The following is a 72,089-nucleotide window of genomic DNA, read 5'->3' on the forward strand; positions in this document are numbered from 1 at the left end:
AATTTTTGGTTTTCCAGTGCATACAGAAGTTATGTTTATGCTATACTTTACTAAGTGTAGCATTATGTCTAATAAATGCACATGCCTTAATTAGAAAATACTGTATTGCTAAAAATCGCTAACCATCACCTGAGCCTTCAGCGAGCCTGATCGTTTTGCTGCTGGAGGGTCTGGCCTCGGTGCTGATGGCTGCTGACTGGTCTGGGGGGTGGCAGCAGTAAGTCTGCCACATCGACTGACGACTCTTCCTTTCCTGAACGATTTCTCTGCAGCCTTCAATGCTGTTTGATAGCATCTTCCCCTCAGTAGAACTTCTTTCAAAATTGGAGTCAATCCTCTCAAACCCTGCTGCTGCCTCATCAACTGAGTTTATGGAATATTCTAAATCCTTTATTGTCACTTCAACAATCTTCACAGCATCTTCATCAGGAGTAGATTCCAACTCAGGAAACCACTTTCTCTGTTCATCCGTACGAAGCAACCCCTCATCCGTTAGTTTTCTCATGAGATGGCAGCAATTCAGTCACATCTGCAGGCTCCACTTCTAATTCTAGTTCTCTTGCTGTTTCCACCACATGTGCAGTTACTTTCTTCACTGAGGTCTCGAACCCCTCAAAGTCATCCATGAGGGTTGGAATCAACTTCTTCCAAACTCCTGCTAATGTTGATATTTTGACCTCTTCCCATGAATCAGGAACGTTCTTAATGGCGTCTGGAATGATGAATCCTTTCCAGAAGGTTTTCAGTTGACTTGGCCAGATGCATCAGAGGAATCCCTGTCTGTGGCATCTACAGGCTTATAAATGTACTTCTTAAATGGTAAGACTCGAAAGTTAAAATTCCTCCCTGAGTAATTCATGGGCTGCAGAACGGATGCTGTGTTAGCAGCCATGAAAACAACATTAATCTCATTTTCCACGTCCATCAGAGCTCTGGGGTGACCAGGTACGTTGTCAGCGAGCAGTAGTATTTTGAAGGGAACCTTTTTTTCCTGAGCAGTAGTTCTCAACAGCAGGCTTAAAGTATCCAGTAAAGCATGTTGTAAACAGATGTGTTGTCATGTTCCACTTCCAGAGCACAGGCATAATTCTTAAAGGCCCGAGGATGTTCAGAATGGTGAGTGAGCACTGGCTTCAACTTAAGGTCACCAGCTGCACTAGCCGCTAACAAGACAGTCAGCCTGTCCTTCGAGGCTCTGAATTCAGGAACTGAGCTCTCTTCTTTAGCTATGCAAGTCCTAGATGGCATCCTTTTCCAGTAGAAGGCTGTTTCACCTACACTTAGCATCTGTTGCTTACTGTAGCCACCTTTATTAGTTATTCAGCTGGATCTTCTGGATAACTTGCTGCAGCTTCTACATCAGCACTTGCTGCTTCCCCTTGCACTTTTTATTTTTTATTATTTTTTAAGATCTTTTGGCCTCGCTGCGTGGCATGTGGGATCTTATTTCCCCAACCAGGAATCAAACCGCGCCCCCTGAACCGGAAGCGTGGAGTCGTAACCACTGGGCCGCCAGGGAAGTCCCCACCTTGTACTTTTATGTTACGGAGGCGGCTTCCTTCCTTAAACCTCATGAACTAATACCTGCTCGCTTCAAACTTCTCTTCTGCAGCTTCTTCACCTCTCCCAGCCTTCACAGAGTTAAAGAGTTAGGGCCTTGCTCTGGAGTAGGCTTTGGCTTAAGGGACTCTTGTGACTGTTACGATTTTCTATCCAGACACTACAACTTTCGCCACGTCAGCAATAGCACTGTTTGCTTTCTTATGTCTGTGCGTGTTCACTGGGGCAGCACTTTTAATTTCCTTCAAGGACTTTTCCTCTGCATACACAACTTGGCTAACCGTCTGGCACAAGAACCCTAGCTTTCAGCCTGCCTTGGCTTCCGACATGCCTTCTTCATTAAACTTCATCATTTCAAGTTTTTGATTTAAAGTGAGAGATGCGTGAACCTCCTCTCACCTGAACACTAGAAGCCACGGTAGGGTATTAATTGGCCGAATTTCAATACTGTTGTGTGTCAGGGAGCAGGGAGGCCCGGGCAGAGGGAGAGAGACGGGGAACAGCTGGTCGGTGGACAGTCAGAACACACACACATTTATCCATTAAATTCACCATCTTACATGGGTGTGACTCGTGGGCCCCCCAAACAGTTACAATATAGTAACGTCAAAGATCACTAATCACAGATCACCCTAACAAATACGGTAATAATGAAAAAGTTTGAAATATTGCGACAATTACTAAAATGTGACAGAAATACACAGAGAGGAAATGCTTTGGGAAAAGGGCACCAACAGCCTTGCTCCATGCAGCGTTGCCACAAACCTTCAATTTGTATACATATATAAAAATGCAATATCTGGGAAGCACAATAAAAGGAGGTGTGCCTGTGTACAAATACCAAATCATTATGTTGTGCACCTGAAATTAATATAATAAAAGGGAATCAACTTAATAAGTAAGATCATTATAAATTCAAATGTAAGCATGTGAAACATAAATCAGAATTTAGAGATTCATCTGCAATAGACAGATTTAAAAATATAATTAGTATGCCTGATGTTTCCAAGGGGCATTACAGCGTACAGGAATCACCTGGATGAAATTAGGGAAGAGGGCGGGAATCTCACCCCCTTCGCCTTTTCTGCACCGAGTAGACTATTCGGTTGTAAACTACTCCACCTGGTGGTTAAACCAGGGTACTAGTCGCTAGAAATCTGGACACTTCAAGGCGAAATTCACTATTTTCTGTTATAAAAGTTATGAATGAGCTTTAAAAAGTTCAAACCACACATGAAAGAAGAAAGTAAAAAATAATCAATAATTTCACTGCATAAAGATATCTGGACACAAACAGATTTTATAAGTCAAATACGGGCATAAAGATATCTAGACACAAATACATTTTATAAGTCAAACACAGGCATGTAATACATGAATATTCTTTGATAGAAGAGAAATAGTTACCACTTGCTTTTTTCACTTCAAATGAATCAACGTCTCAACACAATTCAGGAATGAGAGCTAGTCCGTATCTGATCACGTTAGCATGAATAAAAACTCGGAATCCTTTCACCCAGCAATTAGGGTAACCTCTGTGGACCTCTGTTAAGGGGTGTGTGTGTCAGAGGTTGCACACCAATGGGACCCTGAGTCCGGCCCCTGACCCCTGGGGCCCGTGGTCTCTCACTGTCCAGCACGCGCACGTGGCCTCCCTGGGGAAGCCTCTGGCTGGTGACAGCTGGACGGAAAGAGCCCTAAGCTCCCCTCTGCTGCCCCTTCCGGAGGACACTTCACACCTGGAGCAGGGTTTCCCTGTGTGTGATCCCCGGACCGGCTGCAGCCGCATCGCCTGGAACTAGCTGGACATGCAAACTCAGCTAGAAATGCCTGCTCTAGGCCTCCTGCCGAAACTCGGGGGGGGGGGGGGGGCGGGGGCGGGCCCGGAACGTGTCTTAAGTCCTCCAGACGACTCTGACGCCTGTCTGAGAACCACGATCTAGAACACTGATGAAACATCCCCTTCTTTCTTATTCACTTGTCTCTCACCTCATTATTAACCTTCAAAATGTTCCCTCCACACGGGATTGGGTTACTACGCTTCAGCTGACCGCCATAGGGGTTACACCATTCACTGGCCTGGTAGTTACGGGTCACCCTGACAAAGTAACGGGATGGGATGACACACACTTCACATACATCACGAGGGACTTGATCTTGGACTTAAGCTTTCAAAACCCAGGGTCTGAGCCCTCTCTCCAGCTCTGCTTCTTGCACTCTGGTCCCAGCCATCAGCTACGTCACCTGACTCGGTGCACTGCCTCCTGCCTGAATTCCCTGCTCCACCCGAGGCCCCCTGAACACGAGGATGGTCGGATGCACACACAGGGCGCGCCAGCCTCCGCTCAGAACGTGCAGTGATTCCCGTCTGCTGCCAGGGAAACCATGGCCTTCCAGCCCTCCCCGTCACCCCGCCCGGCTCTGCCCTGTCCTCTCACTATCCTCCTCCCTCTGCTCCGCCCACACCTGCCAGCTCCCGGGGTCTGGCATTAGGCCAGCCCCTCGACCGGGGCCCTCTGGTGCCAAGTGTAAGATGCTTACTCCTTGCTGCCTTCACGGCTCCCTGCAACAGCTGCCCCCCCCCCCCGCTGTGCCAGTCCCAACCCCCCTTCCCTGCTCCAGGGCACCCTCCACCACGCGCAAGGCCAGCCACGTAACACTTCATCGTCTCCCCAGCCGGCATGCAAGCTTTTGTTTCTGGTCCCTAAACCTCCTCAGCCCTCACCGTGGGGCTGCGTCTATCAGCATCTGTTGGGTAAATGGAAGAGCGCAGGGCTCTGCGAGGGACCCCGCGCCTTCGCTCTGGAAGGCGTCAGCCCGCTTTGCGCCCGGGAGCTAGGCTGGAAGTGCTACCAAGGCCCCAGGCAGGGCACATCCTGAAACCCAGCCGGCTCCAGGCAGCCACGCCCAGTCCAGCGGTCCAGGAGAGAGGTGCACAGAGTAACGTGTGTGGGAAAATAAACTTTCATTTTTTGGTTTAGAATTCGCACATCCCAGAATATGTTTCCCCAAATAAGCAAGTCTTCGCAGGCAGAGCCATTAGACGGTGTAAAATTGCCCCAACGAGCCTTCCCTCGGGCACTGGCTACAGAAACGTCCTAAGGGAAGGCTGTCCCCTGAGCTCCATCGGGGATTCAGTGCGCAGATCTCTTCCAGAAGCCCTGCCTCCTGACTGGCTCGGGGACCTCTGAGTTCCTGCGCCAGCCTCATCTCCGACAATAACCTATGCTCACACCTATTATTACTTTCTTTCTTTCGGCTGTGCCACGCGGCACGTGGGATCTTAGTTCCCCAACCAACCAGGGATCCATGCCCCCTGCACTGGAAGTGCAGTCCTAACCACTGGACCGCCAGGGAAGTCCCCTGCATTACTTTTCTATGGCTGCTGTAACCAACCACAAGCATAATGGCTGAAAACAGCACGAATTTACTGCCTTGCAGTTCCGTGGGCTAGAGGTCCAACCCCGAGGCTTACCTCACTGGGTTAAAACCAGGGTACGGGCAGGCAGCATTCCTTCCTGGCGGCCCGCAGCACCTTAACATTAAGGCTAGGGTTCACTCGCCTGATCAGACTAAAAGTATAGACTATTCAATGTTCACATTTTTTAATTTTTCTAATTGAAAGGAAACAGATTTCCTACACCACAAGCAAGTTATTGTTACTCTATTTATTGAGCTCTGAAGTTAAGTAAAGCATTGAAGAATATTCTGAAAGACTTGGTACTACGATGAAATGAGTAGTAACAGCCACACACTAGATGTTTTAGAAATACCCATCCATTCCCTCCGAGCCACTCCTGTCTGTCACCTCTCGAACCGCCCTGTCATGCACTCTGCCCAGCAGCACATCTCAATTCTCATCTGTGTGACCCACGAGTGGGTTCCACTCTGTGGGGACAGCTAAGTTTGTAACTTAAAGATCCGCTTTGGAGTTTGTGTGGCTTATTGTAGGTCTCCAGATTCTCCCTGCAAACCCTCTGAGATCCAAAGTGATTTCTCCCAACATGCCGGGGAGTCTCTGAGGCAGTATGTGGACATGAGGGCAAGATGACGGTGGTGGGCTGGCCCCTTGCCCTATGGACCCCGCAGATCCCAATGCAGGGGGTGGACAGGGAGAGGAGGGGCAGGGAGGGCAGGAGGGTGGTTGACAGGGGAGACCTCAGAGGGCGATGCCGCACAGGCAGTCAGAAACGCCCATCCCATCCCACACGATGATACTAGAGCTTATGTTTAGGAAGCCTATATATAAAGACCAAAACGAGCCCACTATGCTCTTTAAACAAGTAATTTCAAGGTAGGAACAAGAAACCCAGAAACTAAAATTGAGATGACCATAAAGTTTTGAATTCGTCCCATCCTTGTCATGAACTGAATGGGCATTCTCAACGAGGCGCTGTGGAGACCCTCAGGCCAGGAACGGACTTCCGGGGTTCCGTGAACCCCTCAGCATTACAGGATGGTACTCTCGTATACGCTGCCTTTCCAGGGCAAGGAGCCTTTGTTTTCACCTAATTCCATTGCTCCAACATGGATGAGAATTTTTACATAGTTTACATTCGCATCATCTTGAAAGAGAACCAGCGCTGATGATGTATGGGAGGCCCTCTAGCTTGAGCGGTATTCGTGTGCAGAGATGTTTCTAGAAAGCCTCCAGCACCCGGGTGTCAGGCTGCAGCTGGCTGACGCTCCTGTCACCACCCGTGGGCAGCCGGCTGGGGAGAAGAGAAGCCAGGTCCAGGAGGGCCCTTGGAAGAGGGAACGTCCACAGGAGTTCCAGCCAGGCCGGCTAAGCCAGCCCGTCTCAGGGATGCAGGGATGCCCACGGCGCAGCTCAGACCGTCACGCAGCTGGCACTGCCTTCCTGTCACTTCTTCCCTCAGGAAGACAAGGCCCCGGGGGATGTGCAGGGGGGCGGCTACCAAGAGTAACTGGGGCGCAATCTCTGAATGCTGCCCGCCGGGCAGGGCCCACGTCCTCCTCGAGACAGTTTTGACGTTTTTGGTCGACGCTGGCAACGGAGAGTCACCAGGACCTGCTGTCTCAGAAACTGCCAGGTGTCTCACCCCAGTTCTGAGTGGTCCGCGGAGCCCTGGAAAGCAGGGATCCTGCCCCCACCTTTCAGACCAGAGGGCGGAGGCTCGGTGTGGGTGGAGGGCGGTGGTCTCCAGAGCACGTGTCACCCCAGGCCTCGCAGAAGCTCCCGGCCGACCTGCCAGGTGAGGTCCCGTCCTCAGCTCCGTGTCATTACTGCTGTCAACACTTCTCAGCAGGACCTAATTGCCTTCTAATTGTTTTCCCTGTGTTTGTTGTTTTTCTAATTAGAGACGCAAATTCTAAGCTTTGAGGACAAAAACTCTGTTGACTACTTTTTGTAACCCCCTTCCTGGGGGAACCAGAGGAGCCAGCAGTAAAGACGCCAGGGACTGGTGGAAGAATCCGGACGTGCAAGGCAGATGAGCAGGCAGAGCCCACCTCCCGAGCTATCGGAACGTCTGAGCGAGGGGTCGGTAGTGGCGTCCTTCCCCCAGGGGGAATGCTGACTCCCGAACCTGGCGTGAGGGGGCGCTGGGCACAGACAGCAGAATCCTCCCGCTGCCTCTGTTGCGGGGAGAAACACGCACAGACCCGCACCGCCCGCGAGCTCGGGCTGGGGAGGAACAGACGGCAGGTAGGAAAGGGTGCTGGGGACAGTGGCCGGGCCGCTCACGGGCACCAGGCAGCGGAGGGGCGGCGCGGCTGGGGGGCTCTGCAGGCAGGGCTGAGCCTGGGGAGGCGGGTGGAGGCCAGCGTTCCTTAGCGGTGAGGGGCCCCGACAGCTGCGGTGGCGACCACTCTGCACAGCTCTGCAGCGACCCAGGCCTGACCCTGGGGCACAAGTCCCACCTTCAGGGACGGGACCTGCTGTCTGCTAGGACTGCCCCTGCGCCCGCTCCACCACTGCTGCCGTGGGAGCTGCCCTTGGTCCGAAGTGGCCCCAGCTCCCTAGTCTGTCGGAAGAACCCCGAGAAGTGAGAGGCCAGGTTGGGAGCCGAGCGCCCGGGAGACCTGGGACACGGCCCCCATCCTGCAGGATGTCCGCCCAGGCCAGAAATCCTGAGAGGCTCCCAATAAGTCCCCCTTTTCAGTGTAAAGACAGCCCAGGTCTGGGGTTCTTGCCACCTGCCACCGACAGGTCCTCACATAGCCAAACACAACCACCTACCGATGTGCAGTGTCCAGCTCCCTTTCCTTTATCTGCAAATCGCCGTGAAACACGCCTCTCCTCTACCACCCTCCCCTCACTTCAAGGCAATACAAAATTCAGTGTAATAGTGGGGGACCCCGAGCGGGAACAGGGACGACGGTGTCCTCGGCGGAGAAGTCTACAGGGTTCGAATGCCATCAGGAGAGTTTGTGTGAACCTTGCATTCTCGACTTGGAGAGAAGGACCTCACACCGTGAGGCTGGCTCCCCCGCGGAGGTTTCAATCATTTTTAAGAGAAGTACCATCAAGTCTTGGGAAAATGAAAAAGGAATAAATTTGGAGTTCTCGTGAACAGTTTTCATAGAAGATCCAAAAGTGGTCCTAACTTTTGTTAAAGCTAAAGTAGCAGTGATTTCATGAAAAGTAACAGGAATTTACCACTTTATTAAAGGGGTCTCCTCCCATCCGTTAAAGAAAATTTCCTAGAAGGAACCTGTCTGGTTTGTATTTATAACTTGTTAAATAAATGTCTGATGAATAAAAATTGAGTAAGAAAAAGCACTAACACAGCAAGACTAGGACCCCGTATTCTGCTACTGCAGGAACAGTGCCTGAAAGGCTGAGGCCCTGCGTAAAACCCAGGTTTTATCAGGATCAGGTAGAGGAGGCCAACAGGCCAGCAAGTGACTGCCTGAAAGGCACGCGGCAGGCACGTGGTTTACTGTGGCCAGCGACCCGCTAACCCTGGGAGGGGCCCTCCCTCCAGGCAGCAAGGCCCCAAGACGTCTGGAAACACATGGTTAAAGCAGGCCTTCACTCCAAAAATCATGGCCTTTAAATACCTTCTGATTCTAATGAAATACCTAATTCTACCTTATGGTTCCTTTTTTGAAATATATATTATGAATGTTATTATTTAGTTTAAAAAGCTAATGTCCTGTGCTGAAGGAAGGAATACACTGATATGACTTGAATTGTTTTTCCCCACATTTTGCACCTCTATAGTAATTTATATTTTCCGAGAAATGACAGGAAAAAATTCTGACAATATTTTGCTCAGTGTTGAAGCTCAGCAGTTTTTATGGCTTAGTGCTCAAAGATTACTTTCAGTTTTCAGGAATGCGTTCCTGGTGTCTTAACCAAAGGCTTACAATAAGAAGAACATCTTCCGTAGCCCACAAAGTTGGTCACCAAAGAAGGTGGCAGTATTTCCGTGAGATGATGATGATTTTTATGGCCCCTTGACTGTTAATTTGGAGGAATGGGTCACAGGCTTCCTGGTAGAGGCGCTTGACATCAACACTCGTGCAAACACAAGGTGCTGGCCCTCCCTTACAAACACTGAGAGCTCCTCGCGGCTGCCACCTCCCGTGGTGTGTGAGGGCTGAGCATCTGTGTCAGTGGGGCTGCTGGATCGAGTGTAGCCTGGACGCCTTAACAGATAATGGAAACACTCGGTCTACAGCACTCAGCTACCCCACGTACAGCATCGTGTTTCTGTTTCTTCTGAGGAGTCAAGGTAGTGAACTGTCATTCATTTTCAAGGAAACTGCCTGCTTACACCATGACCCCCACTCCTTCCCTTGTCCAACTGAGATCCTGTGCACTTGGGTTTAAGCAAATGACAGTGGTTAAGGAGGGGTTTCTTGAGGAAAATCACAACCCACACTGATAGGGGACCTGCTCTGGGCTCCACGGCTCCTGTGGATTTTACTGAACCCTCTAACCCTGGGACAGGGGCTGCTGTGCTCCCCTCCTCACAAGCGACCACCCAGCTGTGAGGAGGTCAGCTGCCCGAGGTCACACATAAGCCCCGGAGACTGTTCTCGAGGGCTTCCAACTACATCCCTACATCCCAACTCACGGTAGTCTTTCATTCACTTTTATCGTAAAATGGTTCATAATAAAAATCACACGTATCACATTCGAAAGGTACAGTAAAGTGGACACTCATGTAACCCTCCTCCTAGCCAGACAAAGATTATGACCAATACCCTTGACCCCTGCTCCCACCAGCTCAGGCCCAAGATCTCACCATGGTGTCTGCTTCGCCTGCTGGCTGCACACAAAGGGCGGACTTATTGTCCTTAAACCCCCCCCCCCAAACCCTCCTCATGCCCGTGGTTCTCAGTATCATAGGGAGGGACCCCTCTGGGCATCTTGTGAGAGCAATGGAACTATGTAGCCCAGAAAAAGTGACGCATGTATAGAACCCTGGAACTACTTCAAGGTTTCACAGACACGCTAAAGCCAGATCCTCAGAACTAATTCATACTGTAACCGCAAGTCTGTACCCAGCTTGGAAGGTACTATGCTAAGTGAAATAAGCCAGAAAGAGAAAGGCAAACTCAGGCGTGGTATCACTTATACGTAGAATCTTTAAAAAAAAAAAAAAAGTCACACTCAGAAACAGAGAGTGGAATGGTGGTTGCCGGGGGCTTGGAGGGGGGACTGGCCTGTTGTCCTCCGCAGAGGCTCAGCTGGACTCCTGACAAAGACGCTCCAGGGGCTTCACTCTTCTCAACAAGGACTCTCAGCCCTCAGTTTTGGAAGATATGTTGTAACAACTGCTCTCTGGGAAAACGAGTGAGTCCAAGTCCGTCCTGTCATTAAGTTAGCAGCGCGGCTCTGCTGGGTCAGATGTGTGGGGCTGGGCCTTTCCGTCCGCAAAAGGCGGTCTCTTGATTGGATTTTGCTGAATGCTCCTTTCAGGTCGAATGTGCCAAGATTCTGAGTTATGCTTCTAAAGCTCTCTTCTGAAAAAGTTTTAAAAGTAAAGCAGCAGAACAAAGCTAAACAGTTTTAAATAATGATTTTGAGAAGGTAACCTTTACGACATTGCATTTAGCATAAATCAGCTCCCAACTCCAACGTGTGACGGTGCTGCTTCACCCGGCCAGCGCCTGCCTCCTGCGCGTCCGCCGCGTGCCAGGTGCACAGGCCCCCTCCTTTCCCGCCCAGACACTCAGCGCTTCTTCCAGGTGAACTTCCTGCGGGCTCCCTCCTGGCCCGGCTTCTTCCGCTCTCTGACACGGGGATCGGCAGTAAGCAGTCCCGCTGCAGCATAAAAAGAGATGCCTTTATGAACCATGGAAATCGCAGGAAGGCAGGAGAAGCGCCTGAACCGGCAGCTCCTGCCGTCAGAGGAAGAGCGCCCAGGCCCACAAGCAGTTCCCAGCCTCGTGTACAACTCAGGACAGCAGTCCGCTTTCACTCTCCTAAGCTATCTTCCCAGCTTCCGAGACAAACACCAGGTACATTGCTTGAGTCTGCTTTTCTTCTCCTATGAGAGATACGACTCCCTTTTGGTTTTTAAACTTGTTCAACTTAAGACAAAGCTGCTCTGCTGTGCCAGTCGCTACTCACTGCCAGGGAACTTGCCCGGCACACTTACTATTACAGATGTGAAAGTTTTAAGAGGGAGAAAAGCAAAACTTCCTGGGTGGCGAAGTGTGTGGAAGTATACAGACACCACACAGTAACAGTGCCCGTGAATATACCGACACGTAGCATATGACTTATCAAACATATCTGAGAAAAGAAACTTATTTTTCTAATTTGTGTGATAATAATATTTCTTGGTACTTTGTTTCAGAATCTAAAAAAGGTTTTAGAGTTGTGTTCTCAGCACAAGGCGTTGGTTCCAGAAGAGTAAAGTCAGTTTAGACTGGAAGCTCCCGGTCTCCCACCATCAGGAGTAATTACAACTTCTGAGCAATAAACAAGTCACTCTCAGCGTACGGCCCCGATGGGAGTGCCCAGTGGTGGCCCGTGTGGGGTGTTGGTAACGACCACAAGAACACCAGCGACGAGAAAACTCTTTAACTGTTTATAAATACGTAAACAGACCGGAGTTTGTCTTTTTCACCTTCCCAGCACTAGCGCTTCTCGTCACTGTATGCGAGGCTTCTGTCCTTTATTAAGGTACTTTCAATGGCCACACGGCACAGGCAAAATTCACATTTTACGCTTGTCATGTACCCACAGCTCTCGCGTTTACTTGTACTTAGGGGGTGTGGAATAACACAACGTTTTGTGCGGAAGGCAAACAAGACCTGTCTACATTCTAGTTTAAATGATAAGTAATGATGCTTTATTACTTTTCAATATGCACAGAAACTCAAAACTAGCAGAATTGTTAAGTGAGGTCCTATCACATGATTTTAATGACTAGATATGAGTCCTACAAAATGGTGAACTGTTTATAAGCAAATGGATTTTTAGAGGTTTAAAAAAATTAACTTGCCTAAGCTACGGGTGGCCCTATCTGCAGCGTGGGATCAGAACCCCAGCGGCACAGTGGGAGGGCAGGGGCAGGGCCCACGTCACTTGCCCAGAGGGGCTCCTGGACTCAGAGGGCCTTGCTGAGGCCACACAGCCGGTCGGCAGTGCCCGCAGTGTTTTCCTCCTTCACAAATGGTGGGAAGACACTCCTCAGCTAGAGCTGCCCCGACTGACTGTGAAATGCGGACGCAGGGCCCTAACGAACATATTGATCGTAGAACCCTTCTCCCTCTGTGCAGAGACTCCGGAATTCACGGCTAGGTGACAGGGTCACACAGAGTGAGTAAGGGAAATGAAATTCGAACTAATATCACAGTGGAAAAGGAATCTCCAATAACTTTGGAGAGAAACACCTTAGGGGTTCCATCATTAAATCGAATAACGATTACAAATTTCTATAATAAAACAAAAGCCACCGCTCACGTGCCCGACACAAAACGGAGACGGATGCAGACTCGAGGGTCCCCCGTCCCCCCGCCCCCCGACCCGAACTCGCACCTTGGCGCATCCACTCGACCTCGTCCTCGGTGACAAAGCTGCACAAGGCTCTCGCCGTCGCCAAGCGGATGGCCCCCGCCTGCGCCGCCCGCCCGCCCCCCGACACCGTGCAGGTCACGTCGTGTTCTCCAAGCCGGTCGAGGAAGTGGAAAGGGAACATCAGCTGTTCTCTAAGGCACAGCACGAGAGGTGGAGTTAGGTTCACTGTGAAGATACACAACGTTACAGGCTGCTCACATTCTGGGCGTGTGTGAGACCCACACCAGATGCAGAAACGCTAGCGTCTCCGCCACTCAGATGCTGTGAGAGCAGGGTCAGGCCTCTTCTGCTCGGGCACAACAGCACACCCCAGCTGTGTGCTGACCCTGCTCGTCTCCCGAGAATTTTGTGAGGCTTGACCATAACCTCATAACGAAGTCAAAGCTGGGAGAACTCCTTTAACCCACTGAATCCACCTCTCCGGATTCAATGATCAGATGCAATATTAACAGGTCTTCCCAAGCAACTATCAAGTGCCGCTGGGGTCACTAGGCAAAGTGTACGATGCTGTATCTGTATGAGGTTTGTGCTTGTCCTGACGCCGTGAGTTTTAAAGTCACTGAAACCACACTCGACATTTTCCCACTGAGACACGCACTCTGCCTGCACTTCCCTCGGCTGCAGGGTCCTGCCAGGTGACACCCCACAGACCAGTCAGGCCCGCTTCCCTCCACAGCCAGTGAGCACCCATGCGGTCCGGGCAGGGCCAGAACCAGAGGCTGGAGCAGGCAGACTGCCCTGGACCTTCTTCTCACTCACAAACAAGGGACTGCTTTTGCCTTCATAGCTCTTATGAATTTTACTTAGAAAAGCTGATGAATATTGAATATCGCGTTTGCTTGTTTGGTCTGACACTGCAGCTTTCTGGACCCCCCAAGTAAAGGTTAGCGTCACACAGTGACGCTGAGAGGTGGATGTTACCCCTTGGACTGCACACTAGCGGAGAGCCCAGGCTGGTGTGGACGGACACAACAAGAGCTCGGAAGGGCAGAGTTAACTGGAATTTGTAACAATACTGCTTCAACAGGGATGCTGTTCCAACAGGAATGAAACAAGTCCTACGATAAAAACAGGTATGAAACGACCTAAATCTAATATTGTTTTCTTTGAACACATGTTCCAAAGTAACCAAATAAAAAACAGGGATGCTACAAAAGTAGTACTACAGCTGACCTTTGAACAACATGGGTTTGAGCTGTGCAGGCCTGCTGACACGTGGATTTTTTTCAACAGTAAATACTACAGACCTACACCATCCACAGTGGTCGGACCCCTCGATGAGGAAACTCGATACAAAGAGCCATCGGTAAGGTTGTACTCAGATTTTCCACTGTGCTGGGAAAATCCCAACCTCCACATTGTTCAAGAGTCAACGATGTTATAAATAATAGCTATATTATAAGAGCTAAAGAAAATTTAGAGGCTGATAATCTAACCCCGCCATCTCCAGCAAGGACACCGAGGTCAGTATGGAACCTAAGGAACTGTCTTTGGCACATCACAGGCCCACGCTGCCTGACACGACTGCGCAGGTGAGTGACGTGAGTGATGATGTTACTAAGAGAAGCCCTGCTCACCTACTCGTTTGGGAGCTTAAACATTTATCTGTTTTAATTCCTAAAACTTTAAGATTCCCTAACAAATGCTTATATAGATTAAAAAACTGAGACTAAAATTTGGGGAAAAAATTCAGGCTCTATGAGAGCACTTGAGTCAGGGTGGTCAAGGCAAGAAAGGACCTGAGGAAGAAGTCTGCACAGTCAGGAAGCTGGTGCACACTGAGCACGACGCTAAGTCTATAAAGAGAGACAGCAACACCCAAAGGGTACAGTTGAAAACCATTACACACCTATTGGTTTTAATTAATCTGGACTCACACTAGTACATGCAAAAACAGTTACACGGCATGAAAATACTTCACAAATCCCTCCTCTCAGTGATCTCAGATGAAATCCTGAGCTAAAGAATCAATTTTATTTTGCTCTTTGTTATATAATCAAAGTTATTTTGAACAAAAAATTTCCTCCTTTCAATCTTCTCTGAATGCCACTCCGACGGCACCAATTGTACAGCCCATAACCTGGTACATATATAAAATCACATACTCTTATTTTTCTGTGACTGCTTAAGATGCTAACTTGTCTCCTCTATCACACGGTTAGTGCCACGTGAGGAATGTACTCCCTTTGTACAGGTGATCAACTAAGAGCTGCTTCCCTGGCTGAGTGACAGGGCAAAGGCCTTTCCAAATCAGAAAGCATTGCTCTGCGTACCCCACACAGCGCCAGGCGCATCGTGGCAAATGTCTGCTAAGTGAACGAATAAACACAGAATTTCTGACAGCTCGAGGAAGGAACACAGTCGACACTCCCAATGACCTGTTTGCTATGTCTGTGTAAAAACAGCCTAAAGAAAGGACCCTGGAAAGAAAAGCAAGCAGTTCAAACTGACCTTCAGGCAATCACCTCAGAGATCATCAAGTCCAACTCCCTCCTACCATTTAGGGAGGTGACCTTTAAACATCTCGGCTGAGTTCACACAGCTGGAAACAGACCTAGAATCAAGATCACCCATTCCTGGCTCGGCCGTCTCCCTACTACTGGTCAGTGGTCACCTCCCTGCTCATCTGTAAGCTCGTGAGCCACTCGTGCAGGAGGAAAGGCCAGTCCCCGAGTAGCACGGCTGCTGTAAATCCCGACAACTACTGAAAGACAGTGAGGCGGTTTGGGCGCCTATCCCGCCAAGACTGGCCTCAGGCTTCCCAATCAGATAGGGAGTTTCTTGACAACAGAAGCCGTATCTCACATAGCTCTTGTATCTTCGCAATGCCAAGAACAAAACCGGGCACACAGACAACCCTTAGCAAACGCCTACTGAATCAGACTGAAGAGTAAGTTCTAAGGGGGCAACTTAATTGTGAGATAAAGCCAAAATCGAGACTTGCTATTAAATCATCAGGAGTTATATCTGAAAACAAATTAACAGACAGTTATTGGTCAAATGCCATTCCTTACAGCAGTCGTAATGCTGAAGTTACGGGTCTCTCTGGCTTTTGGTACGACAAATAATAGCTTCCTCCATCGCCTTCCCTGAGAGGGTGATGGCAGAATTAGTTTAATTCCTACTAAACAGAGTTAGAGCGGGCTACTTCTTGACACACACACACACACAAATAAAATAAACATACATTTCCTGAAGTAATTATTCCGTCCAGAAGCTTACACTACACTGGCATGGTCCTCTTTCCTGACATTAAGCATTGGGATCATAAGAGCCTTAACCCTTCTGACCCTCAACACCACTACAGGAACCAGGAGAAGATTAGGAAGAGAGGAACTAACCGTGCAGAACTGCTGTGACTTGTGGATAATGACAGTAACGACTGGGAAAATCATAACCCTCTCAAGAAGAGGCCTTATACAGTGACTAAGGAACATATCTCCGATGGGCACATTTAGTGGAGTTGGGCTGTAACACCTACTTATAATTAATGTCTGTTCCTCCACGGGATACAAATTTCAAAGAATAAAACGGCCATATGTAGCCATGGGAACTAAGCAAAGCCTGATGAGCTCTTATTTTAATATATAAATGTCAGATTTCTTTGCTTGCTCAAAATATATATATAAAATTTTCTGTGAATAGAAAAACATCCAAAGTGATAAAGCGAACTTTTTCTAATATTTACGACGGTAAGTGCCAAACAAGGCTGGTCTTCGTTGTTTTGTGGCTGCCCGTCCCCAAACCCAGGGAGCAGAGGTGGCACAGCCTGCATTTCAGAACACAAGACCCCGAGACACTCAACTTCCGGTATGATCTGACGAAAAGGGGAGGAAGACTCAATTAATGAGGGATTCTAGAGATGCTTTTTAAAGATCTGGAAAACAACATAAAAAATAGTGACCGCATCCCTCTAGCTAGTTTGTTATATTCTATTAGTAAAAAGAAATCATCATGCAGACAAATATAATCAGAAAATCATAAGCCTTAGTTGATCGTGACATATTATAAAATACATTTTCTTTAAAAACAAAACCAAAACAAAGACCTCACCTGTCCTGAGTCACCGGAAAGTAGAGCAGGTAGTCGACCCCATTTACTTCTATCCTCCCACTTCCATGGTCATAAACAGTCACTTTTGCCTTTGCAGTCTTTCTGTTACCTTTAAAAATACAAGACATCTATTAGTGAACATCTTGAGGCCCAATGCTTTGACAGAGGCAAAACTACGTTAAATTTTTTCCCCCAGAATAACAATATGTAACACTCTATATAGGAAAGTTCTATAATTAATACAAGTCAAACAAAAATAGAACAGGCAAACTACACCATAACTGACGTAATAAAGCTTACTATGGGGTGATTTTATTCCTTAATCTCATTTTAGAAACACTACAATGATTTTAGTTTCAACAAAGTAATTCATATTTATTTATATTATTTAAAAAATCAATTTACATAGTGTTCTTTTTAAATTAATAAGAGTATATCTTAATCGTATAATTTTTAAAATATATGAACAGTATAATAAAGTATAATTGGTAGAAATAAAAGGAATCCTTAGGAAAGGTCACACTTCTTTGAAAATATTAACTGAAAATGAAATGATGTAAAATTTTTTTAAGTTGCAGATATATCATTTAATAACTCAATTCTTTAAAGTTACATCATGTCAAATGTCTCTGTACACCTACAAGGAAGATGTGAGTCGAGGACCTAAAGTTTTAACGTTCTGTAGTTTTAGCATCTGACGTGCAGATTCACCGAAAATTTTCATTTAATATAAGAAACCTAAACCTTTATAAGAAACCTATATTTTGTTGTTTCTACCAGTTGAAAATATGAAAATACAAAGTGTTAATATGACTGTGTAGGTATGTGTTCACATTTTTTCTTGCAACATTATAAAGTTCAGTCTTTAAAAACGTCAACAGAACCTTAATATTTGGAAATCCAGCATAGCAGCAGCAAAAATAAACAAACAAAATGAACACCAAAGGGCAAGAGCAAATCAACATCCGGCTATTTCCCAATCCTCAGCGGGACGGGGTGGTCTCTCTCCATGGGTGCATTACCTTGGCCTGTGCTGAAGGCCATACCCTTCTCGTCATACTGCAAAGGCTCAATCAGCTGTTTTTTCGATTGAATGGTTACACTCCTGCGGAACCTGCCCACAAATTCTTCTTCAGCCGCGTCACACGGCAACGCCGATAACCTTTCCAGCAGCCGAATGAACTGTGCGTACTGCAGACAATAAAAATTCATTAGGAGATGCAAGTGTAATTGCATTTGCTAAATTTTTTCTATTTTTATATACTTGATCTTTCCAATGTTGCTTTTCCTGATGAATTTTGACAGGATGACACTTCCGCAACTTCATGCTGCTTTTAAAACAGCGTGCAGATGCAGCACTTCCCCTGTGTACCTTTAGTGCTCAATCTTTTCTTTCGAGAAACAAAGAGCTCTATCATTCAAAGAAAAATCCATTTCTCTCTATCAGGATTACATGAAGGTGAAATTTAAATTCACTTTCAAAAAAATACTTAGATGATCTTTAAGTATAATTTCTACTCTTTTATTAGAACTGTATCAAGAGGCGCTTCATAAATAATTTCCAGCAAGTTTCGTACAGTAAAATGGGAAGAGTCTGATTTTGAGAAAACGTACCTCTTAAACTACATTTCATAATACATTTGGCAAATGTATCTTTAGCTGTTCAAGCTGTGTTACTTTAATGTTTATGATTTCCTTTAAAACCGAACAATCAAGCTATTTAAAAATTCAAGAGATACTTGACTTAAAGGGCAACCTCTTGAAATAAATTACCCTTGCTACTCAGTGCATTTTTTTTTAATAGTTCTTGAACATGTGATTAGAAAGTAAACAACTTGGTATTAACCCCTTAAAATTAGAAGCCAGAGTAATCACTCTAAAGTGTTTATGCAGAAGGAAACAACTGATACTTGAGATCCTTAGCATGGAGTGTGAAACCCAGTTTTTGATAACCTTATTTATGTTTTGCCAACCCTAAAAATCATACTCATCTTTGTTACCACTGCCTTTACAGTGAAAATCTACCATTAATAATTTGAAATGTATAAAAATCTCACAAGAAAGATTAAAAGGGCCGCTTCAATTATTGCTTCCTGTGATGTTACAATACTGGAGAAGGCAACTGTCTGAGGAAGAGTGAACTGCTAGCCACCTGCGGTACCCAGCCTGGTAAAGCTCCATCACCTTCATTCACAGGCCTGTCCTTCCTCAGCTGCTCTCAGTTCCTCTGCACCGGCTGTAATACCCTTGAACACACAAGGAGGCAACTACAGGTATGACCCAGCCTTGCTTGTGAACTGGGATCATGGCTCAAGACATCACTGACTACCCCTGCCTTCCTCATCTTGACACCAGCCATCAGCTTCAGGATTTCTTCCAACAGCCAGCTGCCCAAGGTACAAAGATACCTATATATTTGGTTGTTTTGTGTTCATAGCTGCACACCTATAACAAAGTCCTTGGGATGTTTTCAAAATGAAAACAAACAAACCTGTATTATAAAAATAAAAGCAGCCAGAAAACAGGGAGCACTGAAATGATTCATTCAATGAAGGAGCAAAGAGAGGTTTTTCAGTTGGATCCACGTGCAGTGATACTGACTTGGCAGTTAGGATATTAGAAATTAATTTCAGATCTTTAACTCACCAAATGCCCGACACCTTAGTTAAGCAAACTGCAACTTTTCCAAAACATTAATTTCTTCAATATGTTAAATGAGGAAAAGAGCAATTTAAGCATATGACTTGAAATCTACACGGCAGCAAGGTACTAACAATGTTACCCACTGCCATGGAAGGAAAAAACCTTTCTTGGAACAATTTGTGAAATTTTTCTATACTCCAATCTTCCAGAAATAATCTAAATTTAGAACACTAACACATTTAAAACATCAAATTTCCTGTGATAATACTGGCATATATTAGAACATTGAGCAAAAAAAGAATCAGACTAAGACCTAAAGCAGGGGTCACCACCTTCCTAGGCTTTAACATTCACTGGGGGAGCCTGCTGAAACTGTGGATTCCTGGGTGACACCCATGGAAATTCTGCGTGAGGTCTGAACCTTGGGAACTGCATTTTTGTAACCAGCATTCCAGGTGATTCTGATACAGGCAGTTTTGCCGATTCCAAGATGAAACATACTGGCCGTGTGGATACTGCATTTGGTAAGTCAGGAAGGTAACCATGCGCTTCATTTCTCTTCTACTTAACCTGTAACAGCCCCTTACACTTATCATTAGCCTGTAAAATTAGCACCCACTTTACTGAAGGGGGTGAAAAATGACACCTGCCATGCGCCCCTGAACAAGGGGCAGAGGATGCAAGCGCACTTGTGGAGGAGGGTCTGGGGACCAGGCACCTTCCTGACCCTCCCAGGGCAGAAATCAGCTCCACATGTTTTAAAAGGAAAACCGTCTTATGAACACCTGCCTCTGAGGAACATTACTATTAGGATCCTAAATACAGCAAATGTCTACAATCTTACGGCACAGGTCCCCTTAAATTAAAAAGATTAATTACTCACATCTTGATCTGACAGTTTTTCCACTAGCATTTCTTCCAGTTCCTCCTTAATCAGCCATCTGCTGCCAATCGGGTCTCTGTTAAAATATCACATTATGTTCTCTTTTAAATTAACCATACAATGAGTTATATCACAAAAGATCCCACAAGTAGTAGCGATTCTCGATTGGGAAACACATTTTGTATTACATAGCTGTAAAATTTCATCCAAGTAAATGATGTTTGAGACACATTATTTCATCTCCTCAATCTACGTTAGAAAAGATGCCCAGTCTAGCAAGTGTTCCATTCGCAGAGTTAGACATGGCATTGGGGAACCCATCTGACGATATCCAAGTCACTAGATTTCTCAAAAATTAAAACTGTGCTTGCTTTTCATAATTTACTTTAAAGGGTATGTTACAGACACAGAGTTAATCTGTCCATGGACTAAAGTAGTAATGAAATCCAAATAAAAGGCTACGGGTAGTATTTACAACTAAAACTAGGTATATTCAAAAACTTGTGTCTTTTGCATAGGAAGAAATATGTGAATAAACAGCCCCAAATTTAAAACTGGTTGGTCAGGTCGATGGATCTAATCTATCATTGTTTGCTAAATGGAAGCACAAACCTTCAAATACAAAATACACACACACACACACACACATATGTATATCTACGGGCATATAAATGCACAGTTACATACACAAAAATTCTAAAGAAATAATATTCAAATACAGTAAGTGCCACTTAACATACAAATCTAGAATGAAGTAATATAAAAATAATAACCTTAATACTTACATCCTCCCAAACAAAAAAAAAATCACCTATTATTTGGAATTTTAATGATTAATGCTGAAATAATGAACACATTTTTAGGCTTTAGGTATGCCTAAAATACACCAATGATAAGTGGTATGTTTTTAGTTAATTTTCTCATATATTTTAATGCAAAAAAGAACTTACTTGGCTTTAGTTTTTTCTGAAAACAGACCTTTGGCTCGCAGCTGGTCTTGACGGTTTTCTACATCTAGTAGCTTTCCGTATGCTTCCTGTGGCAAATAACACACACATACACTAAACCAAGAGCGACGGCGAACCATTACCTCCCTTTATGTCTCCCATGAGCACCTCATCTCAGAAGCGCCCTCCTCAAGTCACAGCTGCACAGCAAGGATTACTGAAAATGCTCTTTAACAACGCTATTTCTCATTCAAACTAAAGAATGGTGGAGTAATTTCAATGAGAATTTAGTATCATACATAGTAACACACTTAACTTCAAATGATTTTTAAAAAACTCTATAGAAGGTTTACAACTCAGTGAGGTTCGTAAAAACGAAAAAAAGATACAAGCTATTTATTTTCCTTAAGAGTTCCACAGAGAACCAAAACTCTTCCTTAAAAAAATCATAATTTATACAGCAATATGCATTTAAACTTACAGTTACCAGTAAAAAATTTTAACATTTATATAAGATTTCTCTTTACCATGTAGTTTGTATCTTAAAAAGTTTTCTATTAATATTTATTTTTCATTATTTGATTTCTATTTCTATTTTTCATTATTTGATTTCTATTTGATTTCTACTTTCTAACAAAGTCTGTGAATGTATGTCACCTGTTAAATCATAATGCAAGTAGGAGAAAATTTACCATTTTGTAAGCACTAATCTGGCAATAAAGGTTATCAATGAAATACGATTTCCAGGAAATGAGTTTACAATAAGCAGAATAATGCAACTGTCTCCCAATTTTTTTGACTGAGCAAACTTGAGGACTCAAATCCAATCTATGTGTATTCATTTATAATGTACACATAACCTACCACACTAATACCTAAGGAACAGATGTTTTCAAAGGATGAGCTAGAGATGATATAAACATTTTTTCTTGCTTAATCATGACACCGTCCAATACCATCAGCTAATCTCAGAAGACACAACTTGCTGCTCGTAGAGATGTCTATCCATATTTAAAACAGTCTTCATAATTTCCAGTTTTGGGGACGACCTCTTGTGGGTGCTGATTAGAGCATCATATTATATCAAATGTTGCTGGTAGAGTCTGCTCTAAGAATACACGTGCCCCTCTGTTACTCCCTTTGTATTTACCAATGCTTGCATTTTATTATCTTCATTCTGCAACCTCTTTTCAGGAATCCATTTCCCTCAAGGGGAAAAAGAATGTAGGAAGGAAGGAAGGGAGGGAGGGAGGGAGGGAGGAAAAAGGATGTAAAGACTGAGCCTCTGAGTTTCATAAACATAGATGAGAAAAGCCGAGATTATGCTCCATGGGCCAGGACTTCTTGGTGAGAAAAGGGTAAGTTCATTTCCTGTAGTAGGGAGACTCGTAAGAGTGTGTTTTGTTTTGTTTTGTTTGTTTTCAGTAAGGGTAGTAGGATTGATACCTTAGAAAAGAATAAGAAAAGCAGCAGCACTTAGAAACAGTAACACTGGGCCGAGCATCTCCGACAGAGTGAAACTATCACTATCAATAGTTGAGTGATTCTAAAGCTAAGTTCCCAGCAGAAGCAGACAGCAGCAGCATCTAGGCCAAGCACTAGGTTAGAAATGTAAATTCTCAGGCCCCAACCCAGACTTTCCCAAGAGGAACCTGTTGGAAGGGGGGGCCAAGTAATCTGTTTGAATGATGCCCCCAAGTAACGCACCCTGAAGTTTGGATCTAAACACTGGAACTCTGGGGACAAATGAGCTTAATTCAATTTTAGGGTACAGATTAACTATCTCTACAACTATACTCAAAGTATAAATCCGTCACCTGTAGCAGCAGAAAAATGTACCTGACAATTCAAAACAAACTGTCCACTCTAAAGAAAGCAAGAATAGAAGCCATCCACATACAGAACGTGTCCCTGCTATGCAACTTAAAACCATACAGTTTGTCTCCCGAGAATTGGTAAGCCGCATTTGACTGTAGTTCGGGTACCTGAAATTCATATTTAAAGGCTAAGATAGTGAGTTGTAAGCCCAACTGAATAGTGTATCAGAAAAATCTCTATGTACCTATTTCTAGAAAGCAATTCTGAAGTGCTCTGAACAGGTAAAATATAGGGAAAATAAAACCCCACAAAATGAATCCTCCCCGCCTTGTACGAAGGGGACAGACGTGTGCAAGCAGCATCTCGCTGTGCACCTGCACCATGCGTCCTGCTCCAGCTGGGGGTCTGTGGGAGCAGGATGGCATCAGTCTCCACGTCTCCACGCTGGGCTGCTCCAGAGCCCTGAGATTCTGAGAGTCCTGAGTCAGAGATGTATCTTTCAAATCTATCTTAAAAATATGAATTCAAGAGAATACCAACAACGGTAGTAAGACACCCTACCTGGTTATAAGGGTCTATTTAATTTTCTAGAATAACCAAGGCAACTAAAACAAAAATAACCGATCTGCTTCATAGGTCAAGTTTCAAGTCAAAATTTGGGGTGCTAAATGTGTCATCATTCTCCAGTGATTCTGAGCAATTTTTAAGTCCATATTTTTCTTAAAACTTTCTTGCACTCTGCTCCTACCTTCCAGTGTTATATTTAGCTCCATAATAATGTATAAATAGTGTAAGTAAAATCACCAGAAAAAATGTGGAATATGAGAAAACCACCCATGAAGAGTGCACGTCAAATTTAGAACATGGTAAGTTCTATTCGTTTACGGCACGTGCTTTGATGGCTGTAATTCATCAAGTTATATCATGCTCTTTAAGCCCCCTCATACACTTCTTTAAATAGGAAAATATATGTAAAGTACTTGGCATACTGCCTGGCCTACAGTAGTGGTCAAGAAATGACACAGCGGTGAGGTATGGCGTTCAGGAGTCAAAGAGTCGAAAAAGTTTTACTGGTGCATCATTTCTATTTTTCTTTCTTTTCTAGATAATAAAACCACTCCTGAGATTCTAAAGGTTCTATCTTGGTTAGTCAGAGACAACAGTCCTCTGGAAAGTACATTCTATAGCTTCAACTCCCTGAAGAGAGGTGCGCTAATTTACATCAAAAACTCCTTGAGGGTATAAAATATGCCAGGAACTGTCAACATCACAGATTATCAGTGCTAGCTTCTGGTATATTGTTAAATTTCCACTTAATTTTTAAGGGACCCTAGAGAATTAGCATGACCCCACCTACACTAAGTTTATATACTGTATTTAACAGTATAATTTTCAAATATGACAGGAATAACCCAGATGTGAAATGCTGAATCATTCATCACAGCTATGATTAATATTTCATAAAATCAAAGCAAGTCTATCTACCCCTCATGTCATCAGATTTCCATAATGTATGAATCGAATTTAGAAGGTGCCTAATTTGGAAATACCAGATGCTCAGGGTACAGAAAAGAAATGCTTCAACTAAACTCTTCCAAGAGCATGAGCAATGTCATCTTTAGTCTACCAAATTCTGTTTTGGTTGTATTAACCATGTTGAAATTCCAATTTTAGGAAGGGTAAACAAACAACATTTCTTAGGAGGGTGGTATAGAAAAAGTCAACTGTATTTTGATATACAAAATATATAATAACTAACAGTAATTATCATCTTAGATACTAGTTCAATACAGAAAAGTAAGCGACTTAAAATATGTGTTTGTTGGAAAAAAAATCACAGAAAATAAATTTCCTAAATAACAATCTTCTCAATGTTTTGGCTACTGGCATATACAAAACCAACTGGAGTAAATATGCATATAATACATTTATCATGGTTTTTATCATGCAATTTATCTGACGCTCCAAGTGACATACCTCTACGGTAGATCCTAGCTATCACTTTGTAAATACATTATGCTATACAGCGTATACTTCGTGTCATGCTACCCGGCACTAAAAAAGGAAATAATCTCACATATAGGTCATGTTAGACAAGTACTCTGGGAAAGTACGCACCTGGGAGTAATTACATAGAAGTGCTTGTGACTCAGATACCATATATTTTTACTACTGAAAGCTCTACCATATATTATAAAAACAATTTTACCATTATAAAAGAAGTAATCTGATTAAAATCAACAGAGGCAATAAGTTGAATCAGTTTTTAAAAATTAATTTTCCCAATTGTTACACCTGGAACATACAAGATACACAATGGTAATTATTCATATATCAATATGAGAAAATGTATATTAAAGATACTTCTAGAACAGCAGTTTGTTGCTGAATTAGTTACTGAATTAACTCCTGCTGTCAAGAAAGAACTTAAAACAGCACACAGACACATGTCAGCACTGGTCTGTAGCTTTCTAGAAAGAAGCACTTTACACAGTCATAAAGTAGTTATTTGGTACCTCACTGTGAGAAGGGTCACTACTTTAATTCCATTTTTCAACAGCACTGCTTCAAAAGTTTTCAATATTCACCCCCCGGTGGCAAGGAGGATGCACAGAACTGTGATACTGAGCCTCCGGAACTTCTGCTTGTTGACTCTGGAACCTCCATATACTGAGGCCTCAGACCCCTCCCTGGGCTACTGTGTGAACACAGAAGGTTTAAGTCGCTTAAAATAAACTGGAGAATTTCTAAATAAGCCAGGCAAATGAATCCTGTTTATACACACATTATTAGGATTAGAATTTTCGTACTTTTTAATATTTTAAACTTTTCCCCGAATTCAGCAGAGTAGTTTAAGTGCATAATGATCTACTTATGCCTTAATTTTATACTTTTTGGGGTAAAACTTTCATCCAAGGCCATATAATTCCTTCAATTTATAGAAACACTCTGAAAATACTCCAATGTTTACTGTAAAACTAGTCCTAAAATATAAATGAGGTTTCTGTAAGATGCTAAATTCCCAGTATAGTTTTTAGACATGCAGAGCCTTATCTTAAACGTTGGGGTAGGTGAGCTGACGTAAAATGTCAATAGATGCTTAATGTTTCTGACAACTCACAGTGTTTCCAATGTTTTATACAGCTTTTCCCAAGCTCTGGTTTCACGGGATGTTAAAAGATGTTTTGGGTAGAAACAGTTCCGTGATCCAACATATTTGAGCAGCAGTGTTTCTCTACTGAAGGGCGTCAGGGAGTTTTTATCACGCTAAGTGTCTCCTTATTAGTTTCCTAGTGCTGTATATAATATGCAGCATTCCCAAACGAGCTTAATTTCAGAGACCCTTTCTTGACGCTTTCATAACCAGGGTTCCTCAGAAAGCACTTTGGGAAAGGCTATATTACAGCCATGCCCTGTCTTAATGAATCATATTTTACAAAAGGATTCCCACTTCAGAGTCAAATAATCACCTCCCACAATGAGTTTAAAATAATTTTCAACTCACTTTTAGTGAGTTTCAAGATATTCAGAAACCTAGGTGTTGATAGGAGTGAACAGGAATTAACATTTGTCTTAGGATTAAAGGACCTGCACAACTGCCCAGGTTGTGACCGCCCCGTTCATGAATGCAGCCCCTTTGCCTGCCCGCCCCACCCGGTCGACTGGGCAGCTCCAGCTGTGGCGGGCAGGGGTGCCTGGGGCAGCTGGGACCCAAGGGCACAGCCATCGCCCTATCCTTAGCTGCGCAGGCAGGCTTCCTCCCCCACCCCCGGACACGCTGCTCAGCTATTCTCTGGTGCAGCACCTGCTCCACTTCAGACGCACACATCCTCTAAAAAGTCTTCCCTCTCCTTTACATTTCGGTTCAGTTGTTTCTGGAAACTCCTTTTACTCTCTCCTTCTTCTTTCTGCTCCCAAAACGCTACGCTGAAACTCTAACTCACGTCTGAGAAGTACACAGGTTCCACTGGTTATGTGGCCATTAAGGAGATGGAAAGTCATCCATTTGGGGTAAAAAAGATGGATGAGCAGGGCCATCCAGCCTGGAGCCCCCTCAGTCCTCAACGATCCTTTGAGAAACTCCGTACAGCCCTTATATCTTCTTAAACTACCTCTCACTGTTTAAGAATTTACTTATTAGTACTGTTTCATACTTCATTCATTACGTATGTACACCCTATTCGCTATTTTGTAAAATAAATGGTTTTTATGGACCTTCCCAGGAATCTGAAGACAGGTGTATGGTTGTGGCCACAGGAAGGTGGGCATTCCAGCCAACCTGATGATGAGCCCTTAGAAGGTAACACACTCACAAAGTCTGTGACCCCAGCCCCCGTGGATCAGCAAGTTTCCCTTCACCTTGTGCTTTCCCAACAGCTTCACTTCTGGGCGGGAACAATGAGCCGCTTCTTTCTTCTCATCCGCCTCTTCCCTCAAAATCCTCCTACTTCTCCATAAAAACAACTGCATGGACTAACTACGGGTTAACTGGAAACAGTGTTCACTTAAGCATTACACATTACCCTTAACTGGAAGCTGCATCAGGCCCATCTTTTATTCGCTGCTCTAATGTAATATACAACTTTAACATGCAAGCAGTGAGCAAATACTAAAAGCAGCTTTGATGTTATTACCGAAGATAAAAAAGGTTAAGGGACATCACAAAGACCTCTGGGCAGAACTGCAAAGATGCTTAGAGCTGTGCTTTTCTGACAAAAAACATGGCCGTGACGGCCACAGCTCACACAATCACACCCGGTCCAGGACATGGAAAACAGAGTTTGCCTTAGTGTCTTTCACCCTGTCACATGGGAAGAAACTGCATCAACAAAACGAAACGGTAGCAATAATGATTCACTTCCCGCCCACCTGCCACAGTCTTTGCGGGGCTGGCTCCCTTGCTACAGTGGGATGGCGGCGGGGGGATCACCCTCCCACAGAATGGAACGGACCCCTCCGCGCACCGAGAGGGCAGACAAAGGAGGGAGCCAACATGTGCAGCAGTTTCAGGTTTTACCGTCTTATTTTATATGCGATCCCTGATTCACTGCGAAACCACCCTTGTGAGCTGAACAGTGACTCTTTAGTCACATGCTATTTCAGAGTAACAAACAGCACCTAGCATGACGCTGACCCGCATCAGCCAGGCAATGACCACAGCTGTGAGTAATAACATCTGCCGTACGTGAGGCTCAAGTGATTGGTATATAGTTAGGAAAACATTTATCCTTTTTCCATACATGTAATTACTTTAAAGTTCCGAAAGATGCATTTTTGAAAATACAAGGGTTTATTAATTACCTGAATTAACACGCTCAAGTTAAACCAAAATATCTGTAATTTACATGTATAAACTGTTCTGATGAACAATAAAACAAATACCAAACCCACAGTGTTTGGGGGTCAAACTACGCAACAAATGGACAGACCTAAATTACTGAATTTAACTCACAGAAGCCCAAAGAACTCTCCTATATGCAAAGCAACTATATGACGCAAAAGGAAGACTTTATAAACTGGATGTAATTTGACATTCTAGTCGAGAGTGGGGTAGTATTTTATCCACTGAGAAACTGACCAATTTCTTGAGCAATCCCTTTTAAAACTCATAAATAAAGTTAGGCCTCTTATACAATGTGTAATTTCTTCGTTATGATGGAATGCAACAAAATATCTTGCCCTTGGGTTGCTCAGTTTCAGCCAAAACAAATGCAAATGGCTTGTCAGATGACAGCTGTTTGATAAGGCTCCTCTACAAGACCCGCATGCTTTCCTTTTTTCCGTGAAACTTGGGATGAAAGGCAGAAGGCAGGAAGAGAATTAATGTAGCATACAGTCTAAAGGCAATGCTACAACCGTGATTAAGTAGAAAAGTTAAAAGGCACAGATTTTCCACAGCTTCGCTGCGTGCAACCCATCCGTGTAACAAGTTGACAGGCCTAGCGTGCCAGCTCCATCATCCCCTCCGACAGCTAAAACGCAGCGCTGCATCCCTTTTCAGGGGAAATTTGCGTCTGCACCATGAAGCGTTGTACATTATTTCTCAGCACTGCAGGGGGCTCGAGTCCATATGGAACCTTCACAAATATTACCACAGATCAAACCAGCGGCGTCGTGAGGCAGATTTGACATACCTATTTAAATGAGCAGCAGGGGTCCCTGGGCAGCCTCCGGCTGTACGCAGAGCCTGGGCGGAGAGCAGAAGCCCAGCTCCATTACTCAGCAAAGACACTCTCCGCATCCATCATTCATTTCATTTCTGCCAGGGCAAGAAGCTCATTTGCCCAAGGTCAACAAAAAGTGAAAAGAAGGTTTTCTTTTTTTCCCCAAGAAATAAATGTACCTGACAAGTGGGGATTTTGTCCTTTGGGTTTGCGGAGCACAAATACACACCAGCCAGCTCGACAGAGTACACGTGTGCACGCGAGCCAAGCCACCCGAGAGCTGACTGGGGATGGGAAGGCCCAGGGACAATGTCTGTAACTTGTAGAACTCATATATGAATAAAATAAAACGACACCGTGTTCTAAAAATAAAGTGGGTTCTGTTGTTTAAAACTGGGCATCAGCATCCAGCCTCTTGTCATGGTAACTGTAGGGAACTCCCCAGTGCGCGCACACCATCAACCAACTTACGGCTCTGAAAGAAAATAAAACCTGTTCCCAGTACACACAAACGCAGCTGGAAGGCAACAAGTAATAAAATCACTTCCTAGGCCTTTTGAGCCCAAATTCTAGACTCATACACTACACTGACCTATGAAAAGCAAAAATCGTATAGGAGTAACTAAAGGGTAGAGAGAAGGACTTGCCTCTCCCCCAAGGTGAGCGCCCCATCGCCCCGACAGCCCCTTTCCTGATTCAGGTCCCGCCTTGACGCACACCCACGCATTGATACTGAGCTGAGCATCTATTTCCCAATATGACCTCAGTTTGGAAGTAAAAGCATTTTAAGGACAAACCATTCTGACATAAATTCTCTAATGCTTACCTTTAGCAAAAATGAATTAATAAAATATAAAGCCTTTCAACATACTGTCTTGTCTCTGGAAGTCTTATTTTTTGTCCATTATGAAACACACTAGGTAAATTCTGAAGCTGAGGGAAATCTCTGCTATCATTAGTTACTTAGCTTACAGTTCATATTATTTACCATAAATGTAATATACTTACATGCATTAATGAATAATATGACTGTTTGCCAGTATAAAAGAGAAAATGAAATGGGCGGCCATCTTCTCCCCACTGGATTGCTAATAAAAACCAAATGAAAACAAATAAACAAAAATAAAAATATACAGAGATCAAATAGCGTGTATTTAATTGCAATTCATAATTCTGCAATAAGACACATTTTTAATTCTGATTAACTTTTAAAATAACAAAATAGCATTAATATATAGAATTTAGTTTGGCAGGTTTAGCATGTAAATATTTAGGATATTTAATATTTCATACCCATTAATACAAAGCAACGTTTATATTTGATAAAACATTCCTAAATATTTCACCATGAGAATTTCTGTAATGTTTTAAATAAACACACAAAATACCGAAGTCATCTTGCTAGAACAAAAAAATTTATGTTTGGCTGTAAATACAACGCACTCCCATATTCTTAAAAAGCAAAACTGATAAAGTCAATTATGTAATATAGTTAGGAAATTAGAGACAGGAATACTATAAGAAAGAAAAAAACAAAATGGATTTTTCCGTGCCCAGTTATGTTTCAACTCTGTGGTGAGACACCTCCGAGAGTTTGAAACGTTTAAAACAGAAGGGGCCCCACAAAGATGTTTTGTGTAATTCCTTTTGAAAAACAGATGGTCGTTCACATCTAATAAAGCAAACACCAACTCCACGTCCTCTTCCTGTATCTGTACTGAGCTGTTTCTCTGTCAACAATGTGTGAGAACTCCAAACACGAAGGCTACACTCTTCTATTACATGAGTTGTAAACTCTTTTCCCCCAGTCTGTCACTTGCCTTTAAATTTTGTTTGTGGTGTCTTTCATACTCAAAGACGTTTAAAGTGTATGTGTACAGTAGACTCTGCCACTTTTCCTCTATGGCAGTGCTTCTCAACTGTTTTTTCATTATCATTCCTACTAAGGCACCTTTTCAGACACTTTTCTCCCTAATTGCCTGCCTCCCCATGAAATCTTACTACCGCAGATACACTGCATATCCACTGATGTATATACTGTGGCCCTCTGGAGGGCCACAAACATTGTAATAGCTAAGATTTTTTCACCTCCTGTGAACCAATTTACACCCCCTTGGGGGCAATATCACCCCCATTGAGAAAACCTGCTTTAAGACTTTGGGCTTTCTAAAAACTATTTTCCCATATTTGCTTCTGGAATTTTTGTATGTTTTCATGATCAGAAATTTAATCAATCTGAAGTTAATGTCTGTGAGGCAGAAATCCAAACACGCATTATTCTGTCCAACAAAGAGAGTCATTACTCCATTACAGTTTTTTGAATAATACGCTTTTTTCTTTTAAAACATTACCTGTACAATATGTAGGGTATCCTCCTCTTCTGGGGTAACTGGATTACACACTTTAAGTGCATACATTTAAAATGAAGACCGAATTTCATAACAAATGGTGAAAAATGTCTAGATACAGTGCCTGGCTTGAAAAATAAAAACACGTTCTTATTCGCCAATGGCTTACTGATGAATTAAACGATTCTCCCAACACCACTTTCAAAGACTTCATGAAATCTTGTATATTTTCCAGTATTTATAACTCTACTATGCAATTTTCAGTATATTGTGAAAGTAGTCAGAGAGTGATCAAGAAAGACAAATATCATGGTTGCAGATAAGACTCTACTGAAAAGCTTGGAGGGATTTTGGAGTTGGGTCTCATTCCATGTGTGTGAATATGTGTGTACATGATTTTATAATATGCATTTACGTGTGTGTGTGTGTCTGTGTATACGTGTGTGTATATATAATTTCATTCAATCTAAGATGTCACGGATTTTAAGATACTCCATCACGTATCTTATACAAAGACAGAAAGAAAAAAAGCAAATGGTATGCAATATAGTTTACATCAATTGTAAAATGAATCCTGTTTGGTAAAGGTGTTAAAATCTGAAAAATTGTGCCTTAGAATTCACAAAATATGGCAAAAACAAACATATGCTGATAGTGAATAATCTGGTCCACTGGTCTGTCTGTTTGCACCACTACCACCATTTAATTAAAATCAGTTTTTGCTGCATTTTGATACTTGGTAGGGTAACTTCTTTCATTACTCTTATTTCTTTTACAAATTTCTCGCTGCTTCTTGTACATTTACTCTTTCAAAATAAACTTTTAAAGTTTTTTCCAAAAGTCCTATCAGGACTTTGAAATTATATTAAATTTATTAATAATTTTTAAAGTAGCAACTCTGCAATATTATCTTTCCTTACATGAAAGTGAAATCTTTTTTCCAGCTATTCAGATTAACACTTATGATCTTTTAAGTTTTACAATTTTCTATATAAATCCCTTACATGCTTTTGGAGCTTCATTTGCATTTTAGTTTCTGTTGCTCTTGATACTGTCCCCTCAGTTATCTGTAAAATCAACTTTAATTACACAACACACTTTTTTTAAAAAAAAAGACTTTATTTTTAGAGCAGTTTTAGGTTCACAGCAAAACTGAGAGGAAGGTGCAGAGATTTCCCGCATACCTCTACCACCCCCGTTAACAACAGCCCCACCAGACAAACCTGCACTGACACATCATAATCACCCAAAGTCCATAGTTTACATTAGGGCTCACTCCTGTGGGCACTGTATGTGCTTGCAGAGATGTATAATAACATTTATCCACTGCTCTAAAAAGCCTGAGCTCTGCCTATTCCTTCCTCCCTCCCCCACAACCCCTGGCAAGCACTGACCTTTTCACCAGTTCCATAGTTCTGCCTTTTCCAGAATGTCACAGAATTGGGATCATGCAGTGTGTAGCCTTTTCAGGTTGGCTTCCTTCACTTAGTAATATGCATTTAAGTTTCCTCCGTGCCTTTTCAGGGTGTGACAGCACCCTTCTTTTTAGTGCTCAACAATACTCCATTATCCGGATGGACCACAGCTTAATTATCCATTCACCAACTGAAGGACATCTTGGTTACTTTCCTTTTGGCAATTCTGAATAAAGCTGCTATAAACAACTGCGTGCAGGTTTCTGCGTGGACGTAAGTTTTCAACTTACCTGGGTAAATGCCAAGAAGCAAATACCAAACTGCGGGATCATTCGGAAAGAGTAGGTTTCGTTTTGTAAGAAACCAGCCAGCCAGCCCCAGAGCAGCGGTGCCACCCCCCGAGCCCCTATCGGTAAGGAACAGGGGCTCCTGCTGCTCCACACCCACCGGCACTAGTTGTTGCCAGGGTTCTGGATTCTGGCCATTCTAATGGGTGTGTAGTGGTATCTCATTGTTGCTTTAATTTCTATTTCCATGGAGCATCTTTTCAAAGGCTTATTTTTCATCTGCGTATGTTCTCTGGTGATGTGTCTGTTAAAGTCTTTGGCTCATTTTTAAATCGGGTGCTTGTTTTCTTATTGTTGACTTCTAAGAGTTCTTTGTGTATTTTGGATAACAGTCCTTTATCAGATATGTCTTTTCCAAGTATTTTTCTACCATCCTGTGGCTTGTCTTTTCATTTTCTTGACCACATCTTTCACAGAGCAGAAAATTTTAATTTTAATGAAATCCAGCTTATCAACTCTTTCTTTCATGGATCATGACTTTGGTGTTTTATCTAAAAAGCTACGGTGAAACCCAAGCCTTCTAGGTTATTAATTACTGATTCAGTTTCTTTAATAGGTACAGGCCTATTCACATTGTCTACTTGTGTAAGTATCATACTATTCCATAGTATGATTCTCCAACAGTTCATCTAGCTACACTACTGATGAACGTTTAAACTGTTTCTAATTTTTTGCTGACACAGGCTATTCGCAATTTCCAGTCTGATGAGTGATTATGATCTCTTATCCTTAATTGACAGACATTATTTCTGATCTGATATTTTCCAATGTTTACTGGCTACTTTTATTTTCTTCATTTATGAATTACCTTCTTTCCCTTTTGCCCATTTTTCTATGAGGCTGTTTTCCTTGTTAATTTTAACAATAATTTATTCCAGACATTAGACCTCTATTGTGTTTCAAATTTTCTCCAGTATGTTGCTTGTTTTTTAAATTTACTGTCTTTTTTCTTCAGGGAGAAGTTTCACATTTTGAAATAGAAAATTTATTGATTTTTGTCCTCTTTGTTTGTGACTTAAGGGCATAATATTTGTTACTTAAAAATATTGATAGTTGTATGATTATCTTTCAACTGGCCACTTTATCTGATTCCATTCTAGAGTTTCAATCTCTTAATTCCAAAATCATAACGTACTTTTAAGTCATGACCCAACTCTGTCATCTTCTGGATACAATCTATTTTTTAATATTCCATTAAGTGGATTAAGAAATAGGAGATTTCTGTCCACAGAAATGCAGAAGCATGTTTCCACCAATTTTTCTTTAAGGTTGCCACAAATTTAAAACAGAAAATGAGAATAATCCAAATGTACCGCTGATGAAAATTCATCCTCACCAAAACCAATGGCAGAACAGAAGGAAACTGAAATACAACACTCCAAACTGAATTAAATATCCTCAAACAACCATTTGGAGTTTTTGGAGAACACTCTGAATCAAAAGTTCAAAACTAAGAACAAATGGACAAAAGCTCAAAGAAATGAAACAACTTGATTAAATTCAGGGGAGAAAGAGAAAAAGTTGGAAGAATCAGAAATGTAGACTAACTTATAAGTAACCAAAAAAAGAACAGCCTAAAAACATAATAAAGGACATTTAAAAATAAAGTAGGGAAACAACCAAAAAAATGAAAATGACATAAAGAAGTTAAGAGTCAGAGAGATGGTGATTGACTTGGAAGACAATCAAGGAAGGAATAACATTTATATAATTGGAGTCCCAAGGAACAAAAACAAACAGTGGAACAGAACTAATATTCATAACTTAAAAAAAACTATTTCTGGATGTAAAGACTTGAACCTACCTATTTAAAGAGCTCATTGTCACCACTGTAATCTAACCCTCAACAATCAACTTGATGCCATATTTTCATAAAGCTACTAGATAGGTTTAGATTAAGAATCCTCAGGATCACCAGGGGGAAAGATAACCAGACTAGCACGAAACTTCTCAAAAACTACAAACAAGGCAAGGCAACGATGGAGCAGCATTTTCAAGAAACTCAAGAAAAGAAAGTATGAACCAAAGATTTTCCCCTTCTAGCCAAGCTGTCCTTCAAGTATCAAGGTTATAAAAGAACAATTTTAAAAACATAAGAACTCAGGGAATTTGTATCTATGAGCCCTTTTTGAAGAATCTACTAGAAAATGAACTCCATTCAACCAAGAGATGACCAGGGAGACCTTAGCAGAAGGAGTTATGGACAGCATTTAATAAGCTAATTGTAGACTTAAAACTAAAACAAAGACGAGCAAGAAGTGCACAGAAGAAAATGTTAAAAAACCACAAGTATGTATGCGTGTATGTAGGTATATATTTGTATAGTTGAAATTCAATGTTTTTAAAATAGTTCTTGTCCACCAAAATACATAAAGGCAGAGAAAGATCACAATTTGTTTGTAACCGAGGAGACCATCACGTTACTGAGGTCATCAGTACACTCCATGCCACACTGATTTCTTTGTGTGGATATGGCCACCATGCTGTCATCAGCTGGCAGGAGGCTCACAGGATCTCTCCATGACTAGCATTTCAGCTTCACCTATACTCTGGCATGTTTTTATAAAAGAGTATCATTTTAACTAATTTCAGAACAATTCAGTTTGAATGTTTCCTGTATTCAGATATCCAAATAATGATATTCTACTGTAATGCTTATATAGTTTTTAGTTTTGTATTTTCTAAGCGGGCACTCATAACACCTGTGCATATTAAGTGATTTATTCCTAATTTCTTGCCTTTTTTAATCATACTGGTTAAGACTTTCAAAATAAAAATGAGTACCAGAGGCAAGTGTAGGCATACTTGTCTTATTCCTGAACTTAATGTAAAGGAATCCAATGATATGTTTTTTAATCTGATGTGTTTCTGTTTCTCATGATACTCTTTCTCAAACTAAGAAAATTTCTTTCTATTTCTAGTTTAAGAGTTTTTAACCAAAAAATAAATGCTGAATTTTGTTAAATAACTTTTTATTCATCTTCGGAAATATTTTTTCCCCGACTCAGTTAACACAGAAGACTACATTAATAAATTCCTAATGTTAAACCACCCTTGTATTCCTGGGGTGTGGGGGGGGAGAGATCCTATTCTCTATAATGCTGTATTTGGTTTGCTATCATTTAATTTAGTAAGAATACAGTGTAGGTTTCTTTAAGGTGAGCTTAGAAGTTTATGTTATCCTTTTTCTGCTCTGCAGCAGTTCACATAACATAAAAGTTAGAAACTTTTTCAAGGTATGACAGACCTCACCAACAAAACTTTCTGGGCTGTGTGCCTCTTTGGTTAGGTCTTTGATTACCTTTGACTTCTCCAGCTTTTAGTCTAACTAGCATTTCCTAATTAAGACAATTTTGGGAACGCTGTTTTTCTTTAAACTGTGTGAGTGGGGTTTGAGCTACACTCTGGATCCACAACTGCCTGGGCCCACCTACGTCCGCTGCCTCGGCCACTTCCCAGCTATGTGCCCTGGGTAAGTTTACCCAACACATCTGAAAAATGGGGAAAACAATATTATAGACTTATGAAAACTGCTGGGAAGATTATGAGTTAATGCATGCAAAGCACTGAGAACTGTGCCTGGCCTGCTCTTAAGTTTTAATAAATACTAGTTACTATATTATTTAGGATATTTTTCAGATTAATAAGAATCAAGTTACCCATAACAATCGTACACTTTTAAATATCCTCTGAATATTATTATGTAAAATTATTAACGTTGTCCTCTTATGTTTTCTCTCTTTTTCCATTAACCAGACTTGCTAGAATTTGATCAATTCCACTGGCTTTTTCAAAGAGTTAGTTGGTTTTATTGTCCTACCCCTTCTTTTAAAAATCTTTACTTCATTCAGCCATTTCATTCTTTTTCTGCCTTTTTTTTTTTTTTTTTTTTTTCAGTACGCAGGCCTCTCACTGTTGTGGCCTCTCCCGTTGCGGAGCACAGGCTCCGGACGCGCAGGCTCAGCGGCCATGGCTCACAGGCCCAGCCGCTCTGCGGCATGTGGGATCTTCCCGGACCGGGGCACGAACCCACATCCCCTGCATCGGCAGGCGGACTCTCAACCACTGCGCCACCAGGGAAGCCCTTTTCTGCCTTCTTGAACTGAATACTGAACAGTTCATTTATTTCTAGTCTTTCTTAATAACTAATAAATATATGTTTGCCTCTGCATAAAACACTGTCCGTATCCCATAGGGCTTAATATGAACTGTCATATACTTCTAAATAGTCTAAAATCTCAATTTTGATTTCTCTTTAACCCGAAAGTTTTATGGTTCTACAATTTTAATTCAGAATATCTAATCTACAAAATTTCTATAATTTGTTAGGTTTTCTCTACAACCTATTACATCATATTCTATTAATATTCCATTGGCATCCGCATAGAAAATGTATTCTTTGTACTTGTATCTGTAACTATAAAATCATGCTGTGTTATTCAAATTCTTTACAGCCTTAGTTAACAGCTTTTGCTTTAAACATTTCAACGCTAAACGCTTGGTGCAAAAAGGTTCATGGTCGTCAAATCCACTTAATGGATATTAGGTTTTATCGATATAGATTAACATTCTTGTCTCACTGAACCATTCCCGAACCTCCCTGAATTCCATTCTGTCTGGCATTAGGTGCTACTCCTTGCTTCTGTCATCAACCGGGTACATATCTTTGTTTTTCCCAATATTTTTATCACTTACTTTAAAAAGTAGAGCAGCTTTTTTATGTTAACTCAATCTGGAAGCTTCCATCTTTTAATATGGGAAGTGGCAGCACATTACAAGTGCCATAATCTATTCAAATCTAAAGTTCACTGATTTTTTTAACATAAAAAATCAATTTGTCCTATTTACAAAGTACAGCAAAATTGGTAGGTAGATGGCAAAAAGTACTCTGCTGATTCTAAAGGCCTACTGTTTAAACACAGTTAAATATACTTCACTGAACTGTAAGAAAATCCTATCAACACTGACATATTTCCAAAATAACACACAGGCATTTTGCAGGGGCACACGGACATTTCAGTTTTTACATTCCAGCTGATAGTAGTAACAACTTTCTAATATTCAGAAGCTGGTATGATCTGAAAGAAAGAACCAGTCTCAGAGGGGCAGATATACAAGAACAGATGCAACTAGCAGAGATATACAGAACAAAGAGAGGAAGAGACATAAGTGAGGAGACTGAGAGGTTGAAAAATGGGGGGAAAAAAAGTAATTTTTTTTCCCACTAAAATAAGGGGAAAAAAATCACTATCATTACAAACATTTACAGAAAAGTCACTAAGTGTAAGTTACTGTGCCTTGTGCATAGTTTTATTTCTAGAAAACTGAACTGCATCTTTAAATTTGATGTGTACTTTTAATATAGCCTTCATCTATTATCTTCCCAGAAGCTATTAATTGAATTGATGTCATAGTTTATTATCAACCACATCTAAGAATTCAGAAAATACAAAAGACAGAATATTTATTAAAAGATTCAAAATACTTATAACAAGATTCAAAATAAAAATTATCATGTAAAGAGAAGAAGAGAAAAATGACAGAATGCCTAGCTTTGAACAAAGGTGACTCAGCAAAAACCAATGCAAAACAAATACATTTTTAATAAAAATATCTGCTCTCTCACCAATCTCTATTTATCAGCTCTGCAACACCCTAATGCTGCCTGTAAACTGAGCATCTGTGGCCAGCAAGTGACCCTCCAATGTATCCACACATTTTCGCTGTTGAGTTACACACCTACTAAGAGTCAACTGTGTTTATTCCCAAAACCTGTTTATTAGAATTGTACTTATTTCTGTAATTACATGAATCAAGTATTTCATAACAGATGAAACATGGGTGGAAAAAGAAAAGACAGTTGATGCTTCTATCAAAACGAAGTTGAATGCTTTAGAAAGATTCAAAGGCAAGTTACTAAAAAAAAAAGTCTGTTCAACTTCTGTGTAGTCAGGGGAAAATTGGTAGAAATATAAAAATATTCTGCACTCAGATTCCTTAGGAAGTTTAAGTTCTTCACTCCACTGTAAGGAAATCAAAACTAAAAACCTCTGATGATGTATCTCAAGGGCAGAGGCACGCAAAAGAAATGAGGAAGAACAGATACATCCTCAAAGAAAAACCCTCTAGGGCTATAGCAAAAGACTGATGAATATAAATTTATATTTGGGTGTTTTAAAGAAATGATTTCTGGCTTTAATACTTTTTAAAGTAACTGACAATGCCCCCCCCGCAAACTTATCCAAGAAGCTTCTAATGTAAATTAGAAAATAGTAAATATGTTATTTTCTGGTGACCTTAAAGCTTGTCCTACGTTTTCAAGATTTTAGTTTACACATTTAAAAGGTAAAGAGAAAAATCTTAAAAGAAACCAGAGAAAACAGGGGGCCAGCTAAGAATGTTGGCTAACTGCTCATCAGGAACAATGCAAGGCAAGAGACAACAGAGTCACATCAATAAAGTAATAAAAGTCAAAAAAGAGGGGAGGGAATCTATATTCAGTGAAAATATGCTTACAAATTGAAGAAAATTTTTAAATTTTCATATTAAAAAAAGTTGAATTTGTCTCCAGCAGATCGGTACCCAGCTCTTCTTCAAAAAGGCATATTAGAATGTAAATAAACTGACATTAGTATAGGCATAAACTCTAACCTGATCTAATTTTAATATTATTTAATTAAAAAGAAACAGTTTGTAAACTCCATTCATTATTAGTTATAAAGTACTCCTGACTTATTTCACGACTACCATGACATAGGAGGGCATCTCCATAACACCTGAGTGGCTGCTGATATATAACACAGCACTGTAGGAAAGAAAGAACTGTTTTATACTTGAACAAACTTACCTCTTTGTTTGGGAAAAATCTCTTCAGGATGCTGTAAAATAAATTAAAAATGCATTAGGTAATTGCTGTAAGATATAAACCTAAGTGAAATTTGTGAAAATATTAATGAAGATAACTACCTTCATTACTGGCCGGGCTCGCTTCTCAAACAAACCACTGGGAAAAAGGTAAGCAATCGCTCTCTGAAAATACACACAAAGGTTAATTAACAATTGTTATAAAAACAAGTTCACGTTATGACTAATAGTAACTGAGTGCTTACCATGTGCCAGATATCGAACCAAGAGTTTCACATACATTATCTCACCTTGTAATCTTCTAAATGGGATAATAAAATTACCACATATACATTCCCCAAAAGAAAAAAATTTGTAACTGTTACACTAGATCTGTCTGCTCCCAGACAGAAATTTATTAGACTATGGCATGGTTTACCTGAATCCAAAACAAAAAAAGTACTGATAAAAAAAAAAGAATGTAAACTAAAGAAAAAAATTAATCCAAGTAAGTCACCGAATAAAGTAATTCTCATTTGTAAACATGTTGTTTACATCTTTGGATTTTCACCAGAATACTGGTAATTCAAGTGTTCCCTAAAATGAAGGCAAAGTATTTAACTATATTCTTAGGCTTATGTCAAAGTATAAAAGGATTGCAAACTCAATCCAGGAGAAGGAAGCACTGGGTCAGGAATGCAATCTCTATTAATTAGGTATCCCAGCTGGGCAGTGGGTCTGCAGCTGTTAACTTGATCAATGACTTACCTAAATGTCATCTCTACTGATTCGCTTATAAATTACCAGCAAGTGAGACTAATGTACAGGTGCTAATTTATTTAAACTGTTCTCTACAGTTCTACACAGCTTTATAAACTGCATCTGGCACCTAATGTTAGCTGTCAGTTGTACTTAGACATGCCTGTCCTAACGACTCTGTTCATTAGAAGTGAGCACAAATTATGAAATATTGTGAAAAATGATACATCAAATGGAATGGGCACAGCAAATCAATTAGAGAAACTTCACACAGCATATTCACACTCTGGAGAACAAAACATTCAGGTTTCGGAAGGAGGTCTATAATACCAATTAAAAAGTGATTGGTAGGGCTTCCCTGGTGGCGCAGTGGTTGGGAGTCCGCCTGCTGATGCAGTGGACGCGGGTTCGTGCCCTGGTCCGGGAGGATCCCACATGCCGCGGAGCAGCTGGGCCCGTGAACCATGGCCGCTGAGCCTGCACATCCGGAGCCTGTGCTCTGCAACAGGACAGGCCACAACGGTGAGAGGCCCGCGTACCGCAAAAAAAAAAAAAAAAAGTAATTGGTAGACTTCAGCAGTATTATATATCAATTTGCTGGCTTTTCTCCTGAAATTCTAGAGTAATGCAGAACTTAACTTTTAATTCCCAAATAAAGACATTAGTAAATGCAAGTGCAATTCTGTATCCATAATATTTAATATAACCGAAATGTCTCCAACTTAAAATTTATAAGCTTAATTCAAAAAGGAAAATGCAAATATCAGTGGTCCTCAACCTTTCTGTGTTTACAGCATGATTCTGAGAAAAAGAATTTTGATGGTACACGTGAGAGGATGAAAAGGGTGAGCAACACTACACAGATCGTCTACTCCAGCACAGCGGTGTGTGACAACGCCTATGGAATTCCAAGGCCCTGACCACTGGCCAGTCTTGAGCCTTTGGTCAAGATTTGAGGAAAACATTTCTGCCCACCTCTGTTACACACTATGGGGCTATTTCTTACAGTTCCCATACACACAGACTCTTCTTTTGACCAAACTATAACTGCTTTACACTGAATTACAAACTCCGTTCAGCTCAATGTTCATGGGACAGACTCCTCCATGGAGTAACATACACTGTCTCAGACAAGAGTCCTTTTCACACACTGATCAACATCTGGAAATCACCTGGGAAAGATTTATGGCACAGGAGTTGAGAAACACGGCATTAAGATCTATTTTCAAAATATTTAGCATGCATCTGAGTACTTTCAGCAAGACACCAAACACACATACACTACACTGCTTGTCAGAGGGACCTGTTTGTCCTCCGATCAGATCTTCTGGGGGTTACCAGCAGCACCAGTGATTCACAGAGAAAGAGCAGCAGGGGGTTCCTTTCTTTTCAATGTAACTTAAGAAATTAGGCAAAAATTAAACTATTTTGAAATGGAGAAAATCTATACCTAATTTCTTTTTAGTTAATTTGCTATTTCACCAACTAAAAAGGATATTTTTTCATATAAATTTAATGCCATCAATGAGCATTAAACATTTTGCAAAACAAAATTTCTAGCAGATACACAACGCTGTAGCTTTAATAAAAAAACCTTCTAAATAATGTACCTTTAAATATCCGCAGTGACAAGCAGAATTATTTTTATCCGTAAAGTTTACCTGTCATATTTCTTTTTCTTTCACTAATCCACAACAGTACTCTTGTTTAAAGGCTTATTAAATTAAGGGTGCACTAGCATAAAAGATTACCCAGGTGTAATTTTCACACATAAGTTGTATACGCTTCACTCAGTGAGGCCAGAGGCCATATTTCTATTCAAGCTCAACCTTCTGGAATAAAGTTGTAAACCTAGAAATCAATGGAAAAGGCCTATGAAGAGCTGAAGTAGCTACTATAAACTCATGATTTCCTCACGCTGAGTCCAGTGGCTCCTAGTTTTAATCCACATGCCTAACAACCTTAGCTATGCCAGAAGGCCAGCAGGCAAAGGGAGCGGCAAGAGGCAAAGACAGACACCTTGATAGGGAAGGAGACGGCAGAGCCAGGCCACTCAGTACGGCGACAAACACACTACGGGGCTCCGCAGTTTAACAACCACTCTCAACAGGAACATCCTGAGGTTAAGTTATACTCTCTATATTCTACTAAGTAAGGCTGGGGAGACTGCAATTTATTTTAGAAAATGCTACCAAAAAATTTAATCTTTGAAAGTGTGGAAAAAACAGACTTTGGATACAGGAACGCCGTGTACAGCTTTGACTTCCTCAACAATAAATACCTACTCTGTAGGTTTTTATGAAGATTAAACGTGCGAATGTATATCAGGCTCCCAGACAGCATCTTGCACATACATACGAGGTTTTCAGTAAGTGGTGGTATTTTTCTTTTCAAATAACAATTAAAAATAAGTTTCTCTCATCTAGGAAATTCCCTTTTGTAGACTATCTAATTTCCTGATCATATTATTAAGAGACAAATTACAATACCTAGTTTTAATTTATATAGTAAAAGTCAACATATTATAAAAAGCATTCACGATATCTAAATACGTAATAGCAACCATAATGTTCTTCTGAAGATTATCTGGAAGCTTAAAATATTTTCCTGATTTTGGATATCAAATTATTTATTTTTGTCTTTAGAAATAACCAAGCATTCTGTCAGTATGGAAATGTTAAAGAGGACTTAGCTACACTGTCTCTCTTTCGGGTTATATACACAGCCAAACCTGTTACAAAAATAATAGTTTCAAATAAATAAATGAAAACAGGAACTATAAAATGATAAATTCCCATATATTTTCAGTGCTTTGGAAACAGTGGCTGTCATCGTCCTCTTTTGCTTTTACGTCTACTCAGATGTCAAAGAAGGTCCTCTTAATTTAATAAAATGCCAGAAGAAGTAATTGACATAAAACGTGAGACTGAGTGAAGCACATCAATCATTTGTAGCAAAGTCGAGCACAGCAGAACCAAGTGGCCCACGTCAAGGAAAAGGGATCCCACTTCCACAGGGCTTTCAGACATGAGCGAGGTGAGACCACACACCACCCTGCAGTACGATACAAACTCTGGCTGAAGTGGCTCCTGATAAATCAATGTTCCCAAGAGAACTGCAGATTCTCCTCCCCAACATTCTGTCTCATGGAAGACTTGTATGACCAAGGCAATCAGAAAACTAGTGACTGATTCAAGTCATGGTAGATTTTATTTATTACAATAAAATCTGCCATAAGAACAATAACATAATGCATTAATCTCACGCTCCTTAGTTATATCCTGAGGTAGGCGCGCAGGTATTATTATTTTAGAGATGAGGAAACCTAGTGACCGTGCTGTGACCTGTCAGACGTTACAATGCGAGTTAGTGATGCTGCGAGGACTCTCCTAATGCCAGGTTCTGCATCTTTCTACAACGTCACTTCAACTACAACAAATTTATCTTTTAAAAGAATGTTAATTTAACCACAAAGTTCTACATGTTCTGCATCTACATTCCTCACAAGAAATCCAGCTTCATTTTAAAACATTTTACATGTTTTAAAGAAGTGATTGGACTTTTTTCATAACAATTCATGATTTCATTACTTTATTGTCTAAATCTAAGGAAGATTTTTATTATGTTCTATTAGCACAATGACACAAAATAACATCAACTTACTTTCACTACACACACACACACACACACACACACACACACACACACAGAGTTTTAAAGAAAAGCTGCCACCCCTCACATTTACTGTGTGATGTTAAACATACCTTCTCTGGAAACAACTCAATATTTTAAGAAGCAGAACTAAAAATATTGTTTCTACCTGACTGAATGACAGAATCTTTTAGATTTCTCTAAATAATACAAAAAGGATCCTTTAGATGAAGACACCAATGTCTGTCTGTTTTAAACCCCTTAGAGAAAAAAATTTTTAAGTATTTTAATATATGAAAAAAACTGTTTTAGATCTTCAATATTTTTGCCTAAATGCATTTCACAGATGATTGCAGCAATCACTATTTTAGCAATTGGTTAGTAGCAAGGAAAAACCAGTTTCTAAAATTCATATAATAACGAATGGTTTAATCTGAATACAATGGCACTTAATTTACCTACGTGAAAATTATACAGCAAGCCTAGACTTTTAACTAGGTAATTGAATTAAATTACAGGTCATGTCTACTCTGTAAAAATTAAAACTGTTTTCATGAGGATTTAACATCTCAAACTAGCATTCTGATTCAACAGCCAAACAATGAACTCACACCACTCTAAACAACATAATTCATACGTAATGCTTATGTCGTGAAAATGCTCATCCCTTCAGATAGATTTACAAAACTGCTGAATGACTCTGTCTCCCTCACTGAGCTAAATATACCCCATGTACACCTGAAAAGGTAGTGAAGAGATGCTCCAAAATGCCTTGGTGGTCAAGTCAGTCAGGTAGTGGGTCCTCTCCCCGAGAGCAGCTACTCAGGGACACACAGGCCACAAGGAGAGAGGGGAGGGCCATTTTTAAAGGCAGACAGTAATTATCGAAACTCAAAACCAGAAATACACACACAAATCCCAGGCCCAGAGGCCTTCACTGATGAATTCAACCAAACATTTAAAGAAGAATTAATACCAATTCTTCACGAACAATTCCAAAAATAAAAGAGAATTTCCCAACTCATTCTGTGAGACCAGTATTACCCTGATATCAAAATCCCAGACATTACAAGAAAAGAAAAATACAGATAAGTATTAATTAGATGCAAAAATCCTCAGCAAAACACTAGCAAACCAATTCCAGAAACATGTAAGAAAGATGACCCACCCTGACAAAGTGGGATTTATTCCAGGAACACAAGGTTGGTTTAACATCTAAGTCAATTGATGCAAAAAATAATAAATAAATAACCCATATCCTTTAAAATATAGTTAAAATCTCTGATTCTTGTGAGTCTTAACTGACATCTAACACTTTGTTTAAAAGGGTTGGCTGGGGCTTCCCTGGTGGCACAGTGGTTGGGAGTCCGCCTGCTGATGCAGGGGACACGGGTTCGTGCCCCGGTCCGGGAAGATCACACATGCCGCGGAGCAGCTAGACCCATGAGCCATGGCCGCTGAGCCTGCGCGTCCGGAGCCTGTGCTCCGCAACGGGAGAGGCCACAACGGTGAGAGGCCCGCACACCGCAAAAAAAAAAAAAAAAAAAAAAAAGGGGGTTGGCTGTTAAGAAGTAATGTTTCATTGAATAATGTTAAAAAAAAAAAAAATCTTCATTTGCTTCCATGATTCCCAGAACAAATTACAGGTAAAACAAGTTTGTCCTTTATGATTGACTTTGTGATTTGTTATGTCATAAACTTTTTTGGGGTTTGTATTTGTCTCCTTAGTCCTAAGAACAACGTGGAGATCGTCATCCCTATTTTAATTTAGTAAATAAATAAAGAAAAAAAAGATAAAGTAGATAAAGAAAATGAAAAAAAAAATCAAGTAATGTGATATACCACACCAATAAAAGATATCATCTCAGTAAAAGCAAAAAAAAAAAAAAAAAAAAAAAAGTTGACAATATCCAAAACCCCTTTATGATAATAATGCTCAGCAAACTAGGTATGGAAAGGAATCTCCAGTACCTGATAAAGAGCATCTATAAAAACCCATAGCTAACATCATTCCCGATGGTGAAAGACGAAGGCTTTTCCCTAAGATCAGGAACAAGGTGAGAATGTCCACTCACTATTTCTATTCAGCTTTGCTGGAGGTCCTAGCCAGGGCAATTAGGCAAGAAAAAGAAATAAAAGGCATTCAGATTGGAAAGAAAGAACTAAAACTATTTCTATTTGTCAGTGGCAACATTTTATATGTAGAAAATCCTAAGAAATCCACCAAAAAACTACAAAACAATTCTATTTACAATAGAATAACTTCAAAAAGCAATTAATGCTCAGAAATAAACTTAAAAGAAATGCCAAACAAACTCTGAAAACTGGAAAACATCACAATAAGAAATTAAAGAAGATCTAAATAAACAGAAGGACATCCCATGATCACAGATCAGAAGACTTAAGATGGCAATACTCCCAAAATTTATCTAGAGATTCAACATAATCCCTATCAAAATCCTAGCTGGCTCGCTGAAGAAACTGATTAGCTCATTCTAAAATTCATATGGAAATTCAAAGGGCAGAGAACAGACAAAATGACCTTGAAAAAGAAGAACAAAGTAAGAGTACTAGCACTAGGTGGAACGGGAACAGAATTTTAGCCCTACTCTCAAATCACTCAGAACATGCCCTCACTTTGAAAATTCAAATATATAGTTAGGTTGATAAAAACTCTGGGCTTGGGTTTACTTATGGGATTTTTCCTATAAACTTACTTTTATCATTTTGTAAGAAAGCTGAGTTTAAGACTACATAACAGAATAAATGTTTCTAAGTTGTGTATAAACATTCATTGTGGCTCCTGTGACCTGGAATCAAGGAAAAGTATCCATTTCTGGTTAAAATCTAAACCTCACTATACTTTATAATACTTCAAATACAGAGTAGCAACTCTCTGAAACCACAGTTCCAACTTGCAAAATAGTAGAGTGGCATTTTTCCTTATTCTGACAGTCTGACAGCTTTCGGTATTTAAAACTCTACAACAGTTACTTTTCCAACAGAGTAACTGTACTTACATCAATATCCTCTTGGGTAAAAGTTTCTGGATCTTCTCCCATCATGTTGGCTAAGTGTCTCTTTCCTATGTTGAATTCTTCAATCTGCTTTTTAATAAAATCCACTGTGTAAGTTTCACGTCTTAAGACTGCAACATTTTTCCTTGTTGTTACAACTGTGGTGTGTCTTAACCTTAATATCTAGGAGAAAATACAAATGGAAAGAAAAGATTTTAAATTAAACAATGATCTTACAGGCCACTGTCTCTAAATAAAACGAGACATTCAGATAACTCTCTTTTTATTATGGTACTCAACTGGCAGGAGTCTGGAGACAAGGTAAAGGCTTGTTAAGACAACTGTTCCCTGCTAGAAAGCTTGCTTTTAAAAGCTTCTGCTTACAAAGTTGAAACTACTAGCATTTCAACACATTACAAATAATAATAAAAAAAATAACTGTGAGTGATATGCTACCTCCGTGTCTGCTACAAACATCCACATTTGATACCGACTGGTCAATGTCGGCTGCTGTGATATTTGACACACAACGAATGAAGAGTAAAACGCCACTCCCTTAAAAAGAATTTAAAAAAAAGAATTCATGGGTAACCTTTGTATCACACCATGACTGTCAAACTGCTTATAATAAAGCCAAAACTACTTTCATTTGTGACAGTTTAAAAAAAAAAAATTCAAGTATCTTCACATAGCCATACACTTTCTAATCCTGTCCCACCGCTCTCTCACCAATTATTATACCAATTATAATTGCTATAACCAATTATTTGTTGTTGCCAGAATCCACTGACTCTGTACATCTCTGTCCCTTGTGGACCTATTACATGTTCCTAGAACAGAATACCTCTCTTTTCTCACATAACTCCTAACTGACTCTCCCAACACCTCCTCTGAGAAGCTGCCCACCACTCTACCCATCACAACTCATTTGTATTAGGCACTGCACTTCTGTGCTTTTCTGTATTTACTTTGTAAATCTCACAGTACACTGTGTGTAGATCCTTGATATTCATGGGTTTAAAACCAGAAAAATCTGGCCATTCCCAAGTAATATTCCCTCCTCCACCCCAAATTTGGGACACTCAGATATCTGCACTTGTACTGAGCCATTAACATGAAACGTGTATGCCACAATTCTGGTATGCAGGAGAAAACCTGGAGAGCTTCCCAACTGAGTAGCCAGGAGCCACAGCTTAACAGAACTTGTTTCTTTTTCCTTTTGCATCAGTGTCAAACATTTTTGACTGTGACCCACAGTAATAGCTACTGATTATATCACCCCCAGGACACACATATATATACATAAACAAAAGGCAAAAATACCCTGTATAAGATGGACTTTGATTATTATAATTATTCTATTCTCTCCACTCCCTTCTTTAACCTCTTATGAGATTTCATAACTAATGGGTTATGACCCAAACTAAACAAAAACAGGTGTAGTGTTTCAGCAACTCATAAAGTGATTAAAAACTTTGTTGTTTTATGAAACATGGCCCCTAAAAGAAATATAATGATTAATATTGGAGACGGAAGTGAAGAAATGCTAATATTTAAGACAGATAAGCTCTGGGCCAGGAAAAAAGCTTTATAAATGTCTTTAGCCATATAGAAGGAACCATTAAGGGTCTGATGGGGTCAGTTAAGTCTTTCAGTTGTATCTAAGCTGTACTGCATGTGCTAACACGTGTGCTGTGGAGGTATTCAGGAACTTGGGGATTCAGCATCTCAGGACCATCCCTTGAGAGTGCTAAGGGTGGACACCATCTAGGGATTGGCTGACTTCAATGATTTGTTTACTTCGCAGTGCCTGGCTCAAGTGAACTGCTCAGTAAACACCTGCCATAGGGGTGGGAAAAAAGAAAAGCTTTATTTATTTCAGGAGTGGTCAGGGAGGTGAAATTAAAGCAACAAAGGAAAATCATTTTTCACCCACCTTACTGAAAAAAATAATAATACCTAATGCACGTGGAAAGAAGGGCATGCTTTTACGTCAACCATGGGCTGTGAATTGCTACAGCCTTTCTGGAGAACTATGTGGAAACATCTATTAAATGTCTACTGACATTTGCAGCAATCACCTCACAACTGGGACTCTCTCCTACAGAAATAAAAGCATCAGATACAAGATATTTGATGTAGTAAGAATTACACCAGGATGTTTACTGAACACTTTATTAGTGGGAAGAAAAAGGAAACAAAGCAAATGCCCATCAACTGTTAAATTAACTTTGATACATTCATACCACAGAATATTATGCAGATTTCTGCTATATGTGTTAAGTTAAAGAAGCAAAAAGTAGAACAGGATCCCTCTTTTGAAAGTATGCATATGAATGCATGTCTATGATTAAAAGAACATCGAGAAAGACACAGAAGGATACAGACGTTCAAAGGTTTGGGAGTTCCAGGGATGGAGCAGAAGTTAACAACTCTCTGTCACCTCCCCCACTTTGTGTCAACAATAAGGACATTCTGTATGCTACAGTCCCTTTTATAGGAAATTATGCGTCTACAGAAAGGATACACTCAAAAGAGATGCATGAGAAAAATAAAAACTTCCAACCTATTTTCCAGCTAAAAAATAATAAAAACAAATGTTTGATGGATAAGTGGATGGATTGGTTGACCTGAGTTAAAACATAAAAGAAAGAAGATTTTTAAAAAAGGTGGCACTCCTTTTTCAACAGTTTTTGATCACAGTACTTGACTTCTTTACAGTGTCTGGTACTGTCAGGCACTCTCCCTCCTTGGAACACTCTCCTGTTTTCTATGCCTCCACACTGCCTGGGTTTTCCCCTACTTCTTTGGCAGGTCATTCTCAATCTCTTGGGTGGCTCTTCTTCCTCTGCTGTTTGTCCTTCAGGGTCCGATCCCTCTGCTTATTCCTCATTCACTACAACCTCCCCTAGATGATCTAATTCATTTCCAAGACCTCAATTACCATCTACAAGGTAACAGAGGACGTGTAAATCAGCTTTCTTCTTTAACTTGTTTATCTATGGGTTTACTGGAAACCTACACTGGGACATCCCAAATATAACTATTTAATAAACACAATTATATCCAAAACTAAGCTCGTTTCCTTCCCTCTCAAATCTCGTTCCTCCTACTCAGATCCCATGTCAGTAAATCGCATCATCATCCAATCAGCTGTGAAGCTAGAATCCCGGCTTCCCACTGCCCTCAGGATTAAATTTAATTTAGAAGTTGTGATCTCCATCTATCAGAGACAAAGTACCGTGAAAATTAAGAAAACCAAAACTGCACAGATGCAAGACACTTTAAAACTGTCACTCTCTCTCCTCTCCACTGTGCGACTTTCTGCATTCAGTCTTCGGGTCCCTGCAGGGGTCCAGTTCTCATCCACCTCCGCCCTCTGGACCGCGGGGCTCGTGGGCAGGTCGGGACCCATCACCCACCCGGGCGGCGGGTCAAGGCAGGAGTCGCTCTAGTTCCGTCTCAGGTAACTTCCCCCTCACTGTACCCTGAGAAAACCAGCAACAACGTCCAGGGTGGGAACCAGAAGGCAATCCCACTCCTCTCTCTACCTCAGACCGCTGCTGAGCACCTAAGACCCCAGGGCCCCGTCTGAGGGCGTGGAGACGCCAGAGGACCGCGACGGAGCCGGCTCCACATCCGCGTGCTCCAGGGACCAGCACTCCCACCTCTCTCAGGCCTTACCTGGCATCCGGGACTTCTCTGCAGCTTAGCAGCCGCGGCTTTCCACAGGCCCTGTCCGCGAGCAAAGCTAACCCTACCCCCAAGAAAGAGCCCGTATGAAGCAGCTGCGCCGCAGGTCACACGTAGAGCCGCCATGTTGGCTGCGGGCGGCTCCGGCAGTAGGACGAAAAGGCGGGGCTTGCGCACTGCGCAGGCGCTGATGGGCTCCGGGTTCTCGAGGCTGCCGGGAAGAGGCGCTGGAGCAGGGGGCGTGTCCCGCGGCCAGAGGCGGCTCGTCGCTGATTGGGTGCGGGAGCCCGAGGGGCGTGTCCGACCCCGGTCCGGGGCAGGTGTTGACCGTGCGAAAGGTAGTGGGTCTGCATCCTGGCCTCGCGCATCTTCTGCGCGTCTTGTAGTCGGTCGCTACCCGAGTCTCCTTGGAACGACTGCCACGTGGCTGTCTCGCCAGCCCTTCCGCCCCACGTCCAGCCTGCCCTAGCGCTGGCTCCCCTGCTTAGCCCTGTCTTCACGCTCCATCATCACCCAGCTCCTCGCTCCGCTCAGTAGGACCGAGCTCCGTGCCTCTGCTCCCAGCAGACCCCTTCCTGGCATGGGTTTTACCTCCTCCTCCCTTCCCACGTGTATCGGGGTCCAGTGTCTCCACCCTCCTCCGGAAACTGGTTGTTTCCTAAGTGTATGAAGCGCAGGCTAACCCTTAACCCTGCGAGGACAGACACTTGTCTTTGCTTGTCACCCCCTTACTGTTAGTACTAAACCTCCCTGGAAACTCAATCAGAACTAAATAAATGGGTATAAATATAGATGAGCATGGCTTGCCTTCTGGGGCTTTTTTACTGTTTGCTCCAGACAGTAACTCCAGGGCGCTTTCTACGAAATACACATTACAGGATGTAGTAAGCCGCTCTTAAAGGGTTTCCAAACAATTAGATTCGAAGGATCAGTAAAATTAATACGCAAATACACACATGCATATGGAAAATCTGAGGCCAAGTTGTCAAGCAAATAAATGTCATCTACTATCATCACTATTTCGTAAAACACAGAACATGTTAACATTAAGAAGGTAAAAGTGACATAATCTTGGAATGAAGTGTGGTCCTTCAAATGGAGTGCATTTATGTGTACGCAAAGCTCTCACTCGTTCTTTTTGGTGTTACCTTTTAGGCTAGCGAGACTTTCATCAAAAGTTGGCAGAGGGGCTTCCCTGGTGGCGCAATGGTTGAGAGTCCGCCTGCCGATGCAGGGGACACGGGTTCGTGCCCCGATGCAGGGGACACGGGTTCGTGCCCCGGTCTGGGAAGATCCCACATGCCGCGGAGCGGCTGGGCCCGTGAGCCATGGCCGCTGAGTCTGCGCATCCGGAGCCTGTGCTCCGCAACGAGAGAGGCCACAGCAGTGAGAGGCCCGAGTACCGCAAAACAAATAAAAAAAGGAACAAAGTTGGCAGAGACCCATGAGCTAGTATTCGGGAACCAAGACTTTATAACTTATTAAAATAGATGTCTTTAAACAGCAGTTCCTACACATTGTAAAAAATAAGTTTTTTAACTTAATTGTGGAAATTTCACCAAGACAATCAAATAAGTATGTAGAAGCAGAATTTATATCATTTTTTTTAAATGACATGTTGGAGCATATGAAAAATACATTAAGTACTGAAATTAAGATTAGGAATTGTGGAAGTTTTTTTCTCTAAGATTCATGTTATGATCTTTTACTAGATTACAGTAAAGCAAATGTAATACATCTCCCACCTCTAGGGGCAACCCTTGGACTGCTGCTTTGAACTTCCTGTGTAGCCTTTGAGTTTGGGAAGAAATATGTAACTGTAGGTTGACACTGGCTGCATAATTTGGAGACAGAAGGAAAGATTGGAATCAGGAATGTACTGATAAACATTTAAAATATGAAAAAAATGTCATTTTTACCAAACAGCTACATCTTAGATTCATTTAATTTTTCTCTCGTTTACTGAGCACCTGTTATGTCAGAGGCAACAGGCATCCTCGGTCCCATATCAGGATCATAAAATACCAACAGTCCGACATGGTGGAGTCATGTGAATGTGAGGATTCGGTGCTAGAGCAGCTTCTAAGGTAAATATCAGGAAAGTCGAAATGTTGGACAAACAACACCCAGTGTTGCCGAGTTGTGAGAATGCAGGAAGTGTTAGATGCTGGTGGTGAGGGTGTAAACTGATATAGTTTTCCTGAAATCCATGAATCAATGATCTAAAGTTAAGATGAGCACACCCTACAATCTATTGATTACATTCCTAGGTATATATACCCTGCAGAAATTCTTGCACAGTATATCAGGATACATGTATAAAAATGTTCATAGAATCAAATTCTTTTGTAACAACACAAAAAAACCTACACACATTTTTAAAGGATTCCTAGAAAGCGTCCCTGGAACTGCAGAGCTTTGTCGATCAATATGGAAAACTTCAGTCTAGAAAAAACACGAAGGCTTGATAGGTCCACAGACGATGGAGATCTTCAGAGAATTTTGAATCAAAGATGACCAAAGAACGAAATAATGCCATTTGCAGCAACATGGATGGAATTAGAGATGATCCTACTCAGTGAAGTAAGTCAGAAGGAGAAGGACAAATACCACATGATATCACTTACACGTGGAATCTAAAGTATAATGGAGATGAACTTATCCACCAAACAGAAACGGATTCACAGACATAGAGAACAGACTTGTGGTTGCCAAATGTGGGTGGGGGCAGGATGGAGTGGGAGTTTGGGGTTAACAGATGCGAACGATTATATACAGAATGGATAACAACAAGGTCCTACTGTACAGCACAAGGAAAAAAAAAAAAGATGACCAAAAACCGTATGCTTCAGGGAAAGTGCATAAAATGTGGATCAAGAAATCAGAGTTCCCCTCTGAGCCCTGCCACGGACTCACTCTTGACCCTTGGTGGTCATTTCGCTTATGGAAAACCTGCATTTCTAATCAGCGTAACAAGGGTGTATTAGACCAGTGATCCTCAGCAGTGCAGCCCCCAGAGCAGGAACTTCAGCACTACTTACTAAAAAAAAGTAAATTTAGGCACAGAAACAGACATGTACAGGGGAAATACAACATAAAGATACAAGGAGAGGATGGCTGTCTACAAGCCATGGAACCCCCGAGGCCACCAGAGACAAGGAAGGAGGATCTGGAACAGATTCTCCCTCACAGGGAAGAAACTAACCCTGCTGACCTTGATCTCGGACCTCCTGCCTGCAGATTGTGAGACTCTACAGTCTCCCGCCCGCAGAGCTGCACCGGCTTGTTCCAGAACAGGTGATCTGCCTTTCCTCTGAGTGAAGGACGGGATGTGAAGAAAGCCAGCATCGCTTGCCCTTAAACCATTACCACGGAAGATTTATTACTTTGACTTTAGTTTACTATGCTTCAGTTAAAAAAATTACGTGAATAAATTATTTTGATTTCTAAAGGTCTTTAAAAAATCCCGTAGCTTCCTTTTTATTTATTTATTTATTTTTTTGTGTTACACGGGCCTCTCACTGTTGTGGCCTCTCCCGTTGCGGAGCACAGGCTCCGGACGCGCAGGCTCAGCGGCCATGGTTCACGGGCCCAGCTGCTCCGCAGCATGTGGGATCTTCCCGGACCTGGGCACGAACCTGTGTCCCCTGTATCCGCAGGCGGACTCCCAACCACTGCGCCACCAGGGGAGCCCTCCAGAACTTCTTCATCTTCTCCAGCTGAAACTCTGAACCTATGAGACAATTCCTATCTTCCCTCTCCCCCGGCCCCTGGTAACCGCAATTCTACTTTCTGTCTCCGTGAATTAGGCTATTATATTTACCTCATCTAATTGGAATCATACATTTTCCCTTTTATGACTGGCTTATTTTACTTAGCATGTTTTTAAGGTTCATCCATGTTGTAGCATGCATCAGAATTTCCTTCTTTTTTAAAGCGATGTAATATCCCATTGTATGCATAGACCACATTTTGTTTATCCATCTGTCAAGGGACACTTGAGTTGCTTTCACCTTTGGGCTTGTGAATAATGGTGCTATGAACATGAGTGTACAGTATCTGTTCAGGTCACTGCCTTTAATCCTTTGGGGTGTATACCTAGAAGTGGCATTGCAGGATTCTTGTTTTTAATGTGGCCAGATTTTTAACTTAATCTACACAGGTGGTTGCCCACGAAAGATAACCTGATAATTTAAATCTACAACATAAAAAGGCTCTAGTTATATAGACCACTCCCAGCTAAACAAACAGTATACATGGGGTATGAAAATGAGTAATGTAAATTTCACTGGCGTTTAAAAATATTTATATGAGGTAGTTTTAGTACATAATTACTATATATCAAGCTTCTCTAACAGTTTAAGAACTGAATCTGTCTCAGCCCACAAGTAAATCTATTCTCCCAAAGTTCATATATTTTATCATATTGATTGAATTTTAATAAATAAGAAATAGAACAAGTATCTTCTTTGGCTTTTTACCCCACTGTGTTCAGTGTGAACCCCATCCATTTGCATATGCTCTTTACCTACGAGCTGTCATTTATGTCTGCTATAAGAGAGACGGCACTTAGGGAGCTGTCAGTCAATGCTGTTATGATACTTCAAGAATCATTCCTCCAGGCTTCATTATCAAAAATAAAACAAATTTACATGGAACATAAATGTGGATTAATCGCACGATTTGCTGTGCATTGAAAATGACTTCAAAAGCACACAAGTTCATGCGGCAATATGTTTGGGCCAGTGTCTCCTTGACCGTGTTTGCAATTACTTTGCATAGATTAAGTCATTTTTAAAGTGAATTTAGACAGTAAAGGTAGTTATCCGCATAGGATGGTAGAATTATAAGTGGTTTCCCTGCTTGAAATAATAGTGTGTAGAAAATGTTCTGTGACATTATGGGTGTCTCTTTCACCCATGTCCGAGGCATGAATTTGGGCTCAATCCAGGACTCCTTTGATGGGTGCTGAGTGAAGGTATAGCAGACCTAGAAACAAGGAACTAAATGAACAAGATTTTAGCCTGGATATAGTCAAGGGTCTAGGACTTGCAGAATGAAATGAAATTGGAATCAATAAAATCACTAAGGGCATGGTTAAAATACACAGGCTTAATAATCAAATTCCAGAAAACTACAACTAAAGTGAACGTCTTGAGGCATAAAAGAGACTATTTTAGGACCGATAGAAGAAGTACCACTTTACACAGCAGGGAGGCAACTTAAAAAGTGCATTGCTCCTCAGAGGTTGATGCAGTCTGAAAATGTAAATAAGTAGCAGATTGTGACCCAGACCTGAAAAATGAGAGTGTTCTCATTCAAAAACGTACCGAAGTGTGATCTCACTCCTTTGCAGAAGTAAAGCTAACAACGAATCTCTAGAGGCTGTGTCAGAGAAAGTATCGATTTAGGCGGACCGCGGGGTACGGTTCTAAGAAATATAAAAAGAATTGTATAAATTATACACGCATGTACACATGAACACACACACGCACATGTAAGACATTACAAAGTGTAAAGAGAATTATATAACATGGCATGAGTTGAGCTCTGTTCTAAGTTTTTTCTCATTGAATCATAACACCCCTATGAGGGAGACGCTGTTGCTACCCTCTTGTGAGACATAAGGAAGGTGCCATTTGGACGTGTTCGATGCCTTGATCCGGCCCCACAACCAGGAAGGGAGGGAGCCGGACAACGTGCACTGGAGCACGTGCTTCTCTGTATCACGCCCCGTCCTGGGCAGGACTGGTGTCTTTACCAAGGGTGTCTTGAGAACCTCAGTCTCACCTTTCTCCATTGTACCTGCTTCCTGGTACCATTCTCTTCCGGAACCCAGTCCACTTGTCCGCCTGCTTTAGCACCAACCCACTTAACTCCGTCTGCTGCTCTTATGGTCCCCTCACCCACCCCACCATCTACGTAAGGACACAAGGCTACATCTGCTAGGTTGCTCTTCGCCGGTCAAAAACTGGCTGCCCTTCAGACAGGTTTTCTTTGGCCTGCACAGTGATGTGTGCGTGTGTGTGAAATTTAAATGCGGATGCCTTAGGTTGATACACACCCTCCTTTATGTCCCCACCACTCTTGGCGGCCTGCTTCGGGCTGTTCCCATGTTCGCGTTACAACCCTGCCTTCTACAGAGTGCACTGTGAACGCTACACACACGCCCTGATAAATGCTTCCCCATATAAACATGAACCCCCAAACTATTCAGGTTTTGTCTACTCAAAGATAGCTAGGAATGTTCAGCCTCTAGGATCCAAAGGATTTTTCCAGAAGGGCCAACCTTTCTGGACATTGAATACTTTACTATTTGGAGACATTGGATAAACCTGCCCAGCATCTCTGCTGACTCTGCCATCCAGCTGGAAAGTGGAGTCTCGGTACTTTAGGAATTAATGTATGAAATTAATCTACACAAAGACTATTTTATCTTTAACACCCATTATTTATTGATACATACTTTGCAAGGCTCTGTGACAGAACTATCTGGGTATTAAGATGATACCTGTCTTTCAGGAGCTTATAAACGTACAGGGAGAAAAAGATATTTACACCAATTTGATCATTCTAAAGAGACTGTGATATAGTCATGAAAGAATCGCAAAGTAATTTGGGAGTCTGAGAAAGAAAACATTACTGCCTGTCAAATGGATCAAGACGGTTTTATTTCCTAAATGTTTTATGGAGCTGCAAGTCAAATTAAGGAAACCATCAAACTCATTTCTTTACCATTATGCAGAACCACTTCTAAACTCTCTCTGAAAGCAAACTACCCCTTTTTATAAATCCGACAAAGTGGAATTTTCTTTCTCAATTTATCAGATCAGGTGATTAAAAATTATTCTTCAATATCCCTAAATGACTCTCAAGCATTTGCATGCCACCTTTCTTATTTCCACTGAAGAAACATTCCCGGCCCATTTTCCAAGTGTTTTCGGAAATAAGTATCATATCTGAAATCTGCAATTGTGTCCAATTTCACTGAGCAGATCACAGCCTAGTGAATGACTAAACCATCACATCTCTTGACGAAGAAAGTTTGCTGTGATTAGATTGTAAACACCTGCATGTTGTTATTTTAACTTTAGACTCAAAAGAACATTTTATCCTGGGAAATGTAGATACCTGAAATAAGCATGTCAATTTTCAAATGAAGCTATTAGAGTTCCATTCTTAATAACCTTGAAGCTTAGAAATAGCTCTGCTTATACGGTAAATCCGATTTCTTGTTTTATTTATGTGCCCGACACTCTTTAGATATAGGTTACTGACCTCAGGGTACACACATGTCAAATATTCATGTTCTTTATGACTTCGTATCTAATCACAGCAATGTGTCTCTTTATGCAGTCAGAATTCAAGACTTCAATTTAATAATTCAACCACTCGTGAAGTTTACAACAGGGAAGATAAAATTGACAGTACAAGTCTGCGTGACTTCCAGATTTTATATGTTATACATCTGATCTATTGTTGGAAAGAGAAAGCAGAAGGGAAGAAATAGGATTTGGGTTTTCATCTTCTGTTTTTTGTACTTGCACAATCAATATTGTAGAATCCCACTGGGAACAGCAGCGGAGAGGGATTCCTGCTAAACCACGGGCACAGGCACTGGGTTATTAACATTGTATCAGTCTGTGCTCCGCTGTGGCAGGGATGTATTACCTGGTGTTCACTAACTTACAAAATCGTGGAAGCGCCGCCTCCCCTGGAACTACCCTGATGATGCTGATGCAATGCCGTGCACCCGCCAAGTGGACGCCTCACGCCCTGCCCGTCTAGAGCCCATCTAGAGCACTTAATCCAGTTACCAGTCGAAGCCTCACATGGGGGCGTCTGATTGGCAGAAGCTAAATCATATCTGGAACGCTAGATGCAAGGAGTCTTTACATCTCCAACTGGAGCAGTACAGGAGGGATGTAATTTGCTTCACAGTTTTGCTTGCTGCTCTATTCCTAACAGTTTTCCAAACAGTCCCCAGTACCTAGAACCTGGAACGTAAATGTCTGTTGAGGAAGGAAATTGGAAGTTAATCCATGGTTTTCGACACAACCACTCAGTGGGGATGTTGCAAAGGCGGCTTAAGCATCTACAGATACCCGGATGAGATGAATTTCAAGTCTTTTTCAAAACCCTTGAGGACAGAGTCCATGTCTGTTTTGTTCACATGGTACCCCAGCTCCACTGTGCCTGGTACAATACTAGGCATCAATAAATTCTTGTTGGTTGAATGACTGATGATGTGAAATGTAAGTTGTCACTTTCTCCTGTCTCCATCATTCTTCAGGTGTCTAGATCCACATATTGACTATTCTCTGGTTTTTGTTTGCTATCACGTAGATATTGTATTTGATAATGTTTTCATTTGATTTCCTTTGTATATTATTTGTTGCTTTTCCCTTGCTGCTTTTAATATTTCTTCTTTGTATTTAAATTTTGATAGTTTGATTAATATGTGTCTTGGTATGTTTCTCCTTGGATTTACCCTGTATGGGACTCTCTGTCCTTCCTGGACTTGGGTGACTATTTCCTTTCCCATGTTAGGGAAGTTTTCAACTATAATCTCTTCAAATATTTTCTCAGACCCTTTCTTTTTCTCTTCTTCTTCTGGGACCCCTATAATTCGAATGTTGGTGCGTTTAATGTTGTCCCAGAGGTCTCTGAGACTGTCCTCAGTTCTTTTCATTCTTTTTTCTTTATTCTGCTCTGCAGCAGTTATTTCTACTATTTTATCTTCCAGGTCACTTATCTGTTCTCCTGCCTCAGTTATTCTGCTATTGATTCCTTCTAGAGTATTTTTAATTTCATTTATTGTGTTGTTCATCATTGTTTGTTTGCTCTTTAGTTCTTCTAGTTCCTTGTTAAACTTTTCTTGTATTTTCTCCATTCTATTTCCGAAATTTTGGATCACCTTTACTATCATTACTCTGAATTCTTTTTCAGGCAGACTGCCTATTTCCTCTTCATTTGTTTGGTCTGGTGGGTTTTTACCTCGCTCCTTCATCTACTGTGTATTTCTCTGTCTTCTCATTTTGTTTAACTTACTGTGTTTGGGGGTCTCCTTTCCGCAGGCTGCAGGTTCGTAGTTCCCATTGTTTTTGGTGTCTGCCCCCAGTGGTTGAGGTTGGTTCAGTGGCTTGTGTAGGCTTCCTGGTCAAGGGGACTGGTGCCTGTCCTCTGGTGGGTGGGGCTGGATCTTGTCCGTCTGGTGGGCAGAGCCACGTCTGGTGGTGTGTTTTGGGGAGTCTGTGAACTTAGTATGACTTTAGGCCGCCTCTCTGCTGATGGGTGGGGTTGTGTTCCTGTCTTGCTAGTTGATTGGCATGGGGTGTCCAGCACTGGGGCTTGCTGGCTGTTGGGTGGAGCTGGGTCTTAGTGTTGAGATGGAGATCTCTGGGAGAGCTCTCACCGATTGATATTACGTGGGCCTGGGAGGTCTCTGGTGGTCCAATGTCCTGGACTCGGCTCTCCCACCTCGGAGGCTCAGGCTCGACACCCGGTGAGAGCACCAAGGCCCTGTCAGCCACACGGCTCAGAAGAAAAGGAAGAAAAAAAAAAAAGAACAGACAGAATCCTAGGTCAAATGGTAAAAGAAAACCTACACAGACAAAATCACACAAAGAAACATACACATACACACAAAAAGAGAAAAAATGAAAAAAATTAAAAAATAAAAATAATAACATTTTAAAAATTAAAAAAGAAGAGAGCAACCAAACCAACAAACAAATCCACCAGTGATAAGAAGCACTAAAAACTAAACTAAGATAAACATAAAACCAACACCAATCAGACCCAGAAAGTAAACCCCAAGTCTCCAGTTGCTCCCCAAGTCCACCACCTCAATTCGTTGTCTCTTCAGGTGTTCCACAGATGCAGGTACATCAGTTGATTGTGGGGATTTAATCCGCTGCTCCTGAGGCGGCATGGAGAAATTTCCCTTTCTCTTCTTTGTTCTCACAGCTCCTGGGGTTCAGCTTTGGTTTTGGCCACTTCTCTGCATGTAGGCCGCCCTCAGGCATCTGTTCCCACCCAGACAGGAGGGGGTTAAAGCAGCAGCTGATTAGGGGGCTCTTGCTCACTCAGGCAGTGGGGAGGGAGGGGTACAGTAGTTATAATTGGAATACCGGGCAAGCCTGCGGCGGCAGAGGCCATGGTGACATTGCAACAGCCTGAGGTGCGCCGTGTGTTCTCCCAGGGAAGTTGGCCCTGGATCATGGGACCCTGGCAGTGGCGGGCTGCACAGGCTCCTGGAGGGGTGTGGGTAGTGACCTGCGCTCACACACAGGATTCTTGGTGGCAGTGTTAGCGGTCCACGCCTGTCTCTGGGGTCCGCGCTGATAGCCGCAGCTCGCACCCATCTCTGGAGCTCGCTTAGGCGGTGCTCTGAATCCCCTCTCCTCGCGCACCCCAAAACAATGGTCTCTTACCTCTCCAACAGGTCTAGACTTTTCCCCAGACTCCCTCCCGGCTAGCTGTGGCGCACTAGCCCCCTTCAGGCTGTGTTCACGCCTCCAGCCCTAGTCCTCTCCCTGTGCTCCGACCGAAGCCCGACCTGGCCTGATGGGTGAGCAGACAAGCCTCTCAGGCTGGTGAGTGCCAGTCCGCACCGATCCTCTGTGCGGGAATCTCTCCGCTTTGCCCTCGCACCCTGTGCCTGTGCTCTCCTCCGCGGCTCCGAAGCTCCCCCCTCCGCCACCTGCCGTCTCTGCCCGAGAAGGGGCTTCTAGTGTGTGGAAACCTTTCCTCCTTCACAGCTGCCTCCCACTGGTGCAGGTCCCATCCCTATTCTTTGTCTCTGTTTATTCTTTTTTCTTTTGCCCTACCCAGGTATGTGGGGAGTTTCTTGCGTTTTGGGAGGTCTGAGGTCTTCTGCCAGCGATCAGTAGGTGTTCTGTAGGAGTTGGTCCACGTGTAGATGTATTTCTGGTGTATCTGTGGGGATTCTCAAGCACTGTGCCACCAGGGAAGTCCTGTTTTGTATTTTTAAAACAATAGAAATTTCCCTGTCGATTTCTGCAAAACTGTTAATAGCTTGCACCTGTTTAAAAATGTTTAAATAAATACCAAATAGTATATTAATGGGGGAAAAGGCTGACGTTTTTGCCAAAAGCAAGGCATTTTCCCAGTAACATGTTGTCGTATTGAGGTACAGAATGTTTTGTTTTACAGATTACAAACAAAAACCACTTTAAGAAAGGCAACTACAGGGACTTCCCTGGCACTCCAGTGGTTGAGAGTCCACGCTTCCACTGCAGGGGGTGCGGGTTTGATCCCTGGCTGGGGAACTAAGATCCTGCCTGCTGTACCACACAAGCCAAAAGAAAAAAAAAAGAAGAAAGAAAAAGGCAACTACATTCTTTTGCAAGTGTCGTCAGCACGGAGATCACGCTCTATCCCAAAGGCTCTTAACGTTGGCTGGATGTGGAAGAAGCTCTGGTGTCTAGTCCCAGGCCCAGAGAGTCTGATTGAATGGTCTGGGGTGTGACCTGGACTTTGAGATTTGTAAACGCCCCCCGGGTGATTCTCACGAGCATGGGAATCTCTACTCTATGGCTTCGTCCTCTCATGGCAATGAACGTGCTACTCAAAATATGACTGCTGAGGGCTTCCCTGGTGGCGCAGTGGTGGGGAGTCCGCCTGCCGAGGCAGGGGACGCGGGTTTGTGCCCCGGTCCGGGAAGATCCCACAAGCCGCGGAGCGGCTGGGCCCGTGAGCCATGGCCGCTGAGCCTCCGCGTCCGGAGCCTTTGCTCCGCAACGGGAGAGGCCACAACGGTGAGAGGCCTGCGTACAGCAACCAAAAAAAAAAAAAAAAAAAAAAAGACTGCTGAGACACTTTAATATTCTTCAAAGACCAGCTCATGATTTCGGAATGAACATTTACCCTCACTTTACAATCCCCCGCATATTGTCTAACATTCCTACCTGTATTGTACCTGTTGGGGCTTGGCCAGATTCACTGGATCTCTTTTATTTTTCTGCCCCCATCCCCTGGCTTCTGTATGCTTTTGCTTCCACCTCTTCACATCTGTGCCTTCCTTTGGAGGTCTGCCCCAGGTCTGGGGAAGCCACTGTGGCCACAAGTACAGAAGGCAGGAAAAGCCTGGGAGTTCACTTCTCCTCAGGGGAGACTTAACCAACGGCTAACTGGTGGGGCCAATGAGAGCCCAGCTCTCTTGCCTCCATTTGGGATAAACTGAAGTAAAACTTACAGTCCAGTTTTCCTGCCAGGTCAGGTTGGTTCTTTTCTCCAGCAAACTTAGCCTGAGATCACACTCTTGCTTCCTTTTGCCCCTTCTGTCTTTCTCCCCACCCCTACCTCATCCCTGGTTTGTTCCCCCTGGGAGCACTTCCTGAAAAAATCATTTGCACATACATTCTTGTCTCAGGATCTGCTTCTAGGAACCCAATGAGGTCACAGCTCCTTGGTGGCCCCATAGAGTAACTATCGGTACAAGAACGTGAGATAAGAAATGAAAGAGAAAATAACACAGTGAAACATTAATTGGAAGAAAACAAATAAACTTATTCAGCAATGCTTGAAGAAGGCACAGAGTCACCAAAGAGGACTTTCTACTTTTAATCTTCATTTGAAAGTTAAAAGATTATTCTGTGTGTTTTTAAAAACTACCCAGAGGGGCTTCCCTGGTGGCACAGTGGTTGAGAATCTGCCTGCCAATGCAGGGGACATGGGTTTGAGCCCTGGTCTGGGAGGATCCCACATGCTGCGGAGCAACTGGGCCCGTGAGCCACAACTACTGAGCCTGCACGTCTGGAGCCTGTGCTCCGCAACAAGAGAGGCCGCGATCGTGAGAGGCCCGCGCACCGCGATGAAGAGTGGCCCCCGCTCGCCACAACTAGAGAAAGCCCTCGCACAGAAACGAAGACCCAACACAGCCCAAAATAAATAAATACATAAAAACTACCCAGAGATATCATGCCATGAGTGATATTTCCATCTATTAAGGGACAGCACCAACAGCAAAACAGTTTCATATATTTGATCATCAGTATCAAATTTGCAGAGATGGGTGGGTATATGTATTCTGCCAGGATGACTTAACCAGGCAGACTTGTGCAAACTGACACACCCTGATTAGATCCTTTGGCTACTGGCATGGGACAAATTATGACATGCCCATGCAAGCAGACAGGGTTTTTCTTCCATTCTTGGAAAGAAAATACTGGGTTACTTTTAAGTAAGTCATGGTGGTTCAAGAATCATTTTTGGACCACTTGAGAATGGAAAGACAAAGTGGATTCAATCCAATTTCAGACACATGAGGCTCCAGAAAGCACTGCTATAACAGACACTCATTTTTGCTCTTAAGGCTGCAAACTTGACAAAGAAGCAAATGCTAGATCAAGGCCAAAAGTGACCCGAAACTTCTCTTAAGCAGTCGTTTTTCTAGCCTGGAATTGAGGCCAGAGCAGCATGAAAGCAGCTCCTTTCTGAACACACGGACTCTGAGGCTGAAAAAAAGGCTTCATTTTCCAGAGCTGTCACTCTGATGCCTTTTTTGACAATGAGATTTACTAAAGAATTTTATAGAGAAAAAAAAAAAGAGAGAGAAATTAAGCAAAATGTCCAGATGTCATCTGTTAAAAATGTTTTATTGAGACAATAAACAAATAACATCAACAAGTACTAAAATTTTAATTAAAATATGATTTACTGTGTTGCTTTATACCACTAGAAGCATTCTTATTGATGGGAAGTAAGATTGCACTGCTTTGTGTCCTTAGGACATTCAAACATCACATTTGACTTTGCGGGTCTCCCCCAAATTGTGTGATCTCATAATGTCTTTTCCACACCCACGAACATGAAAATGTTCTATAACACTTGAAAACACAATGGCAGTATCAATCCTTCCCTTTCATTGCTGGCTACATCACTAAATAGATGTATATTATGTTCTCTTGCCTTCTGCTCAGAAAAATCTAAGTATTGCATTTCTGTCAATTCATTGATTGAAGAGCTTCCCCCTCAGAATGTTGACAGCTGCTTCCGATGTTTATGAAATAACTTGGGTAACAGCTGCCAGTAGATTGGCTAAAGAAGATCTGGAACCATGTAATTAGCATTCGTCAAATGTGCACATTTCCTTTGAAAAACCTCTTCAGCCCAAAGTTGACTATCAGGAAGCTGATGATTCTTGTCAAGTTCAGAACAGGTCTTGCTAATGCTTAACTCTCCATTAGCTGATTTTACATAGTTACTATTGAATAAGTTAATATTGAACGCTATTTGTAACTAATACTGCTTTAATTTTTGTCCTTTAGCCAGCAAACATCCATGTGAGAATCGTCTCTTAACAATATAATGCACTGATTAGTCCGTTGTACTGGAGCGGATGTAATTCCTAGATTTAAAGTGGAGATAAACCCAGTCACCTAATTAATTACCCTTATGGACATACAAATATTCTTTGCAAGAAACAACATGGATGTGTATTGTAGTCACCACTGTGTTAAGGAGTGCATTAAAGTCCTTGAAGTGAACACCAAAATAGCAACAGTGGACGTTTAGTGCGGCCTGCCTGTGAGAGATTTTTCCTTCTTCCTGTATATTGCAAATATTTTATTTGGACAAGCAACTCTTATATAATTGAAAAAATGAACTTTATATTAAAATGCTTTGAGTACTTAAAGGAAGCTACAAGGGTACCTTCACAGCCAAAGGGAACACTAGTCTTACTTAACTATTTTGAAAGGACCTGGATTTAGAAAGAACTTCCCCAGGGACTATGTTCTTATAGCTGTAGGAACATACTACAATGTTTGCAACATATACATAGCAGTGCCTATAAAAGGACCAGCAACCTACAAAGAATGAGGACACATAGGCTCATGTTAAAAAATAAATCAAAAATAAATATTTGATTAGTAATATGACTACAGATCTAAATATCCCTAGAGCAAAGCTTATGCTACCTAGAGGACAGATACTGCTTTTAAACCCTTTCTTGAAAGCACGTCCACACCTGTGCGTTTGTTCATATGGTCAGTCTATCAGGTATTCGTTCCTGATCTACTTCAGTCTTCCAGGGTTCATTTCGAATGTTGCTTCTTCCCTGACCTCGCCCCTCATTCCACGAAGAGGTCTGCATTCTCCTCCTTGACCCTACCTCTGCTCTTTGACCTTCTCTACCACACTGACTGGCCTCTGGCTTCACCTGTCTTCTGGACTGGGAGTGTACCTCTCGCCGAGTCCGTTCTCAAGGGAGAGTTTTCACAGACAAAATCAGCCACCTTCATCACCCACCACAATGTGGTATAATCTTTTCAAAATTTTCATGCGTGATGCATGTATTTATTTTAATTTTTTACCCAAGGATAGTGACTAATAATTCTCTTTTTCTACAGTTTTGTTGAGGTATAATTGATATACATAAACTGCATATATTTAAAGCGTGCATTTGATAAAATTTAACACATATGTCCATCTGTGAAACCATCACCACTATCACAATAATGAACAGTTCTATAATGACCAAAAGTTTCCTTGTGCTCTTTTGTCATCCCTCCATCTAGTCCTGGCCCCAGGCAACCACGGAGCTGTTTTCTGTCCTGATGGATGAGTTTGAATTTTCTAGAATTTTGTATAGATGGAATTATGTTGTATGTACCCTTTTTTTCCAAGGCAAGGTCCTGGTTGCTTTAATCCAGACAATTATCTAAAAATTCATCCATACACTTTTATATCAATAGTTCATTTGTTTTTATTTCTGAGTAACATTTCTTGGTGTAGGTTAATCATAATTGATTTATTCATTCTCTAGTTAATGGGCACTTGGGTTGTTTCCAGTTTTTGGTTATTAGGAATAAAGCTGCTATGAACACATGTGCAAGTTCTTGGGCAGACATGTGCTTTCATTTCCCCTCATTAGATAAACACCTAAGAGTGGAATGGCCTGGTTGTATGGTAGATGTATGTTTAACTGTTTAAGAAACAGTCAAACTGTTTTCCAAAGTAGTGGTGACATTTTATACCTTTACCAGCAGTGCGTGAGATTTGCTGTGGAACTTTGCCAACACTTGGTATAGTCCATCCTTTTAGTTTTAGCCGTTCTAGTGGGTATGTAGGGGTGCCTCATGGTTTTAATTTGCAATTCCCCAATAACTAATGATGTTGAGCATCTTTTTATGTGCTTATTTGCCATCTGTATATCTTCTTTGCCTAAGTATCTGTTCAATCTCTTGCCTGTTTAAATAATTGGTTTATCTTCTTATTCTTGAGTTGTAAGAGTTCTTTATACTTACAGGTCTTTATACATACATACAAGTTCTTTATACATACAAGAATAATTTGCAAATAATTTCTTCTAGCCTGTGGCTTGCCTTTTCATTTTCTTAACATTGTCTTTTGAAGAGCAAAAGTTTTAAATTTGGATGAGGTCCAATTGTTTTGATTTTTCTTTTTATAGTTCATGCTTTCAGTGTCACGTTTAAGAACTCTTTGTTGAATCCAAGGTCACGAAGTTTTCTCTTATTTTTTGCTCTGGGTGTTTTTGGGTTTTGTGCTTTTATGTACATATACGATCCATTTAAAGTCATTTTCATGTGGTGTGAAGTAAAGCTTGAGGTTATTTTTTGCATATCACTATCCAGTTGTTCTAGCACTGTTTGGAGAAAAGATTATCCTTTCCCTGATGAATTACCTTGACACTTGTGCTGAAAATAAATTTACCATGTATGTGTACGTCTGTTCCTAGAATCTATTCCATTGATCTGTTTGTCTAACATCAATACCACACTATTTTGATTACTGTGGCTTAATTATCATAAAGCTAAAACAGTTTAAGTCCATCATCTTTATCACATTTTCACATTCTAGGGCCCATGCAATTCCATATAAATTTTAAAATGAACTTTTTCTTTCTTTTTTTTTTTAAATGAACTTTTTCAATTTCTACAACCAGTAGAAATGTTGACCATTTCATTGATTCTATAGATCAATTTGAAGTTTTCATTTATATCTTAATAATATTAACTATTTTGATCTATGAACAAAATATATTTTCTCCTTAATTTAGGTATTCTTTGAGTTCTCTAAGTGCACAGGCTTTAAAATCTTTTTTTCCCCCCCTTGGAAATCTGGATGTCTTTCATTTCTTTTTCTTGAGTTACTTCATTGATTAGAACCTCACGTATGATACTGAATAGACGAGTTGATAGTGGACATTCTTGCACAGTTTCTGATATTGGGGGGAAGCATTTCATCGTTCACAATGTTAGCTGTAGGCTGTTCACAGATGTGTTGTATCAGGTTGAAGGAGTTCCCTTCTACCTCTAGTTTGCAGAGAGTTTATCAGGAATGGGTGTTGGATTCTTTCAAATCCTTTTACTGCCTATATGGAAATGTTCATATAACTTTCCATTCTCGTTGGATAGTACAGTAAATTACATTGACTTTTGACTTTTCAACCATCCTTGTTTTCCTGGGATAAAGGCCAGTTGGTCAAGAGATAGATAGGAAATTGTATTCGATTTTCTAAAAAATTGTGAAGAAGTTGTGACTCTATGATCATGAAGGATATTGATCTGTAATTTTCTTGTGATGTCTTTGTCTGGCTTTGGTATCAGGGTAATCCCGGCCTCATAGAATGAGTTGATAAGTATTCCTTCCTCTGTAGTTTCTGGAAGAAGTCATTTTAAATTGGTGTTATTTTGTCCCTAAATGTTTGGAAATTTTTGCCAAAATTTAAGTCATCTGGGTCTGGAGTTTTTACCTACAAATGTAATTTCTTTAGTAGAGAAAGAAATCATCCTTGGTATTGTTTATTTATTTACATTTGTCTTCTGTCTTTTTGTCCTGATCAGTCTGGCTAAAGACTTATCAATTTAATCTAAGAGCTCTCTTTGGCCTCTGGGTTAGGTACTGGTTATACTTTGCATTGAACAGGGTGATAGCATGGCAAGTGATGATGCTATTTCTGAAGTTAGGGGGCTAGGGAAGTTAGAGATCTCCCCTCAGACCTCACCCCAGTTTCTAACTGTATCCCTCTTATTATTTTGTGTGCCCTCTTCTGAAGAAATTTGGACAAATTCCTTTTGAACGGGTCTAAAAGAAATATAAGTGGCATTGAACACAAAAAAGTTTAGGCCTCCACACAAGATTGCCCTTACTTTTGATACCAGCTGCAAGTGTGGGAGTTTCCGAAACCATCCTCAGGTTTGATAATTCACTGAAAAGATTCACAGACCTCACCCAAAGCTTATACTCACAGTTAATTTACTACAGATTAAAGTCAACCAAGGGAAAAAGCAGCATATAGGGCAGAGTCCGGGAAAAGTACCAAACGCAGAGCTTCTCTTGTCTTCTCCCCATGGGTCAGGGGGCACTGGTTTCCAGCATCCATGAGGAACAGTATGTGCACAGCTTTGCCAACCAGAGGTACCGACAGAGCTTCAGTGTCCAGAGTCTTTATTAGGTCTTCATCACAAGGCGTGGCTGATTGACTACCCATGTGGTTGACCGCAGTCTTCAGGTCAACTGATACTGGGTGGCTGCAATCCAGGAGGAGGGAAGTAAAGATTTGAGAAGGAGGGGTAGATGAAAGGGATGCTGGCTGGATAGTAAAATCTGGACTCTACTCGGGATACAAAGACTTATTAAAGTCCACAGTGGCAGTATTATATAAAAGGAATGATGCCATATGTAACATTTTGAGTTTGTTTTTTTTTTTTTTACTCAGCACAATTCCCTGGAGATTCTTTTGATCTGTTTGTTCCTTGTGACTGCTGCGTAGTACTCTGTGGACGGAAGTTTCTCTCTCACCACGGATGGTCATCTGGGTTGTTTCCAGTTTTCAGCTATTATGCTATGAACATCTGTGTACATATTTTTGTGTGGATATGAGTTTTCATTTCTCAGGAGTGTGATTACTGGTTGTACGGTAGTTGCAGGTTTAGTTTTATGGGAAACTACCAAATTGTTTTCCAGAGCACCTGGACCATCTCACATCCTCACCAGCCATACATGAGTGATTCAGTCTCTCTGTATCCTCACCAGCATTTGGCATTAACACTATTGTCTATTTTAGCCCTTCTGATAGGTGTGTAATAGTATTTCATTGTGATTTTAATTTGCATTTCCCTGATGACTGACAGATTTGAACAGTATTCCGTGTGTTCATTTGTCATCTCTGTCAAACGTTCATGTGTTTCACCTATTTTCAAATAGGATATTTTTTCATGATGAATTTTGAAACTTATTTATATATTCCAGATATAAGTTGGCTACGTGGTTTTCAAATCTTTACTCCTATTACATAGCTTGTCTTTTTATCTTCTTAATGGGGTCCTTAGAGCAAACATTTCTAATTTTGTTGAGGTCTAATATATTAAATTTGCCTTTTGCAGATCACAGTTTTGGTGTCAAGTATAAAAATTTGAAGATTTTGTCCTATGTCATCTTTTTTCTCAAAGTTTTATGGTTTTACTTTTCACATTTAAATCTGTGATTTATTTGTATCTCTTTCTAAAGGTAAGTAGCATTGATGTTGAGTGAAGCCCAGGCCACCACCGGTCCTGCGAATAGAATGTATTGGGTGTCATCCTATAATATCTTCTTCCTCTTACTGCCTGGTTCTCTGACATATAGGACTGATGTGATGTCGGAAAACCTATAGCTCCTAGGAATATTTTCAAGATGAGTAAGCTCAGAAAGAATTCACCGTCTCTGAGAGTCAGGTGATTCTGTGATTCTTTTTAAATTGCAGTTTCAGGACACCAAAACCAAACGTTGAGCCAAAGTGGGTAGCACACCAGTTCATCCCATTTGGATGCAATACCTAAACCGCCCCCAGCCACTGCCTCACGCTCTAACTCAGGCGCTCTGCCTGAAAGCAGAGGAACACCTTCAGGCTGAGGACCAGATTCCTCAAATATGCCACATCCTCGCTACAATAGCCACCTTTTAAAATCTGAGTTAATTGAAAACCGGAGTCTTCTGCACGGAAGCTAAGGAAATGGAGCGCCAGCCTTTCCTCTCCTCTGAGCTCTGCTCCCTATTGCATCCGAAATCGGACAGAGCAGGAAGCAGAGTGTGGTGAGTCAGTGTTTGGCGGGAGTGGGGGAGCAAAGTCTTGCTGGTCCTTTCCTAGGAGAGCCTTGTGCTCTCTAGTCCTGGAAGTTTTAACACTTAGTCTTTATTTTGTGAGGTATTTCTGTTGATTCTTTGGAGATTCGTATTACTGGGGACCCTTAATCTGTAGTTCTTTCAACCCAGGAGAATGCTTCCCTTTTGGTTTAATCTGTAGAACAGACTAGAGTTAATCTTTTGTTGGCCAGCACACCTTATCTAGAGAAACCTTTGGATTATCACAATTAATCTTGTCTCCTTAAGGGAGACAAAGCAGTTGCCGGTATAATCACCTGTGGCAGATACGAACCTGTTACAGACAGTCTCCCTCCAATGGAAAGGATGACTGAGGAGAGGGAATCCCCGTAAGAGAGCTGGGCTGGGGCATCCCTGCTTTTTCTGATGGTGCTTGTAACAGTTATCTACTGCCAGGTACTAAGCTACCCCAAACTTAGGCAATTTGGGCAGAGCTCATTGGAGGACCCTCTGGGCCGTTCCCAGTCTGGCTTTTCTTGGCAAGGCTCGTTCACATGTCTGGGGCCTCGGCTGGGAAGGCTGAGACAGCTGGGCCTCTCTCCATGTGGTGTTTCATCGTCCAGCAAGCCAGCCTGGGCTTGTCCACATGGTGGCAAAATTGTTCCTAGCGGCAGGAGAACAAGCAGTAAGGCACCTTGACACTGGGCTCGGAACACACACAACGCGTTTCCACTGCCTTCTATTCTGCAAAGCAAGTCACAAGCATCCCAAATTTAAGAGGAGGAGAAGTAGGCTCCACCTCTTGGTGAGTGGAGTTACAAATAACATGTGGCTACAGTTAGTAAGTTACCACAGTGCTTTAGGATGTAA

The 72,089-nt window shown here is 41.7% G+C and overlaps 1 protein-coding gene across 1 annotated transcript; it reads right to left on the bottom strand.

Moving 5' to 3' along the window:
- Nucleotides 1-9,610: 9,610 nt before the first annotated feature.
- MRPS9 (mitochondrial ribosomal protein S9) lies at nucleotides 9,611-51,319 on the bottom strand. Its single transcript, XM_067704041.1, has 11 exons — nucleotides 51,138-51,319; nucleotides 47,457-47,636; nucleotides 40,150-40,212; nucleotides 40,031-40,061; nucleotides 30,082-30,161; nucleotides 21,095-21,180; nucleotides 20,145-20,220; nucleotides 17,641-17,809; nucleotides 16,619-16,727; nucleotides 12,527-12,696; nucleotides 9,611-10,801 (listed from the first exon to the last, which is right to left on the bottom strand). Exons 1-11 carry the CDS (start codon nucleotides 51,270-51,272, stop codon nucleotides 10,710-10,712), a joined length of 1,191 nt encoding a protein of 396 aa, XP_067560142.1. The 5' UTR covers nucleotides 51,273-51,319; the 3' UTR covers nucleotides 9,611-10,709.
- Nucleotides 51,320-72,089: the final 20,770 nt, after the last annotated feature.

The sequence above is a fragment of the Pseudorca crassidens genome, chromosome 14, assembly GCF_039906515.1.
Source record: "Pseudorca crassidens isolate mPseCra1 chromosome 14, mPseCra1.hap1, whole genome shotgun sequence".
In the NCBI taxonomy this organism is placed as follows: domain Eukaryota; kingdom Metazoa; phylum Chordata; class Mammalia; order Artiodactyla; family Delphinidae; genus Pseudorca; species Pseudorca crassidens.

What these genes read in the sequence shown, in the direction of transcription:
- MRPS9 (XM_067704041.1), bottom strand. Translation starts at nt 51,272, where the DNA reads ATGGCGGCTCTACGTGTGACCTGCGGCGCAGCTGCTTCATACGGGCTC. An exon ending in TTACCCAAGAGGATATTGAT is followed by an intron (nt 40,213 to 47,456) that starts GTAAGTACAGTT and finishes GTGTATTTTCAG; the next exon opens with AGAGCGATTGCTTACCTTTT. An exon ending in TCAGAAAAAACTAAAGCCAA is followed by an intron (nt 20,221 to 21,094) that starts GTAAGTTCTTTT and finishes ATATTTTAACAG; the next exon opens with AGACCCGATTGGCAGCAGAT.